This window comes from Lactuca virosa, chromosome 2 (assembly GCF_052849685.1).
Source record: "Lactuca virosa cultivar CGN04683 chromosome 2, Lactuca_virosa_CGN04683_v6, whole genome shotgun sequence".
NCBI classification, from domain to species: domain Eukaryota; kingdom Viridiplantae; phylum Streptophyta; class Magnoliopsida; order Asterales; family Asteraceae; genus Lactuca; species Lactuca virosa.
In genome coordinates, this window is record NC_136427.1 from 253,160,135 (window position 1) to 253,232,223 (window position 72,089).

Consider the following 72,089-nt stretch of genomic DNA (forward strand, 5'->3'; position numbering starts at 1 on the left):
GCTTGACACCAAACACCTCTAATAAAACCATCTTGAGTTAAAATTCTTTGGAGGTGATTGGCCGGATCGATGATTTTACTTAAACACATTGTAATTAATCAGAGTAAGTAGTTTTCAAAATTACTCACTATAAATGCATAATTGACCTGTTATGGTTTTTTTCAATTACCACATGATCTGAAAGCTTCATTGTATAGGGCTCATTAGAAAAAGTCCATGAAACTAATGAGAATTAGGCCAAACGGAAAAAGGGAAGTGAAACTAAACAACGATAAAAAAAAAAGTGCAAAAAAAAAAAAAACTAAAACACCTCCGTAAGGCCTGTTAAATTAGGAAAATAGAATTATGACATCAACGCTTCAAATTTTCGACATTAACTTCTCTGTTTAATACTTGCAAAGGAGAAAGATAACCTGAATTACACCCTTATTTGTAGGAATCTTTGCACGATAGTGAAACCAAGGATCCTTCCTTGGTGCTGCCTATATGAAGACATAAAAATTGACTTTTGAGATCAATTCAATTTTACTTACATAAAGTTCAAATAAATTCCTAAACAATTGAAAAATAATAGCTAATAAATTCATGAATACCATAAGTAGAAGCTTTTTAGGTGATAATATTGTCAAAAGTTCGATAATAATGATGAATTTAAAGATCAAAAAGGTTGGAATTCAAAGTGAAGGTAATCATAAGTCAAATATGCATCTAAATCGAGAAGGATGAACTTTAAATTCAAATTAATTGGACTATTGCAACATGAAAGAGACTATATTCTACGAACAAGAGTTTTCTATGCTTTGGCATTCACAATTTTAAGGGTTTCAATTTTCAACATCCAAATATTGGATTATCCGTAACAATAATCAGAAAGCATGAAATTAAAATTAAATCAAATTAGGGTTCGTGTGGATGATTAATGTGTAATTATACATACCAGGTGAAAAAAATAGTATCATCAGGAGGGACAACAATGAAAGTCTTCACCTCCTTGATTGTTTCAACGATATATTCAAAGTCGCTGTTAGTCGGCACCAGAAGAAGCACTAACGAGTAAATCTCCAAATATTTACGGAATCAGATAACCATAAACGGGTAAGGACGGCAAGAAGGCGCATAAATGGGTCAATCTCCAAATATTTTCGTTTTGATCGACAACAAGCATTGGAAAAACTCATACCCAAGATATTGTGTGTGCGTGTTTGTAAAAACAAAAGATAATGGGGGGAGGAGGGCATAAAGCCAGTCGATTATAAAAATCCACATGTAGGGGGATGAAAGAAGATAACTATTCACGTAAAAGATGATGAACAGGTGTGTCGTATAAGTAGACAACTCACCTGTTAAATGGAATGTGATTCAGGTACGTGACATACCTTCACGCGAACCCTAACCCCTGTTTGGGGAATTTAAAACGACAAAGAATACGTGAATAACAAAGAATACGTGAAGAAACGAAAATGAAATATCGATACGACACAGTGGAAGAAAATGAGGCGGTCTGAATGGACATTGATGTCCATGGCGTCGTTTCTGAAGATAGGTTACGTGTCAATCGTAGAACTGTGTAAATAGGATTTAGGAGGCAGGAGAATAAAAGAGTTTTTATATATATATATATATATATATATATATATATATATATATATATATATATATATATATATATATTGTTATTGGTCCGATCGAGGTGCTTATTTCTAGACACCATTAGTTTATTTGTTCCGTTGAAAATACGGTTAATTTGATAAAGTTTAACTACATTAGTAAATAAAAATGACTTAATGGGTTTATCGTTTATTTTTATAAACCAAAATCATATTTCTTGATGTTCCATTTTTTTTCTAGAATATAGCAAGAATTGTATTACCAGAACACTATAAACTTTAGTAGTTCAAATGGGTATCTTCTTTAAATGGGAATGATTAAATATATGTTTCTTCATTAACAAATAGGGATGACAAAAACCCCATATCCGATGGAGATCTAGAAATTTGCACTCGTTTTAACCGGTGAATTCTCAAGTTGACCGGGGATGAGGACGATGTAACATCTTGTTTCCTGCCATTTCTGGGCCGTGGGCCGGAAGTCGATTGTGTAAGGATTTGGGTCTTAAGGAGACAAAGTTTAGTCCTTGTGGAAGGAGGTAATGTTAGTTACGAGACTCAATCCTTGAATTGTGTTTTTGGGCCGAAGGGTAGTGTGACAACTCGAAATTTCTATCTTGTACAACCACTCACTTCAATAGAAGTCAGACTTGTTTCTGCTATCATTAAGCACTGTTTATATTCGGATGGAGTGTTCTAAGCCAAGTAGATTCAAGATTCAAATATTAGGAAGTATCTTCTAGGGTAAATATGGAAAAATCAAGCCTTAAGCCCCATTAAAAGGGTGTGTACGGCCAAACATTATGAGTTTGGGCCGTAAACTCACCTAAGGCCGTGAACTCATGCTATATGCATGAGTTTATCCCATTTTCACCATTTCTTCCCTTTCAAGCTCAAGAACTCCCATTCTCTCTCAACTATCATCAAGATCTTCATCTTAATCTTCCAAAAATGTAAGAATTTATTCCCTTGATTTGTTGTTAAAAAACTTTATCTAGTGCAACCATTTGATTTCATCCATGAAATCATTCCATTTTGATAGATCTTTAACTGTTCTTCATTTCACCAAGAACACACACTAGTGTTCTTGGACTTTAAACACCCTTGCAAGCTTCTATATTGTAAGTACTCTTACCTTAGCTTGTTGTGTGCTTGAATCACTTAGTTTACACCTAGAAAACATCAAGAACACAAGATCATAAGGTGTTTACGGCCAAGGCAATCTCCTTGGGCCGTAAACCCTAATAAAGGGGGGCAATATGAGCCCTAGTCCCTTCCAAAGCCTTGGAAACAAGTCTAGATCACTTCCAAGAAGCGTTTATGACCTTAAACATCAAAAGAAACAAGAACAAATGGTGTTTACAGCCAAGGCAATCACCTTGGGCCGTAAATACTAGTTAAGGGTGCATATGTGCCACCCTTCCTTCCTAAGGCTTAGAATTGAACTTAGAACCCTTCTCAATGACTTGGAAGACCTTAAAACACAAAATGGTACTACTTACCATGAGTTTACGGCCATAAACTCATTGGGCCATAAACCCATGGGCCGTAAACTCACATGGTGTTACCATTTGGGCCGTAAACTCCTAAGTGAGGCCCTATAACCCTTAGATGCAACCCTTGGTACTTCCAGCACTTGAATCAAAGTGTTTTCCATGTCCTAGGGTGTCTTTACTTGCTTAATTAGTTGTTAATTGACTAATTAGATACATATATGTGTCATTATATGTAAATAGGATTCGTGTGTGTGCTCAAGTCTTCACTTGACACTTAGCATCCTATACCATCCGTTCATCCAAACCACTCACTATAGGTGAGTTCATACCCCTTAATCTATCTTTTAAATGATTTTAAATGCTTTTATGGGGGGGGGGGAATACAAGTTGAAACATTATAGTTATTATATCAATCACATGTGATTAATAACTATCAAACAAAGGATTTGCTATTCAATTAGCTGTTTTATCAAACAAAACTACTTCAAATAGTTATCAAATACTTTTACATGTTAAATACTTTCTATTCAAACTCTTTTAAACTTATACTTTGTCAAATGCATATCTATATAGATATAGTTATATAAGTAGGATTGAAAGGACTTAGGACTGGTAGCTCGCCTTGCTTCCTGTTCCTTGTTTGGTTGTGGACTTAGGGTATCAGTTATTTGTCCGAAGGTCGTTTGAATCTTAGTTATATATTATGTATATGTGTATAGATATAAAAGTTCCTTCATTCAGTTCAATACCTTTGGGTAGCAAAGGTATACAATCATGTTCATACATACAAACAACATTACTAGTAAACTATAATAGGTATAGTTTAGGAAGTTACTAATACTATTACTGGAACAATGAAACATATAATGAGTTAGTTCATACATGAGTCAATAACATACAGATAGAGAATACTATGATGAGAAACAAAAAATAACATACAGATAGAGAATACTATGATGAGAAACAAACAATAACATACAGATAAAGCACACTGTGATGAGAAACAAACAGAGCATACTAGACAGAGAAATCATACATTACACTAGTACATACCATACATATACAAGAACATTACAACAGAAATGTGAGCCACGTAACGGGGCATGGCATCACCTGTCATGGCTCGTTTTGTATCTAGAGTCTCCTAAAAGGAGAGCGTTGAATTTGTGTATAGATCTATACTGGATTGACTATCCTACACCTTGCTGCTCGCTACAGTGGGACTTGCAAGTCTACGGGTGCCAAATGTCATTTCTTCCGACGTCTTTCATCGTCGTGTTTTAGTCGGTAGTATGGTACAGGCATATCACATGTTACTTTAAATAACAATTGGTTTAAGGTAATTAGTACATCAGTAGTTACTATAATACAACACTACAGTTCTTTATTATTTTCCCTTTGCATTCATATTGTGGTCTTTTCACATAAAAGATAATGTAAAACTATATTTCTGGTTAATGATAGTCATACTTGGGGAAAATACACACTTTTACAAGAAACAAACATACATTTCATTTGATGCCTTGGTAGAAGGCTACGTTTAGTAGAAAATATAGGATTTTCTAGGAGATACAAACATTTACAAACATTTACAAACATTTACAAACTTATACATCAAGTACTTACAAAACACTTTCATACAAACAATGACACTAAAATGCTTATGAACTCACCAGCTTTAAAGCTAATAAACTCTTTCAAAATAACTTGTATTCTCAGGTCATCAGTAGACAGGTACCGATGCCAGGTTTTGAGAAGATGGAGCTCGTTCAAGACTCATCTCTTATATTTTGATTTACATTTTTGGTGTCTTATAAACTTCACAGAACACACTTGTATTAAATTATATTATTAATGCAATGGATGATGTTGTTGCTTGTTTACTACTATACTTTGTTGTGATACTGTACATGACGTCCTCCACCCCTGAACGTTTCCGCCGTTCCGGTTTTGGGGTGTGACAGATTGGTATCAGAGCATTGTTTATAGTGAATCGAGTATATCAACCCATAAAAGATATACAAACTATAAACACAACGGGATTAAAATACTCTGACCAAGAGTTTATAATTTTAAATAATAAAATATTTAACTAAGTATACATACCTGCATTCATACTAAAATCAGTGTCACTAGGACAGAACAAAAGTATTACGATTGTTGGACAATACAATTAGACTTAGAGACATATAGTCAACCCTGGGAATGATATAGCCTGATCAACTATATTTTCCGAGGAGTGACTAGCATGTGCCTAAGAATGGTTGTGAGGTTGCAGCAAGTCTAAAAACTTACCAACAATACTACAGTGAAAACATTAGAACAGAACATAAACTTAAAATACTATAGGAGTATTTTGTGTTACTATAAATTACTTATGTGCAAACTAAAAAGGTCTTTATTAGTATGTCAATAGTTGCAGAGCGGATACGCTAAGGTTATATGTAACTAGGATGTCATAGACTTAGAATCTGTGATCTTTGCTTTACTTCCTGTTCCTTGTTTGGTTGTGGGCTTAGAGTTAGGGTCACTTATTCGAAGGTCTATCCTGTTTTGAGTACATATAACTGGTATGCACTAAACAAGTATTGAAGTAACTGATAAAGATCATCTTATAATTATCTAATTAGTGCGTCTATTTTGTTATATCTTATACCCCTTTTCTCGCGAAGATATCATGGCTGGATTCCATCTTCCCGGAGATCCGTACTTCCCGAACGAAGGCAATGCGGGATGGCTTGATGAGGAGCCAGAAGATGATCATCCAATCCCTTTGGATGATCACCACGCTGAAGGCTTTTCTGATGGTTCTGACTCAGAACCTGAAGTCAACAACCTACCCCCAGTAGCTCCAAACCCGAACCCTCGTCCAGCATTTCAAGGACTCACACCTCTGTGGGCCACAAACTTGAACAGATGGAGTCAGGAACAGGGTCAACCCATTCCCTACAATGGGGACAGAAGCTTTTACAACCTAAGCGAGGGAGGTTCAGCTGACCGAGTCCTGCCCATCATGATCCGTAGGATTGCTCGGAACACCGAGCAAGGTCGAGCAGCTATCGACCGGGTAGTGGAAATTGACGTCAACTCTGGCGTTAACACAGTCCGCATTTGTCAGCTAGAGTCTGCTCATGAAAGAACTCAGATCCATAATGCAGCTCTGTAGACGGAACTTACTGAAACTCGAGCTGAAGTCAGGGAACTTCGAGCTCGACAGGCAATGACAGAAAGGCGCATGAGAGACATGGAGCGCCGCCTATCAGAATCAAGGACTCACTCTAATGGCTCTCGTCGTAGATAGAGCCTACTCAACTTTCTCTTTTGGATATAACTTAGTTTATGTAAAAACTCTAGTTTAATTTTCTATCTTTGTGAAGACCTTAGATCTGTTAAGTCATGATTTGATCTTAGTTCTGTCAAAATTTTCCCATCTTGGTTTGATGTAAGACCTACTTCTAGGTCGCTTTTCCCGAACTTGTTACATCTGTAATACCAGTATATTTGACAGATATCTAATCTCATGGAATTTAATATCCATATGCTATCATCTGTTAGTACTAGATCTACATTCAATCATACTATTCAATTGTGTTGTTGGGCTACGGAGAGTTAGTCCATGAGTCACTCTCATCAATTTCTCTATTCTTACCCGTATTGTCATCTTTGTAAACTTTTAGTTAAAAGATGCCTCCGCGCCGATCAACGAGACGCAATCCTCCGGTAACTGCAACACCACCTACTCCTCAAATCGATATGGCAGCTCTAAATGCAGCAGTAGTTGCGGCTGTGGCAACAGCCATGGCTTAATATCATTCTTCCGGTTCCACCGAAGGTGGAACACCTGTTTATTCTACTCACGGTGAAATCCCCGTGCGCTCGAGAGAGTGCTCCTACAAGGACTTCACCAACTGCAAGACAATGTCCTTTAAAGGGACTGGCGGAGTCATTGCCCTCTCGCAATGGTTCGAAAAGACAGAGTCGATCTTCGAGATCTGCTCATGCCCAGAAGGGAGCAAAGTCAGATTTGCTGCGTGCACCTTCGAGGCAAAAGCCCTGACATGGTGGAATAGCCATGTCAAGTCACTATCTCTAATAGTGGCCAATGCTATAGGCTGGGAAGCTCTTAGAGAGCTGATGATTGAAGAATACTGCCCGAGGGGCGAAATCCAGAAATTGGAACAGGAACTATGGAGCCTAACTATGAAGGGCTCCGACATAGTTTCCTATACCGCCAGGTTCAGCGAGCTGGTGGCCCTGTGTCCCAACATGGTTCACACGGAAGGAAAGAAAATAGAGAGGTACATCTGGGGGCTGGTGCCTCCGTTTCAGGGGAATGTTTTAGCTTCAAACCCCACCACATTCGATAGTGCCAAGCGGTTGGCACAGCGGCTCATTGACCATGGGGTCCGTACCCCAGCAGCAACAACAACCCTAGCCATCTCAGAACCCTCCAAAGCCGCCGACAACAAGCAGAAGTTCTGGGATGACAAGAAGAAAAAGAAAGCTGCCAAAAAGCAGCAGGTCGTGGCAGTTCATGCTGCGATAGCACCTACCGCTGCTGCTCCGGTAAAGCAGTATGCTGGAAGTTTGCCAAAGTGCAACAAATGCAACTTCCACCACACAGGAGCCTGCCGGGAAATGCAGTGCTCTAACTGCAACAGGAAGGGGCACACTGCCCGTTAATGCAAGGCTCTGGCAAAGCCAATCACCCAAGTCCCCGGCGTTGGTGTAGGCCAGGCTTGCTACGGTTGTAGCGAGGCGGGCCACTACAAAAGGAACTGCCCGAAGGCAGGGATATCTAGCGGAGTGGGAAGAGTTCTGGCTATAGGCCACGAGGAAGCGATTGCCAACCCCACAGTGATCACTGGTACGTTTCTCCTCGATAACTCATATGCATACATTCTGTTTGATAGTGGAGCGGAGAGGAGTTTCGTGAACCGGAAATTTGCTCACTTACTTAAGAAAAAATCGCATGCACTAAAAGAACCGTTTACAGTAGAAATGGCTAATGGAAAGACAGAGAGTACTAGCTGCATATACATAGGTTGTACTCTAACTCTAGATAGCCATTCATTTTCAATCGACCTCATGCCAGTCTCAATTAAAAGTTTCGACGTCATTATCGGCATGGATTGGTTGAGTATGCACCGTGCCGACATCATGTGTTATGAAAAGGCTGTTCGCCTTAATCTGCTGTCTAGCGAAACTCTAGTAATCTACGGCGACAAACCCGACACTAACCTTCGCCTCATCTCGAGCATTCAAGCCCAGAAGTCCTTGCGAAAGGAATGTCGCGCATTCCTTGCTCATGTTGTCGATGTGAGCCAAGAAACGAAATACATTAAGGACATTCCAGTAGTACGTGATTTTCCCGACATCTTTCCAGAAGAACTCCCAGGATTACCTCCGCAACGTCAAGTCGAGTTCAGAATTGACTTAGTTCCAGGGGCTACCCCAGTAGCCAAATCGCCCTATCGTCTAGCACCTGCAGAGATGCAAGAACTGTCCGGTCAACTTAACGAACTGCTCAGCAAGGGCTTTATAAGACCAAGCTTCTCACCCTGGGGAGCTCCAGTCTTGTTCGTCAAGAAGAAAGACGGATCGTTTCGTATGTTCATCGACTACAGGGAGCTCAACACACTGACCGTCAAAAATCGTTACCCTCTGCCTCGTATAGACAATTTATTTGACCAACTTCAAGGGGCGAACTTCTTTTCAAAGATCGACCTAAGATCCGGGTATCACCAGTTACGGGTGTTAGGGGAGGATGTTCCGAAGACAGCCTTCCGAACTCGTTATGGACACTACGAATTCGTAGTGATGCCGTTCGGATTAACCAATGCGCCCGCAGTATTCATGGATTTAATGAATAGGGTGTGTCGTCCTTACTTGGATCAGTTCGTCATCGTCTTCATCGATGACATACGTATCTACTTTCGTAGTAAGGAGGAGCATAGTCAACATCTTCAACGAGTCTTGGAAACGTTACGATCGGAGAAGCTCTAAGCGAAATTCTCGAAATGCGAATTTTGGATCCGAAGAGTCGAATTCTTAGGGCACGTGGTTAGCGAAGCGGGAATACACGTGGACCCTTCCAAAATCAAAGCCATTGAGAACTGGTCAGCATCGAAGACGCCTACAGAAATTCGTCAATTTCTAGGCCTCGCTGGCTACTATCGCAGGTTCATACAGAACTTCTCGCGGATTGCGAAACCTCTTACGACTTTGACCCAGAAGGGCGTGGCCTTTAACTGGGAAGAGAAGCAGGAGAGAGCGTTCCAAACGCTAAAACGAACCTTATGCACCGCACCGATACTATCCTTCCCAGAAGGAATAGAAGACTTCGTAGTCTATTGCGATGCATCCAATCAAGGGCTCGACTGTGTTTTAATGCAGCGAGGTAAGGTCATCGCCTATGCCTCGAGACAGCTGAAGACACACGAGGTCAACTACACCACTCACGATCTTGAGCTGGGAGCAGTTGTGTTTGCTCTGAAGATCTGGAGACACTACCTATACGGTACGAAGAACACTATCTTTACAGACCACAAAAGCCTACAACATATATTCGACCAGAAGGAGCTCAACATGAGACAACGACGGTAGGTCGAGCTACTCAGTGATTACGAATGCGAAATTCGTTATCATCCCGGCAAGGCCAATGTAGTAGCTGACACCCTAAGTCGGAAAGAATACTCTGGTCGTAGAGTCAAATCTTTGACTATGACTATCCATTCACACTTGTCCACACAAATCAAGGAAGCTCAGCTCGAATCCTTGAAACCTTAAAATGTGGCGGGTGAATCCCTGAGAGGGATGAATAAGAATTTGGAAGTCAAGGGTGGCGGAGCCTTATATCTCATGGATCGGATCTGGACACCGAAAAACGGTCGTTTCAGAGACTTGATCATGACCGAAGCTCACAACACTAGATATTTCGTCCACCCAGGTTTAGATAAGATGTATCTGGATCTTAAAAAGCTATACTGGTGGCCTAACATGAAAGCAGAGATTGCTACCTTCGTAAGTAAATGCCTTACTTGCACCAAGGATAAGGTCGAATACCAGAAACCCTCAGGTTTACTACAACAGCCGGAGATACCGGAATGGAAGTGAGAACGGATCACAATGGACTTCATAACCAAGTTTCCCAAGACAACGGGTGGTCTCGATACCATTTGCGTGATCGTAGATAGGTTAACCAAGTCCGCACACTTCCTGCCTATCAAAGAAACAGACAAGATGGAGAAGCTAACAAGAACCTACATAAGGGACATCGTACGACTGCATGGTGTTCCCATATCCATTATCTCTGATAGAGATAGTAGATTCACTTCGAGGTTCTGGCAGTCGCTACAAAGTTCCCTAGGAACTAGGCTGGACATGAGTACAGCCTACCATCCACAGACCGACGGAAAAAGTGAGAGGACTATCCAAACCTTGGAGGATATGTTGCGAGCCTGTGTGATCGACTTTGGGAAGACATGGGATACTCATTTACCTCTTGTCGAGTTTTCCTACAACAACAGTTACCACACGAGCATAAAGGTTGCTCCATTTGAAGCCCTCTATGGCCGAAAGTGCAGATCCCCTCTGTGCTAGGCTGAGGTGGGTGATACCCAGTTAGCTAAAGGACGAGTTCCTGACAGCACTCTCACCGGTCCGGAGATTATTCGGGAAACGACAGAGAAGATCGTTCAGATTAGTGAACGATTGAAAGCCTCTAGAGACCGACAGAAAAGCTACGCAGATAAACGAAGGAAACCGTAGGAATTCCAGGTGGGCGACCGTGTGCTATTTAAGGTCTCACCCTGGAAAGGCTTGATACGCTTCGGAAAGCGTGGAAAGCTAAATCCAAGATACATAGGGCCTTTCGAGATTCTCGCTAGAATCGGCCCTGTAGCTTACAAACTCAACTTACCTCGCGAACTCAGTAACGTACATTCTACTTTCCACGTCTCAAACTTGAAAAAGTGTATGTCCGACGAGACTCTTGTAATCCCACTCGACGAGATCGAGATCAACGAGAGCCTCAACTTCGTGGAAGAACCTGTAGAGATCATGGACCGAGAGGTCAAGCAAACAAAGCAAAGTCGTATCCCGATAGTGAAGGTTCGCTGGAACGCCAAGCGAGGACCTGAATTCACTTGGGATAGAGAGGATCAAATGAAACTGAAATATCCTCATCTTTTTACTTAGTTATTTGTAACTACTTATTTGCTTAAACTCTAATTTCGGGACGAAATTCCCTCTAACAGGGGGATGATGTGACAACTCGAAATTTCTATCTTGTACAACCACTCACTTCAATAGAAGTCAGACTTGTTTCTGCTATCATTAAGCACTGTATATATTCAGATTGAGTGTTCTAAGCCAAGTAGATTCAAGATTCAAATATTAGGAAGTATCTTCTAGGGTAAATATGGAAAAATCAAGCCTTAAGCCCCATTAAAAGGGTGTTTACGGCCAAACTTTATGAGTTTGGGCCGTAAACTCACCTAAGGCCGTGAACTCATGCTATATGCATGAGTTTATCCCATTTTCACCATTTCTTCCCTTTCAAGCTCAAGAACTCCCATTCTCTCTCAACTATCATCAAGATCTTCATCTTAATCTTCGAAAAATGTAAGAATTTCTTCCCTTGATTTGTTGTTAAAACACTTTATCTAGTTCAACCCTTTGATTTCATCCATGAAATCATTCCATTTTGATAGATCTTCAAGTGTTCTTCATTTCACCAAGAACACACACTAGTGTTCTTGGACTTTAAACACCCTTGCAAGCTTCTATATTGTAAGTACTCTTACCTTAGCTTGTTGTGTGCTTGAATCACTTATTTTACACCTAGAAAACATCAAGAACACAAGATCATAAGGTGTTTACGGCCAAGGCAATCTCCTTGGGCCATAAACCCTAATAAAGGGGGCAATATGAGCCCTAGTCCCTTCCAAAGCCTTGGAAACAAGTCTAGATCACTTCCAAGAAGAGTTCAGGACCTTAAACATCAAAAGAAACAAGAACAGATGGTGTTTACGGCCAAGGCAATCACCTTGGGCCGTAAACACTAGTTCAGGGTGCATATTTGCCACCCTTCCTTCCTAAGGCTTAGAATTGAACTTAGAACCCTTCTAAATGACTTGGAAGACCTTAAAACACAAAATGGTACTACTTACCATGAGTTTACGGCCGTAAACTCATTGGGCCATAAACCCATGGGCCGTAAACTCACATGGTGTTACCATTTGGGCCGTAAACTCCTAAGTGAGGCCCTACAACCCTTAGATGCAACCCTTGGTACTTCTAGCACTTGAATCAAAGTGTTTTCCATGTCATAGGGTGTCTTTACTTGCTTAATTAGTTGTTAATTGACTAATTAGATACATATATGTGTCATTATATGTAAATAGGATCCGTGTGTGTGCTCAAGTCTTCACTTGACACTTAGCATCCTATACCATCCGTTCATCCAAACCACTCACTATAGGTGAGTTCATACCCCTTAATCTATCTTTTAAATGATTTTAAATGCTTTTATGGGGGGGGGGGGAATACAAGTTGAAACATTATAGTTATTATATCAATCACATGTGATTAATAACTATCAAACAAAGGATTTGTTATTCAATTAGCTGTTTTATCAAACAAAACTACTTCAAATAGTTATCAAATACTTTTACATGTTAAATACTTTCTATTCAAACTCTTTTAAACTTATACTTTGTCAAATGCATATCTATATAGATATAGTTATATAAGTAGGATTGAAAGGACTTAGGACTGGTAGCTCGCCTTGCTTCCTGTTCCTTGTTTGGTTGTGGACTTAGGGTATCAGTTATTTGTCCGAAGGTCGTTTGAATCTTAGTTATATATTATGTATATGTGTATAGATATAAAAGTTCCTTCATTCAGTTCAATACCTTTGGGTAGCAAAGGTATACAATCATGTTCATACATACAAACAACATTACTAGTAAACTATAATAGGTATAGTTTAGGAAGTTACTAATACTATTACTGGAACAATGAAACATATAATGAGTCAGTTCATACATGAGTCAATAACATACAGATAGAGAATACTATGATGAGAAACAAAAAATAACATACAGATAGAGAATACTATGATGAGAAACAAACAATAACATACAGATAAAGCATACTGTGATGAGAAACAAACAGAGCATACTAGACAGAGAAAACATACATTACACTAGTACATACCATACATATACAAGAACATTACAACAGAAATGTGAGCCACGTAACGGAGCATGTCATCACCTGTCATGGCTCGTTTTGTATCCAGAGTCTCCTAAAAGGAGAGCGTTGAATTTGTGTATAGATCTATACTAGATTGACTATCCTACACCTTGTTGCTCGCTACAGTGGGACTTGCAAGTCTACGGGTGCCAAATGTCATTTCTTCCGATGTCTTTCATCATCGTGTTTTAGTCGGTAGTATGGTACAGGCATATCACTTGTTACTTTAAATAACAATTGGTTTAAGGTAATTAGTACATCAGTAGTTACTATAATATAACACTACAGTACTTTATTATTTTCCCTTTGCATTCATATTGTGATCTTTTCACATAAAAGATAATGTAAAACTATATTTCTGGTTAATGATAGTCATACTTGGGGAAAATACACACTTTTACAAGAAACAAACATACATTTCATTTGATGCCTTGGTAGAAGGCTACGTTTAGTAGAAAATATAGGATTTTCTAGGAGATACAAACATTTACAAATATTTACAAACTTATACATCAAGTACTTACAAAACACTTTCATACAAACAATGACACTAAAATGCTTATGAACTCACCAGCTTTAAAGCTGATAAACTCTTTCAAAATAACTTGTATTCTCAGGTCATCAGTAGACAGGTACCGATGTCAGGTTTTGAGAAGATGGAGCTCGTTCAAGACTCATCTCTTATATTTTGATTTACATTTTTGGTGTCTTATAAACTTCACAGAACACACTTGTATTAAATTATATTATTAATGCAATGGATGATGTTGTTGCTTGTTTACTACTATACTTTGTTGTGATACTGTACATGACGTCCTCCACCCCTGAACGTTTCCGCCGTTCCGGTTTTGGGGTGTGACAGGTAGAAAATGGGAAGTCATAGGTCGGGGCCTTGCATGAAATATAGATTTTTGTTTGAGAAGTATTTAGTCTAAGAGATCTAGATAATATTGTGGGGCTCTTCAATACCTTTCCCTGGATATAAATAACACCAAAATCGAAGTTGAAACGAAGAAGTTATAACAGTTTGAATTTGGTGTTGGAGGTAGTAGTACGTTGGGCGTATTTAATGTACGCTAGGCGTACTAGCTGACCACGACGCGTATTCAAGAGCGTATGCTGGTCGTATAATTTGGTACGCTGAGCATACGTAATAAGATGTCAAACCCTAATCTGAGGCTTTGAGCCCTATTTAAGCTCCTTAACTCCCCTAAACCTTTTCCATTCTCAGCCTCCACTCATTCAACGTCCTCCCATGAAACCCTAACCCTCGTTTGAGCCTTGTGAGAAAAAAATGTGCTTTTAAGTGCTTTGGAGTGTTCTTGGTGCATCTTAGAGAATAAGGAGCTCATTGGAAAAGTGTTGGTTGCATTGGAGCTTGTAGATCCAATTCTTATTCACCTTGATCTTTCTTCTAGAGGTATAAATTTGAATCTTGAAGATGCATTTGTTAGATCTAGCTAGTTTTGGGTGTTATGAGCTTTTGGTCACTTTGAGTGCATAAAGTTTAGATCTTGAAAGTTTGTGACCTTGTTATGGATAAAGTTGGAAACTTTATCCATCTAAACATCGTATTGATTCAGATCTGAAGGTTATAGACTTAGACTTAATGGATTATGTTGGAAAAGATGCACTTTTGGTCCCTTTGAGCCTTAAAGACTAGATCTTGTTTTTTGGGACCATTCTAATGGATAAAGTTGGAAACTTTATCCATTATAAAGCTATTAGGAACCATAAAAATGTGATATTGGTCATTCTATCTCTTCCATGCAAGAGTTATGATGTCTTAATGGATTAATAAGTTAGGGTTTATAACTTTTGGACCTTTTCTAGCCATGGAAATTCATAAAGATGGAAACTTTATGACTTAAGTCGATGTTTTGAGTCTAGATCTGAGCTCAGGACAAAAGGTAAAGTACTTAATGGAGAAATAAGATCAGGTTGCGTACGTTGGGCGTACACAGGTGCCATGGATTTTGACTTTGTTGGATTTCGTTGACCATTGACTTTTGACCAAGTTTGACTTTAGGTCAAACTTGAGGGTTTTGGACTGTTAATTAAGGTTTTACTTGGTTTTGGTGATTAGCGGATTCGCATTGCTAAACAACTTATTCTCTTAGTAATTCTCATAGCATACGATATCCGCACAATAATTAGTTAAAATAGAATAACCTAAGCCTATATATATATATATATATATATATATATATATATATATATATATATATATATATATATATATATATATATATATATATATATATATATATATATATATATATATATAGCCCTAATAGCTATCATTTTTTTTGGTTGTAATTAGTGTATTGATGATATCCAGATTGAATTTATAACATTTTATACTCTCAACGACTTTATTAAATTGACTATTTTTTGGAGTTAGACCGAAAAAACACAATTCATGGGAGGGATATATATAATAAAGTCCTAATATTTTCATCGATTTGACGTGAAAGTTGTAAACTTTATTTATTTGACAGTAAAGTCCTAACTACCGACAGTTTTTGACACTTTTATCCTTTTTTCCGGTTAACCGGTAAATAGGACTTCTTTGTTAAAAAAAAATTTAGGACTTTTTGTCAAATCGTGAATTAGGACTTTAGTATCAAAAAATAAAGTTTAGGACTTTCTTGTCAAATCGTTAAAAATATTGGGACTTTAGTGTATATATCCCTTTTTGGTTAGAAATTTAATGGTACGATAGTCTTTAAGCATAAGAGTTATTGAAATCTGCTCTAGTCAGCTAGATCCTATTGAAATCTTTAGAGAGCCGGGTGTGGGCAACGCGGAAGGCGCGTTATCTGATTTGGCACCCTAATAATGGCGCCATAATGGGTGGAACACCGTCCCACGTAGCCGTTATTAGGTGTTATGTTAAGATACGTTATCACGAAAACGAGAGGTAACGCCGGTTATTTGCTTCAAACGGTCACAATTTCGACCGTTTTTTAAAACGGTCACTTATTAAAAAAAAATTATTTACACTATAAATTCATACAATTTATATCATTTTTAAATACAAAAAACATAAATTTCTCTCAACTACATATTTCTTTCAATATTTCAAAACCAAAATATGGATCAATTTGATCCGGCCCATCCGTACAACGATGATAACGACGAAAACGATTTGTTCGTGAGTATGATGTACTGGTATTATACAGACAGCTTGGTACAGCCAGATCCAGCTCCACTACTCACGCGACGTGCGGCGTTAAATAGAGATCGTGAGGAAGGGCATAGACGGCTAGTTAACGATTACTTTGCGGAAAATTGTGTCTACCAGCCAAACGATTTCAAAAGAAGATTTCGTTTGCGAAAAAATGTCTTTGAAAGGATAGCCAACGCTATGGAAGCAAGGTATCGTTTTATTCAACTTTTATAATTTACAAAATGTCACTTTTAGATAAAATAAATACAATTTTTACATGTTTAATATTTATTTAGGTATCGTTTGTTTCAACTTTTATAATTTATAAAATGTCACTTTTAGATAAAATAAATATAATTTTTACATGTTTGATATTTATTTAGGTATGAATTTTTCCAAATGAGATATGATGCTAGAGGCAAATGAGGTTTCACTGGGTTGCAAAAATGTGTTGCTGCAATTAAACTTATGGCAATGGGGGAGTCGCCCGATTCTGTTGACGATTATATAAGAATGTCTGAGAGGACCGCACGAGAAAGTTTGTATTTATTGGCAAGAGGTGTTGTCGAAACCTTCGGTGACCAATACTTGCGCAACCCTTTGTTGCATGATATGCGACAACTATATGCGGCACATGAAGAAAGACATGGTTTTCCGGGTATGCTTGGGAGCATTGACTGCACACACTGGAAATGGAGAAATTGCCCCGTGGCGTGGAAATGCCAGTATTCGAGCGGTCATCATGGAGCGCCTTCGTTGGTATTAGAGGCTGTTGCTTCACAAGATTTATGGATTTGACATGCTTTTTTCGGGGTTGCGGGTTCTAACAACGACGTCAACGTTCTCGATCAATCACCAATATTTGACGATCTTTTGTCAGGAAAAGCCCCGGATGCTCCTTTCACGGTGAATGGAAATGAATATAAGTTTGGGTATTACCTTACAGACGAAATATATCCACAATATTCCACGTTTGTGAAGGCTTTTCGACACCCAATAGATCCAAGGGACAAATATTTCAAGAGACGACAAGAAGGAGCACGTAAGGACGTTGAACGTGCTTTTGGGTTTTTGAAATCAAAATGGCACATAGTTGAACATGCGGCGAGACCTTATGAGTTAGATACTCTACGATATATCATGTATGCATGTATCATAATGCATAACATGGTTGTCGAAGATAAATGACGCAATATTGCAACGTATTCGCCTACGTAGCCAAGACATGTGCAATTTCAACCAGGGACAACGAAATATTTACATAGAGTGGTTGATATTCAAGATCAGCGAAAACACAAGCAACTCCGTGAGGACTTGGCGGATTACATCTACGTTGGTCACGAAGATGAAGATGAATAGTTTTAGGCCAAAAAATGTAGGTTTTATCATTTTTTTTTTTTTTTTGCTTTTTAGGTTTTTAAATGTTTTTGTGTTTTGTTGTGATTTTTTTAATGTTGTTTTTAATTTAAGATTTATTAAAATTTTATTTTTACTTTTCAAATGTTATTTTTAATTTACGATTTAAGTTATATGATAAATATAAATACTATGATATAAATAAATAAAAAAAACAAATTCGAAATATAGAAAAAAAAACATCAAAAAATAAAATAAAAAGTAAAATAGAAAATAATTGGGGTTATCACAAGTTATTAGATGTTGTCAATTTCCACCTTAGGTGCTATAACACCCATGTATGAGTAGGATGCTGACATGACACCTTTTGGGTGTGGTAACATGTAATAACATGTTGTCCACATCTAGTAGTCTTAACGTTTGCGTTTTGTTAAATAGTTTTTTAATCTCAATAAAACCGATATTGAAAAAAATGGAGATAATCAAGAAAGAAAGAAAGAACAAGGGTTGTGTTGGCTTTTTACAGTCCTAAAAATGAAGAACTAAGAAACCAGAAAAAAAAACGAAATTGCCCTTCTTACCCATTCTCCTCGTTCACACCCTAATCGTGATTATATCAGGGTAAAGATGATGATGGTAAGAAAAATAGATATTTGTTTGTTGAGATTAAAAAAACTATTTAACAAGAAGCACACGTTAAAGATTTCAATAGGATCTAGCTGACTAGAGCAGGTTTCAATAACTTTTATGTTTAAAGACTATCATACCATTAGATTTCTAACCAAAAAAGGGATATATACACTAAAGTCCCAATATTTTCAACGATTTGACAAGAAAGTCCTAAACTTTATTTTTTTGACAGTAAAGTACTAAAGTCCTAATTCACGATTTGACAAGAAAGTCCTAAACTTTATTTTTTTTAACAAAAAAGTCCTAATTACCGGTTAACCGGAAAAAAATGGTAAAAGTGTCAAAAATTGCTGGTAGTTAAGACTTTACTGTCAATAAAATAAAGTTTAGGACTTTCATGTTAAATCGATGAAAATATTGGAACTTTACTATATATATTCTTCATGGGAAAGTATATTTCCCTTTTTTAAACGGGCATAATTATACCATATATATATATATATATAATTAAATCTCATTGATCTAATGAACATTATTTTTTTAAACCGACACTTTTGGCCTAATAGTTTGTTACTTTGATAATTTTCATCCAATTTTTTTTTCTTGTGGTTGATTGTCATTGTCATTTGTCATTAGATTTATTCACCATTTACTGCCACATGTTACCAACATGTGTTGTTTCCTTCTATTTTCCACCGCCTTCGTTATCTCTTTTAGATGTCTCCACCGCTTACTTCCCAGATACGTTCCACTGTTTATCTTATGAGTAAATTACACGAATCGTCCCTCGTGCAAGTGCCAAAATGCACGTTTAGTCCCTATTTTTAAAAATTAACTCGGATCGTCCCTCGTTTAATTAAACTTTGCACGTTTCATCCTTCATTAGTTTAAATTTACACGCTTCATCCCTTGAGAAACATGAAATGACTATAATGCCCTTTTCCATTTATTTTTCATTTATTTTTCATATTTCTGGATTAATTTTAATTACTAAAAAAATCTAATTAAATTTATGGGTCCACCTAACCCTTTTAAATAAAAGAAAACCCAGCCACCCCTCTTTCCCCTAAATTTTTGACAGATATCAAACATCACCACCGTCATATTATTTGAAGGAAGAAGCAAAGTCATCAGAATTTGCTACAACCACCACCAGAAATAACTCTGATATCGATCCCCAAACAATACTCTAGAAATGAGTCGCCTGACCATAACCCTCATCTATTGACGAACCACACCCTGTGTCTATCTCTCTGTTAACTCCATCGTCTCAGATCGATGTTGCTTAGAGCCACTACTGCCACAAGAACCACCGGTAAACATCAGTATCTCAAACCTCCCATGGAGCAAAGTCACACAAGCGAAGATGACCAGTAGGTTCGACTTGTACTTTAACGCCTGTACCGCTTGAAAATTGAAGAATAGATCAGGTGATGGCGAGTTATGATGGAGATGGCGAGCTGCTGTGGAGTTGACGTTAACTGGTGGTTTTCCGATCGATGCAGAAGAAGAAGGGGTGAGAATGAAGATCGATGGTGAGTTGTAGTAGCTTGAGGTCCCCCATTTTTATTTCAGATGGTCCACCATTTTTGTTTCATGAGAGTTGGGGGGACGAAAGTAATTTGGGGTGGTTCGGATCTATGTAGATCTCGCCGGAAAGGAGGCTGCCAATCGGAAAAGAGAACAAGATAATGAGGAGGAGCGCTGTGATCTAGGGTATTGGATCTGGTTTTGGATCCTAATTGGGAGAACACCGACGGTGGTGCTTGGTTTTCGCTGGAGACATGGAAGCAGGTGGGTGGCGGCATGATTTCGCCGGCATTATGTGGACGACATTAGGGTTGTGGGTTGTTATCAGAAGTGACTAAAAAGAGGGAAACAAAGTATAAGAAAATTGGGGAAAGGAAAAGGGAAGGGGGAAGGGGTGGGGCATTTATTTTTTCTTAATTTTTTAATTTAAAATGACAAGTAAATAAAAAGAAAAATTTTTAAAAATTATTAAGGGAAAAATAGTCATTTTTTGATCGCAGGCGACCAGAGTGAAAAAGAAATTATATAGGGACGGTCCGAGTTAATTTTTAAAAATATGGACTAAACGTACAATTTGACTCTTCCACGAGGGACGATTCAAGTAATTTACTCTTATCTTATCGTTGTCGCCAGACGACCTCCTACACGCCTGCTTCCCCCCACCGTACCCCAAACACCATCTTCTTTTACCCTAAGACCTCCTCTTAAGAGGGTCGTTCTTCCATACTCACCGATAGGTCCTTCCTAAATCAGAAACGTAATGAGATTGGAGGCCTTCCGACCGGCGTCTGCCAAGCACTACCGTCCCCACCATTTTCTCGATTTCTATCGACGATCACCCCCTGCAGATCGATTTCACCATTCATCTTTGGAGTCGATGCTCCGTCTGATGGAGGGTTTTCGTCGGATTCCTTTGTAGCTTCCACTCTAACTCCACCTTCTAAGTTTTCTAATATGCGTCGTTTTTTTCGAAGTTCTAATTTTCGAGATGGAGAGTGGAAGGAGAAAGCAATCGGAACATCAATGGTGAATCTGATGGATCTAAGAAACATGAACCCCAAAAGAAGACACACTTTCAACGGGATATAGCCATTTTTGGTTTGGAACTATCGGCTTCCCTTTTTGAACAATCAGTTTGGTATGATGCTAGTACAATCTTTAGAGTGAAAACATTTTCTCACACTACTCGATTCTGGTAACTCAGGTGAAAACATTCTCTAATGTTTATACTTTGCACCTGTAAGGCTAAATCGCTTCTTTTACTTCTTCTATGTTTCGTGTTTCATTTGGATTTTTATCAACCTCTCCTTCACCGTCTATGACATCATTCCTAAATCTATAACAATGCTTCTCATTATCCTCAGGTTCGTCATCTAGAATTGCAGCTTCTCCTCATGTTTCACTGCCTCTTCAGTCTTCAATTTGGAGCCACCTAGAATTGTCTTCATCTCTGCTATGTCATACCGATTGTGAGCAAATTGTAAGAATTTTCTCTTCAGTTTCCTTTTTTTCTTCAACATCAGATGCTCCGAGTTTCACAAGACCAAATTCGAGTTTCATAAATTAGGGCAGAAAGAGGTCTGAATTTATTCTGTAAGCATTTGGTTTTTGGTTGCTCTTCTTCTTTGTACATATATGCTTATCGATATACATAATCAATTCAGTGAAATTGTTGATAGTTTTTTTGTTCAATCACTCATATCTACCATACTGACTTACTGTTCTTTCAAGGGCAGAAAAGATCTTTTAAATTAGTTTTTTGAGAAGAAGAAAAATGAGCTTTTAAGAAGTCACGAATCTGTGACTTTTGGCAACTTTTGCCTTTTTTCCCTTTCCCCCCTCAAAAGTTTAAACAAACACATTTTAAAACTTCAAAAGTTTAAACAAACACATTTTAAAACTATCTTTTGAAAAAAAGAATAAAAAAGTTCTTTTCTAAAAAGGACTTTTTGGTCTGAAAAGCTATCCCAAACACCCCCTAACATAATTTATTTTACTAATGTGCATATCTTAACTGGGATGATAAGAAGGTTGATAAGTATCGAGAAATTCCATGGGTCATAGTCTCAAGACTTAAAGCTCCTATAGGGATATCTCTATAGAGAGATTAGTAGAAAGGTTTAGGGATATCTCTATAGAGAGATTAGTAGAAAGGTTTATTGGTGGCAGTGAGAAGGAGGTATTTAATGTTATTGGTCCATACCGAATCGACTTTTAAGCCACAAAAAGACCTATTGATGCGGGCATATATTAAGTGATCTTTCACATATACACAATAAATCTAAGGTTTTTTTTAAGAATGAAATATTATTTAGTTGAAGCAATTTGGATTACCTACTGTTGCAAAAGTGAAATACTACTTACTACAAGATCTGATTCAAGAATACATATATACACTATAATCAACTTACCTTTCAGCATAATGTAACAAATATAAGTAGAAAACTATCTTAACCTCCGAGAGATGAAATTTCTTGACAACCTGCAAATCATTCCGATCACGCAACATCAAAAGGTGTTGAATTGAAAATACATATAATCTTATTGTAACATCCCAAATTTCAAGACAAAAAATTTCGTTTTTAATTATGTAACTTATAAAACAGTTTACTGAAAACATCACCAATATCATATCAAACCAACAAACCCATAATTCAAATGTCATAAAACATGTCATGGAATAATAATATCATAGTACAATCCCAAGAACATCATGGTGAGGAAAATAATGGTGTGATGCGTTGCTACCGAGCCGGCTCCTTTCCCTTCGAAGAAGGACCTGAAACAAAAACTGTAAACCGTAAGCACGAAGCTTAGTGAGTTCCCCCATCATACCTCATACCATATAACAACCATACTGTCGGGCAATTCTGGGGTGCCCGACCTACTCTGCCAGGCCATTCTGGGGTGTCTGACCTACCCTCCGGTTTATCTCGACCGGCTACGGGGACTATTTCACATCATACTACTACCATATAATAAAATAACATAAACATACTGCCAGGCGATTTTGGGGTGCCCGACCTACCCCTCGGTCCTTACGACCGTGACACGGGGACTATTCCCCCAACTACTACTATCACATAACATCATATCATGCTAGCACATAAAACATATCAGGTAGTAACAAACATAGATAATTATCACAAAGACAATCATCTAACAAACAACTCCTACTAGTGGGCCGACATTGTGGCCGTAGACCCACTTCTACTGGAAGGTAACTCAGCTCAATGTCGTGCAGTAATTGAATTGTCCTCAGTGTTGGGATCAACTCTCCTCAACCTCCTACACATATCAGTCTCTTTTAGTTACTCCTTCATATTCATATCCTCTTTAAGGGTCAATCTTGGATAAAGGTCAAAGTCAAAGTCAAAGTTAACGCTCTGGTCAATGTCAACATCCTGGTTGACTCAACTCGACGAGTTGGGCCATCAACTCGTCGAGTTCCATAATTCAGAGAATCTCAAATTCACGATCTGACTTGTCGAGTTACCCTCTAACTCGCCGAGTTTCTCGTTATGACATAATCGAGACTTTCCATTTGAACTCGTCGAGTTTTCATTCATACAGTCGAGACATTTGCTCACTGACTCGACGAGTTCATCCTTGGACTCGTCGAGTTCTTGACCTTTAAGTCCAAAACACGTCTAACTGGCTGAGTCATCTTCTAGACTCGACAAGTTGCTAAGTACCAGAGAAGGTTGGGGAACCACGACCCGAATCGCCGAGTCCTATGAACGACTCGTCGAGTCCCCTATGACCAAAAACTATACAGTCGATTTTAGTCGGGCTTAACACATCCAAAACATAGATCTGGCCTCATAGGGTTGATATAACACATAAAGTTTCAAACTTTATGTTCATGCATAGGCTATTTAGCTCAAAAAGCCCGAAAAAGTGGTTCATAGGATGCATGGGACTCCCATGGCCATAAAGTTGGCACCTTTATGCCATGGAGTCCCTCAAAGACTCTGGATCTGAAGTCAATACCCCAAAACATGTTTGCATCCATGAATGGTTCCAAAAATGGCTCCTTAAAGCCCTAAACTACCCCAAAAGAGATCTACTAGATGAATGGACAAGGTATAAACTTTATACCTCAAATGAGCTGGAAATGGAACACAACCTCTGGATCTACTTGCTTCCTCTTGAACTCTCAAGCTTCTTCTTCCTTCTTAAGCTTCAAAACCACCAAGAACACACAAAAATGGCTCAAGAACACTCAAAATGGGTTAGGGTTTCAAATTAGGGTTTTCTGGACTAAGGGAGAAGATGAGGGAGGCCGTAGTGGGGGTGTTAAGGTGTTTAAATAGGCTGCAAACCCTGAAAATTAGGATTTCACTCTGGCAGACCTACTCGTCGAGTCGAGGCTCCACGACTCGTCGAGTAGACTTCAAGTCTCGCGTCCAACATATCCAATTCCTACTCGACGAGTTTGGGGCCTCCAACTCGTCGAGTCCCTTAGCAAATATGAATAATTTCTTATTTAAATACGGACCAGGAACCGGGCGTTACACTTATCATTCTATAAGTTATAACAACTTCATTTTGGTTCAATTTCATCACCTTAATAGTGGCATGGTTTTAATAAAATTATATCTAGATAATTGCATGACTGCTGAAAAAAAAAGGTTTACTTATTTTAACTAAATCTGAAATTTAATTATTAAATGTTGTTATGTTCTTTGTGGATTCATTAGTTTTCAATTTATTGTTGTGTTCTTTGTGGATTCAGATCTTGTATTCTTCAAAGTCAGTTGCAGTTTCTCAAAAAGATGACAAACCTTTCATCAAACTAACTCATATATCTCCTAAGAAGGTCATACATATAAACTTATCATTCTATAAGTTATAACAACTTCATTTTGGTTCAATTTCATAACCCTAATAGTGGCATGGTTTTAATAAGATTATATCTAGATAACGGCATGACTGCTGAAAAAAAAAGGTTTACTTATTTTAACTAAATCTGAAATTTAATTATTAAATGTTGTTATTGTTGGATTAAGGTGTCCAAGCTCGTAACTAAATTGGTATAAACTTGAAAATAGAAGAAAAGTCCTTTTGGGTTGCCCTCATAACTAGAAATAGCTAGAAATGATATTATGAGAGAGAGAGAGAGAGAGAGAGAGAGAGAATGTTTTGTTAATATATTATGTGATTAATATATTAATTGGGAATAAATAATTGATATGTTAATTTGTTACGTGATTAAAACATTAACATGAGATCAGTAGTTAAATAGTTGATTTGTTAATTTATATGGTTAATAAATTAATAAGAAATCAATTAGAATTAATTAATTATTAATCAGAATTAATCTGGAATTAATTTAGGATTAATTGGAATTAATTAAAGGTGTAGGGGTGAATTGTAATTGTTTAATAGTTGAATAAAAGAAGCAATTCTAGAAACCTACATGGCATGGACGGTTTTGGAGGCTCCTCTAGGGTTTCTAGAAACCTCATGGTTGCATAAAATGAAGGGATTTGAATTATGATTAAATCTATTATTTAATCAATTCTGATTCTGCTTTGCTTGCAAGTTACCTAAACTATAAATAGGACCCCATGGTCATCAGTTTTCGTTCATGACCTTCCTAAGAAGCATAAGAACGAAATTTATTCTTCTCTCCTCTCTCTCCTCTTCATTTTAGGGTTTTAGATGTGAGCCATTAGAGGCATTAGATTTCTGGTTCTTGTGTTCCAAGGTTTTCAAGAAGGATATTGGTGTGATTATTTGATACAAGAATTAATAGGTATGTAAACCCTAACTCTATGTAAAGTTCGATTTTTATAGATATCCTTTAGGGTTCTTGATGTTCATAGGTTATTGTTATCAATAGAGAAAATTTAGATCCAAATAGGTTGCATGTGAACTTAAGAGTTCAGTTGTTCCGCCACATGTTTTAATTAAAACCTATAAAACCTATCAGTTGTATCAGAGCCATAGTTTTCAATTTGATTGTGCATAATAGTGAATAGATCAAAATTAGGGTTTATAGAAATTAAACCCTAATAGCCTTGGATTTTTTATTTTGCTCGGGTTTCTTGAAACCCAAGCCTCTTTTTCTCTATTTTCAAAAATTGGAAGTTACTTTAGGGTTTTATCTTGTTTCCTTAATTATTGTTTTAATAGCCTTAAAATAGAAGAATTAAAATTGGAAATATCCATACCCTGATTTTCGAAAATTAGAAGGGTTGGATTATGATTAAAATTGAATTATTTTATTAATTGTTTAATTTAAATAATTATTTAATCTCTAGATGATTTAATTAATTTAATTAATTGTTTAATTAAAAGATAAAGATAAATCATAATTGGTTTAATATTAATTAATTAATTAAAATATTCAATTTAAATAATTAATATTTAAACCTTTTATTTTGAAATGTTTTAAAATACACCTTATATATATATATATATATATATATATATATATATATATATATACTATTAAAAGTTTAATATACTATATGTATAAGACAACTCAGTCAAATAGCTAGTACGCCTCATTCATGATGTCACAACTGGCATTTTAGCCATGAAATTCTGTGATCATTTAAATGTCATCTATGATAATATTTGTAACTCTAACTTGTTATCATACGTTATGTTCATTCTATGACAACAAACTTAGTCAGGATCCACAATTGTAGTTCAAAACTATATGCAAAACATTTCAGAAAGTCAATTGGGAGTTGAAAACCCTAAAAATCCCGGTTCAAGTTCTTTATGGACTAGGATTTTCTTATTGGGCCTAATGGACCAATAAGCATTCAGTTCGACTATATTGGGCTTAGAAACCCTATTTGGATTCTAAATGGACCCATATCATAAATCCAAAACATTTTGGACCATTTGGACCTAGAATGATTCATTCTAACCCTAATAGGCCTTATTGGGCCATAATGGATTAATTGGCCCTAATAGACCATAAACCCATTCCTTTATACCATAATGGGCCGTGAACCACCTTGAGAGCCCAATGGACCGAAAAATATTATTGGGCCTAGGAAATTCGAACAAAGCCAAGAAATTGAGCCCAACACCATTTTTCTTCATTCCATTAGGCCCATTCTCGACCCATAGATAAAAAAAATAAATATAATAAAAGCTATAAAAGGGGATGAATTAGAATGGTGACAACACATAATTATCTAGCAAACATTTAGATAATCACATGTATCAATGAGATTATTACCCTCCATGCAAAACTTTCCCTCCCTCTCTCTTTATCACTCTCGGCCGAGAACACACACACACCACCACCATCTTCATTTTTCCTCAAACTCTTACAAGAAATCTCTTAAGAACTCTCCTCATTCTCTCTAAATTTTCGAGATTTGGTGTGTGTCTTCAAGAGGTTCTCATCTAGATCATCTTTGTTGGTAAGTTATCATCATGCACTACTTGTTATCCTCCATTCCTATGCTAAAACTTCATACTTACAAAGCTTCATTTCGTGATCATGTTTCCTAGAAACATTCAAGTTCGAAAACTTCTTCAAGGAAGCAACCAAGGCCGAAAACACCTTGAAACTTCCTTCATCTCTTCATCAAAACCGATCCAAACCCCAAAGTGAGTTCATACCCCCTTGTTTTCGGTTTTACATGTTTTTGGGGGGAGAATACAAGTGTTTATGTGTAGATCTATGTATTTATGCATGTTATGTGTGATTTTCTTGGTTTATGTTGTGATTATGTGATAAAACTTGATGAATCTCGAAAACTCTAACAAAATGGGTGAGATACATAAACTAAAACACTCTAAACATCATACTACAAAGATAAAAGTGTTATACATGCCTAAGATGTGAAAAAAAAAACAAAACGTAAATCTTGTATAAGGACCATTTTTTACAAGTAAACAAAAGATTGGGATAATTTTTGCCACTTACGGTTTTGTAAGGATCAAAACGGTCAAATTTGTATAAAAATGAGTTTTTATAACAACTATACCTTCCAAAGGACCAAAAGTGTAATATTTCGCACTATGGGCCTTAATTTGGGCCTTACGACTTTTTGGGCCCAAATTGCAAAAATACAAAGTTCATGGACTAAAATGTTATTTGATTCAAAACTTGAGTCAAAAATGAAAACTTACAAATTTAGGGGCTGAAAATGACTCTTATTTGAAAATTGAGCCAAAAGTGTTAATTTTATAAAAATTTGGGCCGCAAATGTCATTTTATTCAAATAAGGGCTGAAAATGTAATTTTTCGCAAAGATGGGCTGAAATTGTCAATATATGTATTTTTGGGCCAAACCCGTCAATTATTAAACATTTGGGGTGAAAATATAAATTTTTATAAATTAATGGGCTAAAATATTGTTTTTAATCAAAATAGACCAAAAATGACATTTTATGTAAAAATAAGCCTTTAAATGTTCAAATTAGTTCTTAAAGGACCTAAAGTGTCAAATTTTTCTAAAATGTATATTTTCGGTCTAGTGGGCCAAAAGTGTCACTATTACAAAAATTAGATATTTTTGTTGTCTTGGTAAACCTCGAGCTAAAACAAACAACGAAATAATAACGAATGGACGTAATACATCGATAACAATTTTTATTGGGCCTTAAGGGACCATTTAAGTGTATATTGGGCCTAATATTTTCTATGACATGTTTATTGGGCCTTGCGGCCCATTTACATGTTAATTTGGGCATGAAGTATGGATCACATGTTTATTGGGCCTTAGTGGTCCATTTACATGCCTAATGGGCCTAAATTACCCTTTTACATGTTTATTGGGCCTTAGTGGTCCATTTACATGCTAATTGGGCTTGGACTGAAAATCACATGATTAGTGGATCTTAGCTATACCTCTACATATTTATTTAACTTCATATATTCATATACATACTTTTGGATTTGAAAACTTAAAACATACACGTAAACATTATACTTGGTGAAATACATTACTCGTGAACAAGTTGAAAATCTAGTGAGACTTGTCGGTTGACACCTTTGAGTGTATGATCGTAGCCTGTAGTTATAACCAGAGTTTCCTGGAGGGAGAGCGGGAATTTGTATATAGATCTGTACGGGGTGACCCCCCACGCCTTAGTTGTTCGCTACAGCTAGACTAGCTCAGTCTAGGGCGACAAACCTTACCTACATCAAAACCGGCGCCTGAAAACGCCAAGACAGGCGAATTAGTCATTATCAAGCATGGTTGTAACGACTCACTTAGAGACTAACTTCATCAAAGATTTCGGTATATTTATACAAATATTAACTATACTAAAAACATACATCGATACCCGGTCTTGGGATCTTGCGATTACGATACTTTTATAAGCAGAAAATATCGGATTTTCTGGGATAAATACATTTATACATTACCTTCTACTTACAACAGAACATACAGGATTTTATCTGGATTACATTGTTGTTTATTTATACATTCCAAAAGCAGCAAACTCACATGCATTAATACTTGATTTTAACACATTACTTTCAAACTACTTTAGAGAAAATATCGGATTTTCTGGTGTTTTACGAACCATACAAAACTTTTCAATCAAACATGCTTATGAACTCACCAACATTATATATGTTGACGTTTTCAAAATAACTTGTATTCTCAGGGACTCGTTAAGCGGAAGAATCAACAAGAATATGAGATTTTGTTTTGTGTACTGTCAAACATCATACATTGAATGTTTTGGTTATGTAATTTAAAAGATTGTACTTGATATAAACAATCGCAGTTGTATTATATTATGCATGGTGATGATGATGTTATGTTTCATTTATATTCACTGTAATGGTATTTCTAGATGAAGTCACGCACAAGCCCCCAGACGTTTCCGCCGTCTGGTTCGGGGGTGTGACAGAATGGTATCAAAGCATTGTTTATAGTGAACTGGCATATCTAATCATACAGGATATGCAACTATAAATACAATGGGACTAAAACACTCTGAATAAAATGCATACCTAGATGTATATTAAAACTATAACACTAAAAGTATCTGGAGGAAATTGAACACCGTGGTTAAACCCGGAAAATTATGTAGTCGTATTGGGGGTAAATATAGCCTGATCAACTATATTTATTCAAAATACAACCAACATGTGGCTGGGAGTGATCATGTTGGGAAATGAATCCGGAAACTTACCTCGTATCCAAAAAGCCCTAAGGAACTCAAACTTAAACAATTAAAAAATATTATAGGAGTATTTGAAAATGCTATCTATATACACTCTTCACACACCCCTCACCCCTCCGTTTCTCGCGCAGTCGGCATGGAAGACTACCAACAAGGTGTTCTTTACTACCAGGCTCTAGTGGCCAATGGATTGCTTGAGGGAGACCCTGTTATGATTCCAAGAGAAAACCCAGGCCTAGGACCTGAGGAATATGTGGAGACCAATTATGATTTCGGGGAAACCAAGGAAGAAGTGGAGGAAGTGGAGAACATTACAGAAGTCCCCAACGAGCCTCCCACTTCGGAGAGGACATCGGACCACCCCGCATCATCGGAGGATTTAGCTGCTCGTGTGCGCTATTTGGAGGAGGAGGTTTCCGCCCTCAGGCAGCAACTCTGGGCAACAGAACGCTGGGCAGAGCTAGCAGAGTATGAGAGGGACACGGTCAATAAGGAGATGAGCGAGTTCGCTGACCGTGTGGCACGACACTTCGACATTTGATCGCCTATCAGGCCCTTGACGCTTCGACCAAGATTAACTTCGTCTACTACCACTACTGCTAGGATGCCTTGTTATGTTCTACTATATGTACTATCGACGACATGATTAAGTGATTACACTACTCATGGAGTCGTTACTCTGTCGTATTTTACATCATTTTATGTATTGTATGCCTTAGGTAGGCAAATTTTCATGTACTCAAAAGATTTTCATTAATGAAAACGATTATATATTTTTCGCATGATGTTGTATTCTGTTATGCGTTCTCCTACTTTTATTACATATTGATTCTATGCACTCACATACTCACGCACAATCGAACCCTCGAAACCGCTAGTAACTTAAGGATCTCGAAACCAAAATAATCTATAAACTCTATGGACAGACTTAAAATTCGTACAAAAACTGCGATTACCTACTACCGTAAATATATCATAGGGATGTAGATGGAAACAATGTGAATCATACGACAAAACGCGAAATTTATAGAGTACAACCAGGAATGACGATCGTTACTTACGATCTGGCTTATCATCATGCAGCAGGAAATGTCATCCCACAGAAATAACAAGCACGCCCGTGAGGCACCGATCCTGCAAATGGACTCTGCTACATTCCAAGCTGCTGTAACAGCGACAGTAACCGCTGCTATGGCACAACTCAACGCAAACAACACCAACAGAGGTGGAAATAGTTTCGACAACTCCAGCCGAAGTAACAACTACAAAAACCAACGAGTGATAGCTTATCAAGGCACTCAAAACCCTAAATTTAGGAGCAAGAAGCGAAAGTCTAGGAGTAAGAGAAAGGGGCAGCCAACTCAAGGGTCCTCGAAGAAACAACATGTTGTTGCTATCCATACGACCATGACACCTACTACATCAACACCAGCGAGACCATACGCTGGAAGCCTTCCAAAATGCAACAAGTGCAATCTCCATCATAAGGGAGCCTGTCAGAAGTCGTATTGTAATAAATGCAACAGGAAAGGACACACCACCTGATACTACAGATCCCAACCACAACAGAACCAACAGTCAAACAACAACAACAACAACAACAACAACAACCGCAACAACAGCAACAACAACAACAACAACAATGTTGGGGCCACTCACACCTGCTATGGGTGTGGAGGAACCGGCCATTTCCGACGCAATTACCCTAAGGCTAACAATCAAGGGGCAGAAGGATCTGGAAGGGTCCTAACCTTGGGTCAAGGCGAAGCAATTCAAGACCTGACGGTTGTTACTGGTTCGTTCCCACTTAACAACTCTTTCTCTTGCATCTTATTCGATAGTGTAGTCGAGCGAAGCTTCGTTAGTAACAAATTCAAGCACTAGCTAAAACAACAACCCCAGAAGCTAAACGAAGCCTTCACGGTGGAGATGGCTAATGGAAAAAAAACCGAATCAATCAAAGATATTTATGTAGGGTGCACCTTAACACTAAACAACCATTCATTTCAATTAGATTTGATGCCAGTAAATGTTAGGAGTTTTGATGTGACAATCGGCATGGATGGGTTAAGCCCCCACCATGCTGATATTATGTGTCGCGAGAAGGTCGTTCGCCTTCACCTCCCCAATCACGAAACCCTAATAATCTATGTTGATAAACATGGCGCCAATCTTCGTCTCATTTCGTGCATCAAGGCACAGAAGTGCCTGCACAAGAAAAACTATGCGTTCCTCGCTTATGTTGTAAATAAAGACAAAGAAGAAAATCAACATTAAAGACATCCCAGTGGCAAGCGACTTTTCGGATGTATTTACTGAAGACCTTCCGGGAATACCCCCAGAAAGACAGTTTGGACTTCGAATCGACCTCATACCAGGAGCCACATCAATTGCCAATTCACCCTACAGGTTAGCTCCCGCCGAAAATTCAAGAGTTATCCAGTCAATTGAGAGAATTGTTGAGTAAAGGATTCATCAGACCAAGCTTCTCACCATGGGGAGCTCCGATCTTGTTCGTCAAGAAGACGGATCCTTCAGAATGTGCATCGATTTTAGAGAATTGAATAAGCTCATTATCAAAAACCGATACCCACTTCTTCGGATTGACGACCTATTTGACCAGCTTCAAGGAGCTAGTTACTTCTCCAAAATAGATCTACGATCCGGTTATCATCAGCTCCGAGTCCGAAAAGAGGACATTCCAAAAACTGATTTTCTAACTCGATACGGCCATTTCGAGTTCATTGTCATATCCTTTGGTCTAACAAATACCCCCACGGTATTCATGGACCCCACGAACCGAGTTTTCCACTCATCCTAGTCAACCTTTTAATTATTTTCATCGATAACATGCTCGTCTGCTCACGAAACAAGGACAAAAAACTGTCAACACCTACGACCGGCTTTGGAGGCATCGAATCCGGAGAATATCGCGACGAAAGCACTGCATAGACTGGATAAAATTCTTGAAGTCAAAAAGACGAATTTTATTTTTACAAGAGTTGGATTGGGCACTATCTGGGTGATAGTTGATAGGTTAACAAAATCTGCTCATTTCCCGTCAATAAAAGAATCGTACAAGATGGAAAGATTAACACGAATCTATATCAAAGAGAATCGTGAGACTCCATGAAGTACCAGTATCTATTATATCGAATCGGGATAACGGATTTACTTCAAGATTTTGATAGTCACTTCAGAAGGCTATGGGAACACAGCTAGACATGCTCATTGCTTACCACCCTCAAACCGATGGCCAAAGTGAACGAACCATCCAAACGCTCGAAGACATGCTCTGAGCTGGTGTGATTGATTTCGGCGAGTCGTGGGATACCCATTTGCCCTTGACTGAATTCTCATACCACAACAGCCATCACACGAGCATCAAGGTTGCTCCTTTTGAGGCTTTATGCGGACGTAAATGTAGATCGCATCTATGCTGGGCTAAGGTGGGTGACACCCAACTAGCAAATGGACAATCACCAGACAGCACTCTTACATGACCAGAAATCATTCGATACTCTACAAAAAGATAATCCAAATCAAAGCCCTACTTCAAGCATCACGAGACCGACAGGAGAGCTATGCTGACAAACGGAGAAAGCCTCTGGAATTCCAAGTCGGAAACCAGGTACTATTGAAGGTCTCTCCCGGGAAAGGAATGATTCGTTTTGGGAAACAGGGTAAACTGAACCCGTGATATGTTGGACCATTCGAGATTCTTGCCCGAATTGGTCCAGTGGCCTAGAAGCTGCAGCTACCCTCAGAGCTCAGCATTGTACACCCTGTGTCCCACATCTCAAATTTTAAAGAAATGCTTATCGGATGAAACTCTTGTCATTCCTTTGGAGGAGATCGAGATAAACAAGAATCTCCTATTCGTCGAAGAACCAGTCGAGATATTGGACAGGGAAGTGAAGCGTACGAAGCAGAGTCGTATTCCAATTGTGAAGGTTCGGTGGAACGCTAAGCGTGGACCGGAATTCACATGGGAACGCGAAGACCAAATGAAGGAAAAGTACCCTCACTCATTCTTTCCTTCATAATCCTAGTTTTCAAAAGAATTTCGGGACGAAATTCCCTCTAACGGGGGGATGATGTCACAACCGACATTTTAGCCAGGAAATTCTGTGATCATGTAAATGTCATCTATGATAATATTTGTAACTCTAACTTGTTATCATACGCTATGTTCATTCTATGACAACAAACTTAGTCAGGATCCACAATTGTAGTTCAAAACTCTATGCAAAACATTTCAGAAAGTCAATTGGGAGTTGAAAACCCTAAAAATCCCGGTTCAAGTTCTTTATGGACTAGGATTTTCTTATTGGGCCTAATGGACCAATAAGCATTCAATTCGACTATATTGAGCTTAGAAACCCTATTTGGATTCTAAATGGACCAAATTCATAAATCCAAAACATTTTGGACCATTTGGGCCTAGAATGATTCATTCTAACCCTAATAGGCCTTATTGGGCCATAAATGGATTAATTAGCCCTAATAGACCATAAACCCATTCCTTTATACCATAATGGGCCGTGAACCACCTTGAGAGCCCAATGGACCGAAAAATATTATTGGGCCTAGGAAATTCGAACAAAGCCAAGAAATTGAGCCCAATACCATTTTTCTTCATTCCATTAGGCCCATTCTCGGCCCATAGATAAAAAAAATAAATATAATAAAAGCTATAAAAGGGGATGAATTAGAATGGTGACAACACATAATTATCTAGCAAACATCTAGATAATCACATGTATCAATGAGATTATTACCCTCCATGCAAAACTTTCCCTCCCTCTCTCTTTATCACTCTCGGCCGAGAACACACACACACCACCACCATCTTCATTTTTCCTCAAACTCTTACAAGAAATCTCTCAAGAACTCTCCTCATTCTCTCTAAATTTTCGAGATTTGGTGTGTGTCTTCAAGAGGTTCTCATCTAGATCATCTTTGTTGGTAAGTTATCATCATGCACTACTTGTTATCCTCCATTCCTATGTTAAAACTTCATACTTACAAAGCTTCATTTCGTGATCATGTTTCCTAGAAACATTCAAGTTCGAAAACTTCTTCAAGGAAGCAACCAAGGCCGAAAACACCTTCAAACTTCCTTCATTTCTTCATCAAAACCTATCCAAACCCCAAAGTGAGTTCATACCCCCTTGTTTTCGGTTTCACATGTTTTTGGGGGGAGAATACAAGTGTTTATGTGTAGATCTATGTATTTATGCATGTTATGTGTGATTTTCTTGGTTTATGTTGTGATTATGTGATAAAACTTGATGAATCTCGAAAACTCTAACAAAATGGGTGAGATACATAAACTAAAACACTCTAAACATCATACTACAAAGATAAAAGTGTTATACATGCCTAAGATGTGAAAAAAAAACAAAACGTAAATCTTTTATAAGGACCATTTTTTACAAGTAAACAAAAGATTGGGATAATTTTTGCCACTTACGGTTTTGTAAGGATCAAAAGGGTCAAATTTGTATAAAAATGAGTTTTTATAACAACTATACCTTCCAAAGGACCAAAAGTGTAATATTTCGCATTATGGGCCTTAATTTGGGCCTTACGGCTTTTTGGGCCCAAATTGCAAAAATACAAAGTTCATGGACTAAAATGTTATTTGATTCAAAACTTGAGTAAAAAATGAAAACTTACAAATTTAGGGGCTGAAAATGACTCTTATTTGAAAATTGGGCCAAAAATGTTAATTTTATAAAAATTTGGGCCGCAAATGTCATTTTATTCAAATAAGGGCTGAAAATGTCAATATATGTATTTTTGGGCCAAAACCGTCAATTATTAAACATTTGGGGTGAAAATATAAATTTTTATAAATTAATGGACTAAAATATTATTTTTAATTAAAATAGACCAAAAATGACATTTTATGTAAAAATAAGCCTTTAAATGTTCAAATTAGTTCTTAAAGGACCTAAAGTGTCAAATTTTCCTAAAATGTATATTTTCGGTCTAATGGGCCAAAAGTGTCACTATTACAAAAATTAGATATTTTTGTTGTCTTGGTAAACCTCGAGCTAAAACAAACAACGAAATAATAACGAATGGACGTAATACATCGATAACAATTTTTATTGGGCCTAATACTCTCGTTACATGGCCAATGGGCCTTAAGGGCCCATTTAAGTGTATATTGGGCCTAATATTTTCCATGACATGTTTATTGGGCCTTACGGCCCATTTACATGTTAATTTGGGCCTGAACTATGGATCACATGTTTATTGGGCCTTAGTGGTCCATTTACATGCCTAATGGGCCAAAATTACCCTTTTACATGTTTATTTGGGCCTTAGTGGTCCATTTACATGCTAATTGGGCTTGGACTGAAAATCACATTACTAGTTGATCTTAGCTATACCTCTACATATTTATTTAACTTCATATATTCATATACATACTTTTGGATTTGAAAACTTAAAACATACACGTAAACATTATACTTGGTGAAATACATTACTCATGAACAAGTTGAGAATCTAGTGAGACTTGTCGGTTGACACCTTTGAGTGTGTGATAGTAGCCTGTAGTTATAACCAGAGTTTCCTGGAGGGAGAGCGGGAGTTTGTGTATAGATCTATACGGGGTGACCCCCCACGCCTTAGCTGTTCGCTACAGCTAGACTAGGCCAGTCTAGGGCGACAAACCTTACCTACATCAAAACCGGCGCCTGAAAACGCCAAGACAGGCGAATTAGTCATTATCAAGCATGGTTGTAACGCCTCACTTAGAGCCTAACTTCATCAAAGATTTCGGTATATTTATACAAATCTTGACTATACTAAAAACATACATTGATACTCGGTCTTGGGATTTTGCGATTACGATACTTTTATAAGCAGAAAATATCGGATTTTTTGGGATAAATACATTTATACATTATCTTCTACTTACAACAGAACATACATTATTTTATCTGGATTACATTATTGTTTATTTATACATTCCAAAAGCAACAAACACACATGCATTAATACTTGATTTTGACACATTACTTTCAAACTACTTTAGAGAAAATATCGGATTTTCTGGTGTTTTACGAACCATACAAAACTTTTCAATCAAACATGCTTATGAACTCACCAACATTATATATGTTGACGTTTTCAAAATAACTTGTATTCTCAGGGACTCGTTAAGCGGAAGAATCAACAAGAATATGAGATTTTGTTTTGTGTACTCTTAAACATCATACATTGAATGTTTTGGTTATGTAATTTAAAAGATTGTACTTGATATAAACAATGACAGTTGTATTATATTATGCATGGTGATGATGATGTTATGTTTTATTTATATTCATTGTAATGATATTTTAAGATGAAGTCACGCACAAGCCCCCGGACGTTTCCGCCGTCTGGTTCGGGGGTGTGACACATGAAGCCATACTAAAGATGGGGGGGGGGTATAAGGAAGCGGCCTATAAAATAACCGTCATTGGGTATCCACTGTCACCTACCACTCCCTTATATGGTGGAGGGTCGTTAACCGAACGAATTTGATAGGATATAATCTCATTAAAAGTGTAATGATATAAAAGTATTAGAACCATCTTTAAAAAAAATCTTACTCTAGTTACTTTAGGAAAAATGTGAAAAGTTAATAATTCATGAAAACGCACATCATGCTTTATATGTCGTTAGTGGAGAGTGTGTGGTTAACCGATACACTAATAGGGACTATAAAGAGATATGATGGAGAGTGTGTGGTTAACCGACACATCAATATGAAATGATAAATGACATCAAGGTTGTCAAGTGGGTTTGCATGATTATTCACATCTCGTTTGTGATCCTCGACATCCTAGTCACAAAAGTGAGAGCATAATCCGAGACTAAACATTTCATGGATAAGAATCAATGAATCTTAAAAGATCTAGTAGTTTCATCAGATTGGAATTGGTAAAATCCTTACCTAGTTAAAATAGATGAATTTGATTACGGCATCCCTTTTCAAAGTTCGAATCGAAAATATGGATCCTAGCCTTAATTTAAATTTTAGGTGAATAATTAAGGATTAAAATCAACTAACTTGAATTCTCTTTTTTCCTAATTTTAGATGTCTTATGAAGATAGAAATGGTCTTCATCGTTCTTTTGAAAATGGTTTTCCTCTTCCTTCCGAATATGATCTTTCACATTCTGATCAAGGTGAAAATGTTTTCCCTTCTTCGGGAATTGGTGGAACTGTACATCATACTTCTTCAACTCTTCCACTTCCTTCTCCTGTGACTCTTCCAACGTCACCTTTTCCTCAAATTGAAAGATATGAGACAAATCAAACCCTATTGGCATGTAGACATCAAGATGGAAATTTTGTGTGTGTGCATGTTCTGAAAATGAAAGCGTACATTGACAAGTTGGATAGAATGGGCATCGTTTTCCCAAAGGAGAAAGCAATTAGTTTGGTTCTTCTTTCACTTCCAAATTCATATGATCAGTTCATTAAGAAATTTTATATGATGAATATTGATGTTACCCTAATTGATCTCACCCAAAGGTTGATGATTGCTGAAGCATAAATGCTTAAAAGGACATTTGAAGCAGAGATGCTTATAGGGTCTAATTCCAAGGTTTCCATGGACATTGGTAATGGTGATAATGATGGTCCAGAAAAGATTTTTCTTCCTAATGGATAGGGGTCGTCCAAGATCAAACTGTTTGATCTTATGGTAAAGAGAAAAGCTAGTTCTGGGATCATTGCATATGTTAACCCCAAAGAGTCCATTTGTTTCTACTGCCAATTGAAGGGACATTGGAAAACAAACTACCTAAAATACCTTAAAGATCTTAGAGATAGTAAATTGAAGTCATGTGACTCTACTTCAGGTACATCCATTATCTGACTCCATTGTTTTATAAGTTCCTATTTATAGACTCTTAATAAATGATGTGATGATCACATTTTTATGGAATTAAAGGATTTAAGAGAAAGAAGGAAACTTGAGCAAGGTGAGCTAAATCTGATTGTGAGAAATGGACTTTGGTAACATGGTTCGAAGATCAGAATTTGGTGCTACTACTAAGGAGTTTGGATAATTTAATAAATTGATTCTACTCTTTGGAGATGTTTCATTTTATGTGTTGTAAGGACAAGTTCTAACATTTTGTTTATTTTCAATAAAAGTGAAATTTTGGTTTATCTGGTTGTCTTATTTTATATTTCCTTGAAATGACATTTATGAAAGTGGTGGTTATGTTTCTAATATTAGCAATATTAATTGTGGATTTGATTATTATGATATCGCTTGTGGTATTGTCATAACTAACCAAGTGAAAAGATTTTTCATCACCAAGTTTCAAATTTGACAGAAACTTGGAGTCATGCAATTCGAATTGTGTGATGCTTAAGAATCTAGTTCATTAGAAAATTATGAATAATTCATTGATCACATGTTTATGTGAGGAAAGTGAAGGACTGATGGATCTAGTACATGTTGATATGGACTATTCAGATTCACCACAAAGGACGATAACTCTATTCATCATGATTTATTGATGCTTCAGTAAATATGGTTGTGTTTATGAGATGAAGCATAGTTCTGATACTTTGAAAATATTCATCAAGGAATGTTCCTTGAGAAAACTTATATGTCAAGAAGTTAGTGGGAGTTGTATTAAACTTGAGAGTTTCAAGAGCCAATAAACAATAAAACTTTTAGTTATCACTAGCACGTGATCCCGGGTTGATAACCTGTCATGTTTGATTAACACATTCTTATTTTTGTGCACCTCTATTTGAGTTGGAAATGCTTATGAGTTATATGTTTTCATTTAATTGCAAAAGAAAAAGATCGTTGGTCAGTGAAAGTACATTGATCAATATGGGTGAGCTGCTAACAAAATGGAAGCACTGGTAGGCCCTTGTGCTACCAGAGGGCAAGAAATTTAGAAATAGCAAATTTCAGTCCATGAAGGAAAGCTAAATTTGAATTTGGTTTTGTCCTAAACCTTGTCTTATGATTGTAGATTGGAAATGATAGATTCACATAGATGGGAAAGTATGCACCATAAAATCTAGGTTTCAAAGGTTTCGCTCTAATTCATGATAATGATTGTGAGGAAATACTTCCGTGATAGATTATAAGATCTGATAAAGATCAATATAGATGTTGGTTATGTTAATTGCATTCTCAAATTCACAATATGATTACATCATCCCTCTTCATATTTCGAATTGTGAGGAATGACAAGGAATTGTTTGAACTTTGGAGACATATATCTATAAGTTCTGAAAGGGTTTAATCACACACACATACTATTTAATGAAGGTGTATATGCTTACGAAGTCTAGTTGGAGACTTATCGAAGCATCGCGTAATAGAAATTTGTACTTCAGTAGAATGTCAAGAGTATTGATTTCTAGAAGTCCAGTTGATTTCTGTGTACATGTAAAAGCTAGTGGGAGCTTATAGGGGTCAGAATTGGTTCAGTTTTTTGGTTTTTCGGTTTCTTCGAATCGGTTTCCTTGGTTAGATATTTTTTTTGGCCCAATTAGAAAACCGAACCAAATCGAATTCAAATTCTCTAGACCAAAGCTAAAACTCAATTCTAATTCGGTTTGGTTTAGTTTGAAAACCGAGGAAACCAAATATAAACTTAAAAAATTTCAAACATAAATTAAAATGTTTTTATCATAGAAACCTAAAGTTGCAAACAGAAATATCTAAAGTTTCGTACAAAATGATCCAAAGAGTAAATGAGTTAAAATGATTTTTACTTTATATTAATACTTTTATTTAATATAAAATATAAAATATATTTTTTTAATTAATTAGTTTATGAAACTCGGTTTTTCTGGTTCGATTTCGTTTAAACTTCATGGGACCGCAACTCGAACCAAAAACCAAATTCACAATTCGGTTTGGTCTCGCACCAAACCGAAAACCGAATTTGAATATGGTTCGGTCTGAAATCGATTTCGGTTCGATTTGATTTTCGGGTTTTTCGGTTCTGGACCAAATAATTCCCACCCCTAGGAGCATAATTGTTATGTTAGTATTGCATGTTGACAGAACTGTTCGTAGGAACAAAGTTTTTAATTGGCAAATTACAAAGTTTGAGAATTGTTTCACTATAGTAGAAATAAGGGAGAGAACACTCATACTTTGTCTCGATTCTAAAGGTTTAGATTGTATAGTTTAATAGAACTTAGTAATAGACGTATATAGATATCGTGTTGAAATGTTTCAACATAGAAAATTCCACATATGGAAATATTATAGCAAGAGATTGAAGTAATCCTTATATAATATATAATGAGTCGAGTCCTATATGCTTCAGATATATGATCAATTACATATGCTATAATATTCACTTACTCTAATTTTTCAAATGCTTAGAGCATTGTGAGAAAAATAACTAGAATTTTGTGTGACTAAAGTTGTTAAACAACTGTCAAGAACATTCTAAGGTTATACCAAAAGACTAGTTGCTTGTGGACAATTAGAAGTATGATATTAATTTGGACAGATCATAGTGACATAATTCTATTGAGATGATTCTTGATCAGAATTGATGGTCATATGAGAATATGGAAATGCTTCATAATGGGAGATGGTTGAAAAGTCTACATGTGAGTTGGAAACCTTAATGCAAGAGAAGTATTCAAGGAGTGTACCTTGAATTAGTACCTTAATTACCATGGAATTGTTTCTAGTAACAAAGTTCCAATGGGATATTCTGTAATATCGAAGATTTAGTCTTTGAGACTTTGGAATGTTGATATCACAGGAGATTAATGCATGTTAAGTTGGAATTCGATCACATCTTGGATAGTGATAAGAATTTAGAATTGTGAAATTCGCATCATTGGAATAATGTCCAGGTGATCTGTTCACACAGGATGGACCACATAGAGGCATAATATGCATGTTCATAACATGGCATGACTGATGTGTGACATCCCCATTTTCACGGCCAGAAAAGACCGATTTTGTTTATGCTTTATAAAAATCAGAGTATCTCTTTTAAGAAAATGTTGCGGAATTTGTTCCCAGAAAAACACGATAAATACGTTATCAAAGCATTTCTGAATAAATGTATTTTATTCCTTTTAAAACGTTGGGATGTCATTGTCAATACAGAAACATAAGCATAAACAGAACTTACATTCATTATCACTAGTGATTTATATCTCCTTAATCTCTCAGTGTAATGTAACTTCATATCGACACCTGTGATACAAATAAGCTGGAGTGGGTCAGGTTGGGAAACCTGGTGAGTACATAGGGTTTTAAACCCACAATAATATAATTATTATGTTTAAACATCAAACAATCAACCCAATTACCCATCCCTATTATCTTCTTAAGGATTTACCCTAAGAATCAACTATTCATCGTTCATTCATTACTAAGGATCATCCTAAGGAAACGGCACGAAGTCCAACGTTGCCACAGTTGTCAAGAACAGCTGCTAATATTATCACTTAGACGCAGCTGCCAGAATTGTGACATTCTCTATGAGGCGCTTCTGTCGGTATTGTCCTTTGAACGCTAATGTCACGGTTATAATGTCCTCTATTAGGCGCAACTGTCGATACTATCCTTAGAGCGCAGCTGCTAGGATGTTTAGAGTACCTCGTAGATCCAAAAACATCTACAGGTTATGGCGCATCTGCCAATGCTCATCTATAGGGTACTAGGTCCATTGCTGCCAATGTCCACCTATAGGGCACTATGTCCACACTACCAATGTTCCTCTATATCAGCTTTCGTCCCTCATCATTCATCTACCCATGTTATACCCAACATATTCGTAGATATAAAATACATATACAGTTTAAATCATTTAAAACATGTATAAAATTCTTTCACACAGCATAGACAACAAGTATTCAGACAATATGCACACATAGCACGTAATTTAAATAAAATACTTCATATCTATGTGTAAGATGAAAGTAACTATGCACTCACCTGAAAGGTGGTGACTCTGCACTCGAACAACGCTTCGTTATCTCAAAATAAGTTTCCCTCGACAAAACCTAGTATCAATACCACTAGGGTTTAGTCTAACGTTAACCGCGACTAATTAATAGTCTAGCTATTATTATTATTATTATTATATAAGCGTTGAACAACACTCTATATAACTCATAATAATAGCCCAAATAATTATTTTAAGGTCCTAATAATGTTACTATAATTAATTAGAAGCTATATTAAAAATACCGTAGGTGTAGCTCACTTACAGCGGGTTTTCTTAAAAAACTGGGCTTTGCTCGGAGTAGCGTTTCCGAACCGAAAGACCCTTTTTCTCGGAACTCCGGGAGCATCGGGGCTTCATTCGGGTGCTAGGGTTTTCACCTAGGCTTTAGGGGGGGTTAAAAACCTTAGAGAGAGAAAGAGAATTGGTGTGAAAAACTCGGAAAGGTTCGCAACCTATTTATAGGCGCTGGACTTCGGGTAGGGGTCCAGCTCGCATACAGCTGGCTCGCCCTCGGACTCGGAAGGGATAAGGCCGGGGTAGGCTGGGCGTACCCAACCTCGGACGTGGGGCGTAAATTGCGAGGCTACGTGGCGTGATCCGAAGCGAAGCCTTGGGCAACAAGCAACGGCTCAGATGCGGCCATGTCATCTTATCTCGCATATTCACATCCCGACTTCTAAAATTCATAACTTTCGCATACGAGCTCCGTTTTCGACGTTATTTATATCCACGCGTAGGCGGGAATGTACTCTACAACTTTCGTTTAGACTCCGTCGGCTAATTTTGAGTTTATTTTAAAATTTATATTTTTAACAGACAGGGACAGGATTTGTCCGTTAAAAATTCATAACTTCTTCATCCGACGTTCATTTTCGTCTGTCTTTTTATCGTTACGCTACTATTAACGAGATCTTCGATTCTCGTTTAGGTTGTTTCGGCTAAAAACTGCTCGATCTTATATTCGAATTCCGGGCTGTACACTGCTAAGCCGAAACTTCGAAAAATCATAACTTCCTCATACGAAGTCAGATTTAGGCGTTCTTTTTATGGACGCTCTCGGTTTAACGAACACTACGACTTTCATTTAGATTACTAAGGCTAAAAATCTCTTTATCGTAAATTCACTATTTACGCTTCCCGATGTCGTGCCGGTTCCGTCGCGAAACTTCGACGGGTCATAACTTCTTCGTTATAGTTCTTTATATGTACGGAATCCTTGTAACATATGCTACAACTTCTATTAAGACTATTCATTCTAAATAGCCTTCTATCAAAAAGTCGTTTTCGACCCCTGTAATCTCTAAATTGACTAGCACGGATCTACGGGCGTTACATGATGTTTAATTGAAGTGGTTGGTTGATTACTCGAAACATTATACAATGAGTAAAGTCGTAATTATTATGGTGATTAAATAATAGAGATGATTTATATTCAATAGTTTCGAGACCGGAGTTAATTAGTTTATTATTGTGTTTCACTTTGCATGTTTTACTTCCTGAATGATTTTGATTATTCAAAATTCCACAGTCGCTTATACTTTTTGGAAGTAAGTAGTGAATTAAGAATGTCATGAACTGAATTGAAGATTGTCTATGAGGATTAGATATTGCAATAAGATTGCTACAATGTTCATGGGTACTTAGACAAATGGGGATTTTGAGTATTGGACAAACCCATGCTCTAGAGAATTACTTCATGGATTCTATCACGAGTAATTGTGAGATGATAATATATTTCATTCTTAAAATAAAGATATATGACTTGTAATTTACAAGCCGGTTGTGCATTGGTATTGCGAAATCGCATCAGTAATTTGATGTCCTAAAACGTAGTGTCATGCATGATTTGGTTAGTAAAAGATACAAGCATATAAGTTGAAGTTTATTCATTCCTTTATCCCTAACGACAAAAGAGATATATTTGGGCCCCTCGATGATTTTTTGTCGACATATGAAGTGCTTGGCCGAGCCCGGACTGAATTGATGTTTCAATTAGTAGTCTGAATTTAGTCGTCATAAATCGGGAAATCGAGAAACAAAATTTTAGACTATGAGATTGATTCCAATCCATGTCTCATGTCCATACGATATCTTGTAGAATGGAGGAATATCTGATTACTTATCTTATGGCTAATGTCTGATTAGATCAGAGTCTGACAGTTGTTTTGGAAAACACACTTTGCTTTTTAATTTTGAAGTAATACTTGCAATTTTAGTTATAGACTTATCTAAGTGAGAGACCATTGGATTAAGGTGTCTAATCTCATAATTAAATTGGTATAAACTTGAAAATAAAAGCAAAGTCTTTTTGTGTTTCCCTCATAACTAGAAATAGCTAGAATTGATATTAGAAGAGAGAAAGAGAGAGAGAGAGAGAGAGAGAGAGAGAGAGAGAGAGAGATAGATAGATAGATAGATAGATAGATAGAGAGAGAGAGAGAGAGAAATGTTTTTTTAATATATTATGTGATTAATATATTAATTGGGAATAAATAATTGATATGTTAATTTGTTACGTGATTAATAAATTAACATGAGATCAATAGTTAGATAATTGATTTTTTAATTTATATGCTTTATAAATTAATAACAAATCAATTAGAATTAATTAATTATTAATTAGAATTAATCTGAAATTAATTTGAGATTAATTAGAATTAATTAAATGAGCAAGGGATAAACTGTAATTGTTCAATAGTTGAATAAAACAGACAATTCTAGAAACCTCCATGGCATGAACGGTTTTGGAGGCTCCTTTAGGGTTTCTAGAAGCCTCTTAGTTGTATAAAAGGAAAGGATTTGAATTAGGATTAAATCTATTATTTAATCAATTCTGATTCTTCTTTGCTTGCAAGTTACCTAAACTATAAATAGGACCCCAAGGCCATCAATTTTCGTTCATGGCCTTCCTAAGAAGCATAGGAACGAACTTTATTCCTCTTTCCTCTCTTTCGTCTTCATTTTATGGTTTTTAGGGTTTTTGGTGTGAGCCATTAGAGGCATTAGATTTCTGGTGCTTATTTTCCAAGGTTTTCAAGAAGGATATTAGTGTGATTATTTTCTACAATAATCAATAGGTATGTAAACCCTAACTCTATGTAAATTTCTATTATTATAGAGTTCCATTAGGATTCTTGATGTTCATAGGTTATTGCTATCAATAGATAAAACTTAGATCCAAATAGGTTGCATGTGAACTTAAGGGTTAAGTTTTTTCATCACATGTTTTAATTATAACATATAAAACCTATCAGTCATGTTATTTGTGGATTCATTATTTTTCAATTTACCATTATGTTCTTTGTGGATTCAAATCTTGTATTCTTCAAAGTGAGGTGAAGTTTCTCGGAAATATGAAAGACCTTTCATCATACTAGCTCTGATATCTCCCAAGAAGGTCATTTTGTACATGTGTTTCTTTTAATGTTTGATATCATTACTGTCATTTGATGATTTAGATAGGTACTCTACTTTTTCAATTTCCCCACAGGTACAAGGCATATGAGAATAGTAAGCAACATTTGGTTTGTTGGAATTTGAATTTGATTCCATTCAAGTCCTACAATTAGATTTCATCATTCCATCCTAAAACCCATATAACTAAATTCCCAATTCCTACTCTCTAATTTGGTGCACTTGTGTAACATCCCGAGACCCAGGTATAAATTTAAAGCCTTTATATTCATATTATTAGGGCAACTCGACGAGTTGGAGGCCCCAACTCGTCGTGTAGAGACTGGTCAGCCCGCGTGAATTTTAGAACCTACTCGACGAGTTGGAGGACCCAACTCGACGAGTAGAGACTGTGCTTGGAAACCCTAATTTTTAGGGTTTGCAGCCTATTTAAAGGACTTAACCCGCATCATTTGGCCTCTCTTATCACCTCATTACCCAGAGAAGGAAACCCTAGCCGTTCTTTACTACTTCCTTGTGTGTGTGAGCTTAGAATGTCATCTTTGTGCTCTTTTGGAAAGGTTTTGAAGCTTGGAGAGGTTAGAGCAAAGGGAGAAGCAGTAGATCCAACATCTAATCTGTGTTAGCAACCATTTGGAGGTAAAAAGTCTTTACCTTGGCTTTCCATTTCTTAGATCTTCCCTTATGCAAGAATATGATCATTTCTAGTGCAAAATGAGGTCATTCTCGAATTTGAGCTTGTCCAGAGGTGGTAGTTTCAGATCTGGACACCTCTAGGCCTCCATGAACATAAAGTGGTCGACTTTAGCGAGTCTTGGCCCTCCTCCATGCCCTAAACCTCCTATTAAGCTTAGTTCTAGTGTTTTAATCCATTTGAAGCCTTGCATGCACATAAAGTTAGCAAATTTACGTGGTATCTCTGTCCTAAGAGGCTAGATCTGCAATTTGGGGCCTTGGAGTCGACTGGAAACGGATGAACACGTTAAGACAGGAAGAACTCGACGAGTTGCGTAGCCAACTCATTAGGGTTTACCCGCCTTCTGGACACTGCATGGACTCGACGAGTTGTTTGGGTAACTCGACGAGTTGACTCGAGTTTTCGGTCTCTGAGTTCTGAAGGAACTCGACGAGTTGGGTTAACATGGACTGTTGACCTTGACCGTTGACTTTGACTTTGACCAATGGTTGACCAAGTTTGACTTCTGAGGGTGCTTTGGTAATTTGGGTCGTGATAGAATTGGTCCTATGATGATTGTTGGTGTTTGAGTTTGGAGCTGTGTTTGGGAGTTGACATTATCATCCAGTGCTACTTGTGAGGTGAGTTCTTCTCACTATATCAATAGGGTCTAAGGCACCAATATCGGCCCTTTTTGGATTGTTATCCTGGTTATTGCATGATGCTATGTTAGTGATATGTTAGAATATGTATCCTGGTTATTGGATGATGCTATGTTAGTGATCTGTTAGATATGTATCCTGGTTATAGGATGATGCTATGTTAGTGATCTGTTAGATCGGTATCCTGGTATATAGGATGATGCTATGATTAGTGATCTGTTAGATCTGTATAACTATTTGTACATGCTAGCTAGCATATGATATTTATGTGTTGATTGTGTGATTGGGGGTGGGTTGAGGTCGTCCTTCTTTGTGCTCTAGACCAACATACCCAGGGCGGACCAGATAGACTGCAGACCCGGTAGGGCGTATTAGTCAGGCCGAAGGCCCGGAGAACGGTCCAGACAGGTTGAAGGCCCGATAGGGCGGACCAGACATGCTGAACGTTCTGAGAGTGGGCCAGATAGACTGAAGGCGTGGTGGGGCGGTCCAGTCATACTGAAGACTCTGAGAGTGGACCAGGTAGACTGAAGGCCCGGTGAGGGCGGACCAGTCGTACTGTAGACTCTATATATGCATGCTATTTGTATGATATTGTTATGGTTTGTATGGCGTTGTTATTTTGGGGGAACTCACTAAGCTTCGGGATTACAGTTGTTGATTATGTTTCAGGTACTTCAGGTGACCGCGAGAAGGTGAAGGCGTGATCGTGCACCTCCTCACATTTTATGATTTTGATTTCTGGGATACTCTGACATGAAACTATTTTGAAAACACTTTGTAATAATTAATGGTTTTTAAATGGTTGAAAAAGTATTAAATTGGCTTGAATTTTATGGACGTTACAACTTGCAGTTCGTTGAATAAGATTTTGAAGGGCGATGTGGTTTGGAATGCAAAACCATTGAACTAGATTTGTGAAGAGGTAACTATTTATTTTCTTTTATTTTTTTAAATTTCCTTTTATTTTTTTAAATTTCCTTTTTTTTTCTTTAATGTTCTTGCTATATTTATAGTATAATTTTACATACTTTTGTTGTTTTAGGTCACAAGATATGTTGTAGAATATAATACAAAAATAAACCTCAAGTAAAATCATTGGTCAAAAGCATCTGCAATGCAAAGATGTCACTAAAGCATGTAATACTAATCTACCACCAGTCCTAAGGAAGTTTACAAAAAGTTGAACTGTGTGATGGATGTTTGGATTTAGGATGCAATGTGAACATAAGTTGTTCAGAAAAGGTTGCTTCTGGTAGTAATATATCAAATTTGTTTCCCAACAACAGTCTTAGTGTTGCTATTTTGAACAATAAGAGTCTTAGTGTCAGCCAAGAGGAGAATGTATAAGTAGTATCATCCACATTGTCTTTCATGTTAACAGTAGGATGATGAATGGTGCTCATGTTGACTTATCCAAAGAATTGCATTTTGTTAAAGGCCATCTTTTTGACAATTATTTAATCACAATTGGATATTGTTAGTTACCGGGTAAATTTTGGAAAATAGCAATGTAATTTACTCAAGATTCTTTCAAGCCTAATTTTTTTCTTTATAGTTTATACATATTTTTACTGACTCTAGAGATAAATTTTTCTTTTTAGTTTATACATAGAATATTATATGTTTTTGCTTTTATTTGGATTTTTTTCAGCTTCAAAGAATTAATAAAGAACAGAAGATTGGTATTGGTAATACAGAACATGCTTTAAAGAAAGCTGAAGTTTGCTGAACAGTTATTTTTTTTAATTTGGCTTCTTTTAGAAAATTGAAATGAGTCCAATGTGAAGCATAACTTTTTTTGTAATGCTATTATTGATTAAAGATAAAGTAGATTGTTATTTTCTATGATTTTGGTATGCGGTAAATACTTCCAAGCACAATATACAATATGTTAACACATGTAGTTTTTAACAAACACGTAACTTGTGGAAAAATGAAAACAAAGCAATGATAATTTCAATCCTCAACGTATGCACGATAAAATGTTGGAAGTTGTGAGCATATCAAGAACTTGGAATCTCGGAAAGCTTCAAGTTCAGTCTGCATACAATTCGCTAACCGTATTCTACCCCGCAGCATTGTGTGGGGCTTTTGACTAGTTTTCACTTAAAACGTCATAATTTTACTAAAAGATTATACATGAACTATTATTTTTGGTCCACGTTTAGTCGTTTTTTAGGTTTTTAAATTGATTTACCATTAAACTCATTTGAAATGTTCAAAACCTATCATTTTGATCGGATATTACATGTTAATGTTTTTTTTGTACATGATGTACCATTATACATTTTGTACATAATTTATCATTCAACTATGTATCTGTCATCTTTTTCGGCCAACACCATCGTCCAACTCTCACCTCCACAATCATCCTATAATAACAAACATGACCTTCGATCACCACAATAACCACCCATATTCACCATTCATCATCACCACCACTAAGTAACTAACCTAAAATCAGTTTCAACCTATAGCGAAATCAATTCAAACCTCCAATTAATTCAAACTGTATTCCAACAATAAAACCGAATCATTGAATGGATGTTACTGATGTGCACGATTTAATAATAAAGGGGTGAGAGATAGATATAGATGCGAGGTGATTTCAAAAAGTAGTATGAGAGCGAAAGTAGCATAGAAATGTGTGAGGAGTAGCGCGAGGTATATCGGTGGTAGTAAAGGGAGAGGCGTTTCACCGAAGAGGGGGATGAGGAGATTGGGTGTATGAAGTGTTGTAATGACAAATTAAGGATTTTAAGTATATTGTTTTGGCCTATGTGGTGAAATACTAAATCCAGTATAAGATGATATATATATATATATATATATATATATATATATATATATATATATATATATATATATATATATATTAGATAGGATGGTGATTATATGGTCTTACCATTATCGGTGAGTAAATGATAAATAATATTAAAGCACTAAGTTATTTGAGAGGATTAATTTAGGGATAAAATTGGTACTTAGTACATAAAATGTGTTTGAAAGTATATTTGTATTGATTTGAGAAAATCCATTTGTAAGATCATGCATATAGGGAGGACCCTCCTCCATATAATGGCCAATAGGAGTCCAAAAGTAAATCAAGAGGAAGAATATGGACATTCAAGCATCCACCCAATGTGAGTAACAAGTGTCATGTTGGCATATCATGTGTCCATGTATTACACTTGAAGAGAGTCATTGTATATTGTTCTCGAGTAGGACCATTCTCATATAGTTCTTTAATATGACCATTCTCAAGGGGTTCTTGAGAAGGACCATTACCATTGCAATGATTTTCTTGAGTATTGACGTATCTCAATGGTTTGACAATTAGTACAAGATTATTAACTAATGCTAACTATATATTTTTATCACGTAAACCATTATTACAATATTCTTAATTAGATGCATAGTAAGTCAAGAGTTTAGTTTGTGGTGATTCTAATAAAAGTTACATTATGTTATTGAGTCAAACATGTGTTTCATTACATCGAGCATACATACATAAGTTTCAATATTTATTTATACATTTAAAATTTATTATTGAGAATTATTATTAAACATTATTTATCTAAGAAATTGTTACTAACTAACTTTATGTTTATAACTATTCTGTTGACACTTACTTTAGGTAGGTTCTAGTGATAAGGGAAAATGGAACCTTCGTTAGAGACACATGTAAACTTTAGAAAATGTTACCATTGTATCTGTGTTTTGTTAATATTACCCGACTCATGCTCATATATTTTATTTTATATATATTTAATACTAATTATATTCTTATGATACTGTAGTACACTTTGTTGATAAATTATAAAATCAGGTTCTTTATTTTAAACCAAATTTCCGGTGTATTTTTTTTTTAAGATTGTGATGTTACAAGTTGGTATCATTCTAGTGGTTTACATAAATTAGGTGTCTAGACATATGCATCTAAACTTAAACTAACAAGATAGACAGGGCCGGTCCTGAGTTATCTTAGGCCCGGTGCAAACACAAAAAAAAAGGCCCTTAAAAGTAAGTTTATATAAAAAGAATTATATATATATATATATATATATATATATATATATATATATATATATATATAAAATAAATCTAAAGGTTATCACGAAAAAAAAGCCCCCTAAAAAAAGTTTATATATATATATATATATATATATATATATATATATATATATATAAAATAAATCTAAGGGTTACAATGAATTGTACGAGTAAAAACAAAATTGTTAAATTACTCAAAATGTGAAATTATAAAAGTTTGGAAGGTCAAACTTGTAAATTATGGAAATTGATTTATTAAATGGAATTAACTACTAAATTTGAGGGGTTGATATGTAACTTCTATTTATTTAAAAAATGAAAAACAAAATTGTTAAATTACTCAAAATGTGAAATTATAAAAATTTGGAAGAAAATTGATTTATTAAATAGAATTAACTACTAAATTTGAGGGGTTGATATGTAACTTCTATTTAACGAGGGGATCGAACACACATCAAACAACAATAAGCACGCTTAGGGAATGTGGTTTTGCCGGCTAAGCCGAGTTACATTTTTGATTTGTTACTGAACAAAACGATATATATACACACTTATAACTATATAGTTTTGTTAAATTTGGGCCCTATTTTTTCCGAGGCCCTGTGCGGATGCACACCCTGCACACCCTTAGGGCCGGCCCTGAAGATAGATATATTAATGGGGAATAGAGCACTAAGAAACTAATGAAAAAAGAAAAATACTTTTGAGTAATTGTAGGATAGTGAACTATTAGATATACATGAGTATTTCCATGCTGTGTAATGCTTAAATCTCATGTAGAATGAGAATAACTTGCATGCTACCACCTTATAACTTGATAGAATATATGTTGAGATATCATGAAATGGGTATGTTTGAGAATCGACTTTAAGTAACCATATTTTATTTTTGTTAAATAGGGATGGTCAATATAATAAAATCCCTTATAAGAGTGGACCAGGCTGAGGAATCTATGGAGATAAGGGTATAGTGGTAGATCTTCACTATAAGAAGGTTGCATTTGATAGTACCAGCAACTATGACCTCAACAAGAATGTGGGACTCATATTTCAAGAAATCCAACCTTATAACATATTAACAAAAAAAATTACGATGTAATTAATTTTTTATGGGATCTATTACATGTGATGTTTGAAAAATAAAAGAGTTATCAGAAAAACTAGCTTATGGCTAGTTACATAGAGGCGGCGGGGACGACGGCGGATCATATAATGGAATAAGGTTTTTAAATGTCCTCATAAGTACCATGCATGGGCCAGGACAGAGGTTCCCCAAATGTCTAAGGGCCTATATTTCAGAGTTGTTATATTGGGTTAAAAGTTTGAAAACCCATATTTTTTATCCTTTATCCGTTAAAAGGGGACCAATCCAATCATAAAACCAGGCGCCAAAAAGGAAGCAGTTAGGCAGTTGTCAAATGTCGATCGAGAATTCCAAGGCGTTAACATCGGTCTCTCAAACGGAAAACATGAAATGCCATCATCATAAGCTTCCAATGGTTACTGTTTTAATTTTCTTCCCCTCACCATATTTGTTATGCCAGTAAGCCAATACGTGGTATGCCATCTGATTTCATATTTCATCACATGATTCCCATTGCTTAGGGAGTGTTTGAGATTTTTTTCAAAACAATTTATTAACTTATTGGTTTTTTGAAAAACAAGGAAGTCAAAAAAAATGTTTGGTAAACTCAAAAGCACTTTTCTGAGTAATTTTTTCTATTAGTTTGAAAAAACACATTTACATGCAGTTCCAAAAAGAAAGTAATTGTTGATGCCATCATATGTATTACTATTTGGTACATATGGAAATTTAAAAATAGCATGTTGTTTCAATCAGGGAAGATTCAGAAAAGTGATATAGTGGATTCCATTAAAGATTTCTTTTTTATGAATTTATAATAGGAATCGTAAACTTTCTTTAGATTGGACTTTGTGGTTAAAAAAACCCTTTGAATTATTTGTAATGTTTTTCTAGCTCCTTGATAGTTTGTTTTTAAATATATTCTTCTTGGTTGTTTAAAAAAAATGTAAAATTTGGTTTTATGAAACTATTTTTGGCTTTTTAACCAAAATAGCTTAAAATATATTTTTAGCTTATTGATTTTTTCACAATAAAAGTTAATCCAAATACTTTTTAAACTCTTTTACTACCAATATAAGTCAATAATCTTTTTTTTTTTTTTTTTTTTTTCTAAAATCACTTTTAGAGTTCATTCCAAACACCCCTGAAATAGTTTCTCAAACACCAATCCACCAATATGCTATGAATGGATGAATCTAATTTCTAAGTTTGTAGAATACATGGTACACTAAGTATGAGTTCTGAATTTGATTTGCCCACCTCAAATTCCCAAATCTGAGTAAGTTTGTTTTATGACTTCTCGAATTCTCATTTTTATCACTTTCTGATTTCAGGAACTTCTCCAAGTCTGAATGACTGAATCTAGATTTCTTAAATCTTGATTGATTTCTTGTAGATTGTATGGATTGATGGAGTTTCCCCTTGAATACAAACCACTTCACTCACACAAAACAAAACAACAAGAACTACAATAGCCCTTCTGCTGTGTAATCTGATTGGGAGAAAAACATAAAAGATACATGAAGAATCATAAAAGGAGATAGGGAATATTGCATCTTATTCACTGAGAAAGAACTACAAAATTACCATATGAAACTAGGACTCCTACCTAGCTATATAGTTGAACAAACCAACAAAACAAGGAAAATATAACAACCCATTCCTGGGTTTATGCAACCTTGTGACTTTGGCTCTATCCCAAATGAAAACAAAAAATGACTAAACTACCCTTATTATTTTCGGCTTACTCCAACAGGGATGAAGCAGTGGATTGTGGATTTTTGGATTGCTTATTCTTGTTGGTTAATTTCTTTATTCTGGATGATTTGATGAATGTTGTTGAAAACTGAGTAACTGACTTGCTGAACTTTACACTGTCTTGCAGCCTTGCAGGTAGTTTCCTTTCACTTTCATTAATCTGTTATTAGGTATAAGTGTTTAATTTTTAAAAGAAAGGTTTCCTAGAAAACATTTTTCTAGGAAGTGAAAGCGATGTATTGGTATCAATTCAATGAGACGTTTAGGCTAGACAGTGTGGACTCGGCGTAGCTCGGCATTGGCCTCGTCGAGCTCGGCAAACACCGCGCCGACCCCTCGGCTTGCCGAGCTCGGCTCGGCAATTCGGCTACTATTCACCGAGGAGAGAGGATGTATTGGGATAAGGAAATAGACGTTGGAGGTGGTCAAATGTGACCGTTTTTTCAAAAAAATCTTTTTTTACCTTAAATACATACCATTCTTTCACATATTTTACTTCACTTCACAACCTTCAAATTATCACTCAAACCATTCAATTTTTTTTGAAAAAATGGCTTCCTCCTCCAACCCGAAAGCTCAAAAAAAATACCAAATGAAACACTCAAAACCCAAACGTCTCACCTTCTTCACCAACATTCATCCAAAACCAACGCGAGCGGCCTATTTATTCTCCACCGAATCTACATTTTGGTGGTGTTTACTACCCATTTCAAGCCCAAAATCAACATCTATAACAAAATCAAGCACAATACCAAAATCAACCTCAATTCCAAAACCAACCACAATTTCAAAGACAACTCCGGTTCCAAAACCAACCACAAATGAACTTGTCATCCCAAATGATGCATGAGTTCAATCCATTTGATGATCTTCCCGAGTCCCCAATGAACCACCAAACCGAATTTCAAACTGAAGCGGAACCCAAAGTCGTCCCGGAAACAAAATCTGAGTCGGACGAGAATCCACCACAACCAAAAAAAGTGGAAGGGAACCTCCAAAGCAATGGACATCCGCTGAAGAAAAGACGCCAGCGTGTCCTTGGGTGGATGTTTCTGAAGATCATGTGGTTAGAAACAACCAGGATTGTCCAACTTTCTTCCGGAAAATCACGCGCCGGTTTCTGAACGAGATGAATCTTGGTGATTATCGGAAATAAGACCAAGTTTATTCTAAGTGGAGAAATGTTAACAAAGTCGTGACGGAGTTCAACGGGTTGTTTTCGAGTGTGAAACGGCAATGGCAAAGTGGTGCAAACGACGAAACCATTTTGTAAAAATCTCTTGACATGTATCGGGAACAAAAAGGGGCGCCATTTAAATTTTTACATGTTTGGAACATTGTAAAATTGTCAAAAAAAATGGCGTTGGGTTTGAATACGAAATATAAGTTTGTTTTTCACAAAAGTCGGCACTTTGCTACTTACGGTTTTGGAGAAGCACTTTGAACCACCAAAGACTTGAATGATCTTTAAAAGAAAAGCAAGATGAGTAGCACTTTGCTACTTACGGTTTTGGTGAGAAGAAAGGAAGAAGAAGAGAGTGTTTCACACACCAAAAACAAGTTCCATGCACTCTCTTATATAGTCCATGAAAAGAAAAAGCAACCTTATTAATTAATATAAAGTAATGACCTTACTTTAAGGGCATGAAGAACAAAGTGGGGAGGTTGACAAGCAACCTCCCATGCTTGCTTATGGTTTCGGCCATGGGTCTTGGAAAAGACAAAAATTGTCTCCAACTTTATTAACCATGGTAGTGTAAGTCTTTAACTTAATCATGGTTAACCAAAGTGTCAAAAACTTTATACATGACTTATTAAATCATACCATATGATATAATAACTAGTCATACTCTCTTATAATTATTATTTTCACAAAACAATAATTATTCCCTAATTAAAATACAAGAATTGATATTATTTATTAATAATCATATTAATAATAAATAGACAAAATGTGCCAATTTGATAAAGGTGTGACCCTATAGGATCATATATTATTAGCAATATCACTCCATAATGATTCTTGGGCTTATAGATTCAACAATCTCCCACTTGCACAAGATTCATTATAGACTGACATAGACAGTGGCTAACATCTAGCAACGGGCTACTGCCCCTAACAACATATGAAGGGTGCCATCTCATCAACAACCAATTCCAGGAGCTCTAAGCTACAATTGTTACTAAAGGTGTCGTATCAATTATTCCTTTGTATCAGACATCATGTCAAACATGAGATATGGATCGCCATCAATCTCATTTACTGTTCAACTTTAAGTAAGGCCTTAGATATCTAGCTCTCAACGAATAAGAGGGACAAATCCCATCTCGACTACATACGCCCATCAATGTAGTTCATGTCATACCCAACGATGGCCCATATGACTGCCCTTTTACGGAACAACGTTAAACCATGTCAAAGCACAACAATTCCTACACTTCAAGTCCCAAATATGTATCTCAGGTCTAAGAATACGAATATACAACCTTTATCAAAACATCACTCTTGACTACGATCCATAAAGTGGTTTTGAAGCGGGTTAAGTCCAATACTTATTCTCTTAATCAAGTATCTATGAAGTTGGTAGAAGCTCTTGCTATTCTCATCTCCATGAGAATCCACCAATCCACTCATATTAGTCTTACCTCACAGATGCTCCCACAACTATGAACGACTATGGACATTTAGAATAACCTAGTTATTCAAGGATTTAAACATGCTAACATAGAACTCAATAGTTATTTAATGAATGACTCATATCCAATATCTTAACTCATTACAATATATGTTGTCTTTATTTTTCCAATATCCAAATACTAAATTTCAATCTATACATCTACTTATATCGACAAGGCCATATAGCACCAGCTTGACTTTCATGCTTTAGCTAATGATGGCGCTTTGTCAAGTAGATCTGTAGATTTTTCAAACTTGATTTGTGTAAACTTTTCTAATACAATAATTTTTAGTTTTATATATAACTCATTTATAAAGAAAAATCATTGAGAATGAATTAGATGCTTAAATATGACTTAGATACCAATACTTGCGTAATGGGATTACTCATAGTCATAATGAACTATACATTAAGCATCTTTGTACGTGGTTCTCCAAACCACGAGGTACTCTAACTCTGATGTGTAACTGTAATTAAAATCTACATGGAACCACTATCCATGTAACTATCTCTTCATTCATAATGAGGACACGTCCGATTGTGACTGAGAGTCATCTCAATCTATTTGAAATTTTAGCATATGTGTAACAACTTTAAACACAACTTTCTTTTAATTACTCCGCAGATTAGGAATATTTCTTTAGTTCTCACAAGTACTTTATAATGTTCCTATAAGTCACACAATGACTTGTTCTCGGATTATACTGGTATCATTCGACATGCTCTAAGCATATGATGCATTTGGCCTTTATGCATAATCATGACATATATGATTAACCCAATTACAACAGCATATGGAATACAATCATATTTTCTAGTTCAAAACATTGTACTATGATTTTGAGGATTGCTCAAAATCATGTCATGTGGTATTTGACAAGATAACTCTCCTTTATCTTAAGCTCCTTTAAGTCCTTGACAATTAATGCAATTTTACTTAATCCTTTAAGTTGCCATGATCTATCTATATAGATCTTTATTCCAAGAATTTGTATGTCGACTACATATAAGACTAGGAATGTTACTGCACTCCCACTAGCTTTGTAGAAAACACAAGATTCATCTAGATTCATAATTAAATCACACCATGTAATTAATTATAAGAAAGAAGATTCTTACTTTGAGATGTTAGCTTAAATCTAAGAAGATTTTCATTCATGTATATTTTCTCCCTTGAAAACTCACTTACTCTTTATAGTCAAACTATATCGAGGAAGATTAATCAAGCTCATACTTGATAATCATACATGAATGCATCTCTTTGTGTTTTATTAGTTTCTGATCAACTATTGAGCAGATTCAACAACAGTTGAAAACTTGCTAGTTCCAAACTATGATGCATTTAGCTTATGGATCTTTAGCTCTTAAATCTCCAAATTGCTCCCACTTAGAAAAAGCACTTTCTAATCACTTGTCTAATGGAATGACAATTAGTGGGATTAGTAGAAACTTCATCCTAAACAATCATTTAGGATATTCTACATAAATGCAGTTAGTAGATGCTAGAGTGGTTAAACTTATTGTCTAACATAAGCTCTATAACTCTATACCTTTTAGATAAGGATAAACCATTTCATCCTCAGTCAAATATAAGTATCTAATCCACTTGTTTGGTTGGAAATATATATTCAATATATATTTGTTGCAGTGAGCATAATTCCAAAATTTTGTAAGGTAAATAGTTCTTCTAAAACATCATAAAATAGACTGCAAGGTCTATGTTTTATCCTCTTTAAAAACTTGTACTATCGACATTCAGCTAGTGGCCAGGTGACTCTATCCCACTAGAGAATACAAAGGCTATCTCGAATATCAAAAGATAGATTCAAGTGACCAGGTGATCCTGTGCCACAAGAAACATACTAATGATGAGTGGGTGTTTTTGTCGGAATGAGTTGTGAATCGATTCCACAACTCCTAATATGTTCCAAGAAGGCTTGGTTTACAAAACTCATTTTATTTATCACAACGAAAGTTTAATGATGATCTCATTAAGTCTAATCTCAATCTTCACAATGAAACAATTTGAGCAAATCAAAAAATTTCAACAAGAACGAATAAAAGTCGTCAGTGAAATTGACTAAGTATCTATCACCAAATCTATTCATGGATTAAAAAGATTACATACATCATTTATGTATAATTCTTTGTCAAACCTTTTGTTCTTTAACTACTAATAGATAAAGACACTTGTGAATCATCTTCCCATATAAATAGGATTCACATATATCAAATGAATCAAACTCATTTTCCTTCAAAAATTCCATCCTTTTGAAGTTGGTATATGTATTTCATATTTATATAGTCATGATGATTATGACATAGATAAGTTTCAATTCAATATCATTTGATCATTTAGGTGTTATGATCAGAACTACCAATTTAATGAAAGCTTATAGATTTACTTCATAATTAACATTGTGAGAATTCTTTAACACAAAATACATCATTTCAGATCAAGAATGTGAACATCCATTAAACGATAAATAAATCTAGATTTATTCATAAATTACAACTGTTACATGTCCCTATAAGAATAGGTACAAAACATATATTGTTTAAATAAAGACTATAACAACACTTGTTATATCTTCAACACGAAATGTCATTCGTTTCTAATCAAATGATTATTTCTTCCAATCATCAGCACATAATATCAATTATTGGTGTCACTTGAAGTATAACATACTCAAGTGAATGATGGAAAAATAAATAGTTCTATCATATAGATATATTAAGTCTTGTCCAAGTCAGACTTTTTCAGCTCGATGAGATAAGAGGAGCAATTCCTTCTTTAGTGTCCATTTTCTTCCACAATAGAAACAACACTAATCATTTGGTCATTTCTTGATTTCTGGGTTTATGCTGTATTTCCCTTAACTAAACTATGTGCACAATCTATTAGACTTCCTTTTATTCAATGATTGAACAGACTTGAAGCTATTTCTAGTGTTCTGATTGAACATTTGCTTTACTTGATGAGACATCTGACATGTTTCATAATTATCCAAGACTTTTTGCAAGTCATGGTTAATTTCTTCAGTATGATGTGAGACACATCAATATCATCACAATAATACTTCCATCAAAGTATCATGATCAGACTGACTGGCTTGCAGAGGTTATTCAAGTATGGGATCTTTCAGTATATATAATTTCAATTTATCTTAAAGGTAGAACCTCAAGATATTATACCAGTTATAGAAATTATAACCATCAAATGTTACTATCTCTTGAAACTCAACAAGAGAGAGATTTTGCAGGGCGTAAAACTATTAACAGTTATCAACAGAATTTAACAAAGTTTCATTTAGTATTTTCAATATTTAGTCTTTAAAAATTAATACATTTTATTGTTTCTTAAAACATTCATTTATTAAAGTATATGATCCAAGTAACGAAACAATTAAATGGTTAGGTGACATTTATCCCATAAACTTAATCAAACTCGGTAGGTAGCGATTACCAATTGCATACGATATGTAACTCCTAGATTATGGGATCCTAAACAACCATTGCTTAGATTGGCATGTTTATCACATCTATGCCTCAGACCTCTCATGCTTAGGTGACCTTTATCACATAAGATTCCGATCAAGTCATCCTATTTGAAACAACTTGTAGCATTGTAACTAACCAGTAACAAGGTGACCCTTTAGAAACCAGAAACTACAAAACTATACCGAACATCATAATCCAATCCTAGGACCATGTGACCCTCACACACTAAGACCATACAAATGATAACAAGTGTTCTTCAAAAGGACGACAATGACTTGCATTTTTAGAAAAGGTTTTATATATGTTTTACACTTATAGTTTATAAAAACATGGTCTCATGAATATTGCATGCATACACCAATTCATGCACCCTTTTGTAAAATTCATATCACTTGTTATGAGGATCTTTAGGTGCCAAATAAAACTTCATTTTATTTGCCATTAACCGCGATCAATTATAAACTAAAATCCGGTATTTTAAAGTTTAGTCGTAGATCGGTTTTAAGAACCGGTAATAGTCTTAATGAAACTTTATTTTATACTTAAGATTTGGATGAGTTATAAAATCACTATTTTAAACTTCCTTTTAACAATAAAAAAAACTTATGACTTCATGAATTTGTAGAATAAACTCATTTTATTTTATAAGTTCAATTTTATGCATCTTATGATAAAAGTCATATTTTGATAAACCAAAACTTGGGTGATGATACTTATGTTTTAAATCTCATTTAGCATGCATAAAACATAATATCAACATGTTGCGTTATGTTTAAAATACTAATATCATATATTAAGTTTCGACGTCAAAAATAATCACTAGTTTTGTCGTTATAACGATATAAACCGATTTTAGTCTTTTTAATAAAAACTCCTTATTTATTATAAAGACATGGAGTTTATATAATGTTTAAACATCTTTTAAACCATTTCAAATATTTTAAATTTGGGTATTTATAAGTTTTACAATAAAACTATTTTCAACAAAAAAAAAATTGAGTTTTAACCGGTAAAACGTTTTTATAAATATCCATTTATAACATCTTATGTTATCTTTTAAATATTTTTTACTCGAACTCCAAGTGATATTATATTATGAAAAAATGTTATTTGACGTGTAAAAACCATTTTTATACATAAAACATAACATATATTTAACATAAAATAAACATCACAAGCATGCATTATAATGTGTATAAACCAAGCCATGTCTAGTAATAATTTTTGTGAGCCATCACAATAATTATTAAGTCTTTCCTAAAGGACTTAAGAGACATTTCAAAATGTCTTCAAGCTCCCACTTGCCAAGTCAACTCTTGCTTGCAAAAGGACTTCAAAGCTTCATGTTGTGAAAGTTGCAACACTTAAACCATTAAGACTATAATTAAGCCCAAAACCAAAAGTGGAAGCTTGTGGTTGGGATTATGGTCTTAAATGGTTAAGTCATCTTCAAGAATGTCATTTCTTCATCTTGTTACATTTAAAAAGAAATACAACTAGTCTAACTAATTTATTACAACAAATCAATAAATGAAAAAAATACATATTTATCTATTACATCTTATGAATAAATAAATATCAATCAAACACAACACAAATGTCCAAATGACTTGTTTATACTCAACAACATATTAAATATTATAAAAAACAACTCTTTGTTTTTTCTAAGGCAACTTTTATATAACCAAAATGCATGAAAAATGGTTATATATAAAATTAAAGAATTTTAACCAAGAAGTTGCCAAAGAAGACAAATATGAATTTTTCTTAACCAAAAGAAATCCATGCTTGTTTTCCAAAAACCAAAGATTATGAAACATAAAAAAAATCATTCTAACATATAAAAGATGGCTCTGATACCACTGTTGGGTTTTGATACGAAATATAAGTTTGTTTTCCACAAAAACCGGCAACGAAAGACTTTAAAAATAACAAGTTTATTTTTAGTTCATAACAAAACCAAACCATCATAGATCCATTTATAGAGGTTAGAATGATATTAAAAACAACCATAGGATGTTTTAGAGATAACCTTTGAAGTCTTTGAACCCACTTGGTTTTGGGGTGTTGATGAAGATGTAAAGATCAAAGAACATGATCTTCTCTACAAGTATCCACCACCAAGATTAAGGCACTTGGAATTCTAGTTCCTTCTTGTATAAAGTACTTCTTAAGCCTTTAAGTGCTTAACTCAAATAAGCACTAAAGGAGAAGCACTTTGAACCACCAAAGACTTGAATGATCTTCAAAAGAAAAGCAAGATGAGTAGCACTTTGCTACTTACGGTTTTGGTGAGAAGAAAGGAAGAAGAAGAAAGTGTTTCACACACCAAAAACAAGGTCCATGCACTCTTTTATATAGTCCATGAAAAGCAAAAGCAACCCTATTAATTAATATAAGGAATGACCTTACCTTAAGGGCATGGGGAACAAAGTGGGGAGGTTGACAAGCAACCTCCCATACTTGCTTATGGTTTCGGCCATGGGTCTTGGAAAAGACAAAAATTGTGTCCAACTTTATTAACCATGGTAGAGTAAGTCTTTAACTTAATCATGGTTAACCAAAGTGTCTAAAACTTTGTACATAACTTATTAAATCATACCATATGATATAATAACTAGTCATACTCTCTTATGATTATTATTTTCACAAAACAATAATTATTCCCTAATTAAAATACAAGAATTGATATTATTTATTAATAATCATATTAATAATAAATAGACAAAATGTGTCAACTTAATAAATGTGTGACCCTATAGGATCATATATTATTAGCAATATCACTCCATAATGATTCTTGGGCATATAGATTCAACAAGGATGTGGCATCTTCTCAAACCTTTATGGGTGGTTCGTCTAAAAGAACCAAAACGTCTGAAACGACACATAGTCAATCGTCCGATGCGCATATCGGGATTGATCTCAATGAAGAGGAGCCTTTTGAGGTTCCAAGAGCCACTCGTCCCATGGGAAGAGACAAGGCCAAGCGAAAGGGAAAAGCGGCGACAACTACTTCCGAAGATGTGGAGAAACTATCAACAAAAATGGACAGTTTGAAGTCTTCCTTGGAGCGCTACTTGAACTTTGCATAAGAGAAATGGTTTTAAAAGCCAAAGAGGAGCTTGCAAAAAAATATAACATCTAGTTTAGGTTTTTTAATTTTATTGTCTTTTTTTTTCATTTCTATGTTTTTTTTTTAATTTCTAGGTTTGTAATTTGAATTTCTATGTTTTTTTCTAGTGTGTTGTATTTTTATTTTAAGTTTAATGAATTTTAAGTTTTTTAAAAAATGTTATGTTTAAATTATTTATTTTGTATATTAAAAAATAACATATGAAGTGTGGCAACCCGCGCCTAGCAATTGACAAGTTTTGCTAAGAATGTGGCAAGTGTGATGTGGCGCCTAAGTAGACCGTGACAAATGTTGCACCACACCTACCAGACTTACGGGAAGATTTAGCTCCAGACATGCTCATTAATAGATTGAACTAGTATTATAGTATGGTTCAAGGAAGGTCTGAGATTACACTATCAAGTTCATGGAGAAATGATGTTTCACATCACGTGTGCATTGAGAAGAGAAAAATTAAGAGCTTTATGTGGGACCTCAAAAAAAATCCATGATTTTGTCACTAGTAGTGGAGTGACTACATTTATATAGTGTTTTTATGCGGCACGGGAACACAATAAATAATGTTATGAAAAGAGGCAGAAATAGTTATGTCGTTAGTCGTCGCCCATTCAAAAGTTCGAATAACGCTTGATTATCTCATCAAAATAGGATCATCAAAAGTGGAGAAAGAACTCCTTTGAGAAACATAAAAAATGATAAAAAAAGATCGATAACCTCTTAAAAATTAAGAAGAATGATCGAGAAATTATTATTATCAAAAGATGAGGAAAGAACTTATTCAGTTGATGATCGATGAAGCAATTGAGACTCTCCTAATGTAGACTTCGGTACTTTTATTATAAATTTTAAACGAGATCATGTTTAATAGATTCAATATTTACTTTATTTTTGTTGTTATAATCGTTTTCAAGTACATTAAATATTACATCGTTATTAGCGAATGTGTTAGTTGCTGAGATGCCCATATTAGTGGAGAGTATAGAACATAAAACTATGTGGTTCACTGTTTAATTAAAATCCATAAAAAAAGTTCAAAAAAATACTAATTGTGGTTCATTTTTCAATTCTATTTGCTTTTAATCTTATCTCATTTCAAATACAGTGGGCCAAATAAATTCAATTTTTGGGCTAATGAATAAATGAAATATAAAATGTATGGTCTTTCAATTATTATTAGCTAGGTCAGTAAAAAGAATTAAGATACGTCACAAACCATTATTTTATATAATTAATAATAAAGAACTTAAAACTAGGTAGGTCAAGTGACCTACCTTAACATTAATTGGACTCGTCCATGGCCCATATGGATTCATGTGTTTATAAAAGAACACGTGAAAGGGTGTAAAATTGAGATTGATGGGATAATGTTTCCTATTGACATTAAACCTTCAATAATATGTGATTTTGGTGTGATTAGATTGGTCATCTACCAACAATTCTGAAACGTCTGGTTCCTGGTATGCACTTAAATTATTTATTTTTTCATTTTGGAAGGGCTACTCGACGAGTTGGTGGCCCTAACTCGTTGAGTAGAAGGCAGAATAGGCGCGGGTTTTAAGTGAGCTACTCGACGAGTAGGACAGTCTGGATGAAACCCTAATCTTTAGGGTTTGCACCCTATTTAAGCATCATATCTGGCATCCACCCCAGCCTACATCACCTCCAAACCCTAATCTCGAAACCCTAATCAACCTTGAGTGATCTTGAGCTATTTCTTGTCATTTTTGTGATTTAAAGCTAGAAGAAGGAAGCAAGGACTTCGAGTTGCAGAAGGAAGGCTGAAGATCCAGAGTTAGGGACTCATTTCTGTCTTGATAGAGGTATCAACAGGGCCGGCTTAATGCATAGTAAATCAAAGTTAGGGCTTAGGGCCCCCACATCAAGAGGGCCCCACAAACCAAGGAGTCCATGTATTATATCCCTAATCGGCTAAGGCTCTAAACGGCTAAAAAAACGACGTTTCTTCTTCCATAGTTCCACTGCATATGATGTATGTGTTTGTGCCCTCAATCCCTCATCGCCTGCTCTGCTGATCTGCTCAATCTTCTTCTAATCTTCTTCTTCTGACTTCTGACTTCTGAGTTCTGATTCATAGCACAAGTTGTGCCGCACAACTGCATACACTTACAGTTTCTTCCTTCTCCACTGCATACGGTTTCAGGTTTCTTCCTTCTCTATTGAAGCCTACATTCTCCAATCTCCATAAACGGTAATAAACTACTTCTTCTAAGTTCCATGATTCATCTGTTCTTCTTCTAATCTTGTTAACTTGTTTTCATGTCATATGATATTGATTGTATTGTAGACTGTAGAGTGTAGACTTGTAGTCCTGTAGTCAAATGCCATGAAATTGTGTTCAAAATTCACTGGTTAGGGTTAATGGATAATGTTGATAACTAAAGCTAACACTTGAGCCCTTATATATATATTTATTTTAAAGATGGTTAGGGTTAATACGTATTACTTAATGAAAGGATACATATGGAATGTAATTAAATTAATAAATGGGGTTTAATTTTAAAATTTTGTTTATACAGTATAATATATTATAAAACATTAGGGTAAATGTACACAATAACAAGATAATTTAAGAACTTTTTTATTATGACAACGTATTTTTACATCAAATAACCACCTTAATTAGGTGAAGTATTTACGCCATTTAAAGCAAGAGAAGACAATACCTTAGATTTACATTAATAATATTTTTAGATTTAACTATAATTTGATGATCAAACTGTTGTAACTCACATCTATGAAAATTTGATCATAGGGTTAATGAAACCAAAAACTATATATTCCATTTGTTCGTGGATCATGGATGTGATTTTTTAAATGTCAACTAATTAACCTTTACTTCTTAAAGTTGATAGGAATTTTATTCTTTGGAAAATAGCGACATTAAGATTGTGTTTGACATGCCACAAGCCCGGATAAAGGAGGAGGGTTTATAACTAAGTATAGTAATGTCAAAGGGCCCCAAATTTTTGGTTCGCTTAGAGCCCCCAAATTGGTTGAGCCGGCCCTGGGTATAAAGCTTATACCTTGGCTTCTATTCACTTAGATCTTCATTTGAGCTTGTATATTGTCACTTTTGGTCCATTTCCAAGGTCATTCCGACATTTGAACTCTCGGGGATGTAAGGACTTCAGATCTGGGCACTCTTGAGCTTTAGAAGCTCAAACTTGCCACCTTTTGTCACACCCCCGAACCAGACGGCGGAAACGTCCGAGGGCTCGCGTGACTTAAATTGAAATATCATCACAATGAATATACATGAAACATAACATAAACATCACCATGCATTAATACATTACAACTGACCTTGTTCACATCAAGTACATTGTCTAAATATTACATATCCATAGCATAAATTGTTTGAGAGTTTTCAAAACATAACATCCTAACACACTTGGTATTGTTTTTCAGCTTATCTGTTACCTGAGAATACAAGTTATTTTGAAAACGTCAACATATATAATGTCGGTGAGTTCATAAGCAAGTTTGATATGAAAATATTTTGTATAGTTTATAAAACCCAGAAAATCCGATATTTTCTGAAACGGCAATTGTTTATACAATAGGTGTGATGATCCATAAGTATATGCGTGAATGATTTCAAAACGTGTAAAAATGATATGTTTTGCATTATAGTTATTGAAAGTACAAGTGAATAATGTTGTTTCCCTAGAAAACCCGATGTTTTCCGATAAAATAGTATGATCGTTTTGTATTAATGTATCGTCACAACGAATGAATATGATTTCCCATGATTACTTAGATGGTATTGGATCTCTATGTGAGTCGTTATAACCATGCATGATAATGACTAGTTCGTCTGTCTTGGCATTCTAGTGAACGCCGGAATTGATCTTAAGATTTTGTCACCCTAGACTGGCCGAGTCTAACTGTAGCGAACAGCTTAGGTGTGGGGAAGTCACCCCCATATAGATCTATACACAAACTCTCGCTCTCCCTCCAGGAGACTTTGATTATAACTACAGACTACGACCGACACTTATTGGTGTCGCCCGTTATTACTCACTTAATCCAAATGAATTTGAATAACCTTGATTAACGACCTGATTTTTGTTTACTTGAATAGAAGGTAAGCCTAACAGACGAAGAGAAGAGTACTACGAGGCCCTACTAATCACGTATGTTATTTAAGGCTGTCGAGTATACGAAGGACGCGTTAGCCCATTTCGCATATGATTTATTTGGACCTTACTAGCAATGCTAATGGGCCACTGAGGCCCAATAGCATGTAAAAGCCATTGAGGGTCCCTTAGGCATGTAATTGGGTCACATGAGGCCCAATAAACATGTGTGAATATATTGGGCCCAATAAACATGATATTGGGCCACAAGGGCCCAATAGCACGTATAGAAGGTATTTGAGCCCAACTTTCGAATCACTTATGTTTTATCGAGTTTAAGTTCGTATTGTTGGTATTTGTGGTATGTTAAATGTTTATTCGCAATAACGAAATATTTTAACGTTTGATTTATAACGAAGTTTTTATTTTATATATATATATATATATATATATATATATATATATATATATATATGTATATTTTTAAAATCATGCGTTATAAATTTGATATTTTTAACCTCAAAAGTTATAGTAGTTTAATTTGCCCAAAAACATTTAGTTTAACCATTGTGACACCTTTTTCTATAAAAATGACAATTTTTACCCCTTTTTATGAAAAGTGACATTTTAGGTCCTTAGATTATGTTTCTTGACATTTTCGGCCCAAACACTCATTTAAATCATGTTTTCAGCCCAAAATAAGGTTTTGGACAGTTTCAGCCCTTTAATAAAAAGATTTACACTTGTAGTCCAAATTTTCGCAATTTTTACAATTGTAGCCCAAAATCCAAAAACTTTGCATTGTTAGTCCTATTTGGTAAGAAAGACATTTTCAGCCCCTAAAATTTGTTTATTTATGTTTTTAACTCATATTTTGATAAACTTATAATTTCAGTCCCTTAAGTTTCTTATTATTCGCAAATTGGGCCTAAAAGCCGAAAAGTCCAAACTTTAGCCCATTAGGTTAAAAATTACACTTTTAGTCCTTTAAAAACCGTGATTTTCATAATAACTCATTTTTTACTGATTTGACCCTTTTTACCCTTATAAAAATCGTAAATGACATCATTTCCTCCATCTTTTGCTTATTTGTCAAAAATGGTTCATAAATAGGATTTGTGTTTTGTTTTACTTAGTTTGAACTTGTATAATACTTTTTCCTTGATAATAATATGTATAAGGTATCTTAGGTCATATATTTCCTTAACAAGGTTAAGAATCTCGAATAGATCAACTTTCTAGCACATATTCATCAAATAAATTCAAGAAATCACACATATCATACAAAAACACATGGATCTACACATTTTACTTGTATTCTCCCCCATAAATCATGTAAAAACCAAAAACAAGGGGTATGAACTCACCTTTGCTTGTTGTTGTCGGTTTTGAAGAAAGAAATGGAAGAGTTTGATCCTAGTAAGCCTTCTTGGGTGGATCTCGAACTTAGAGTTTTCTAGGAGTATGATCATGAGTTTGTGTGAGTTTAGAAGAGATTCTTGATGAAATAAAGAGACTAGATTATGGATCCAAGCATCAACTTACCTAGGATGATGATTCTTGTGGAGAACCTCCTTGAAAAGTTCCAAGATCTCAAAAATTTGAATGGAGAAGAAGAAGCTTTTCTAGAGAGAGTGTGTTTGAAAGAAGTTGATGAAATATGTGTGTGTGTTGTGATCTTCGGCCGCAAGTAATAAGAAGAAGGAGAAGAGAGATATAATGAGTTGACATGCATGGAAGTATGGGGCATTATAGCATTGTTGCATGTTGAATAATAGGGATGTGGCATCTCCTAGTTAATTCTCCCCACCATTCTTCTCATTTTCATTTTTTTTATATATACATGGGCCGAAATGGTCATTTATGGATAAGCTTGGGCCTTGTTCGAAATTATAAGCCCATAGAAAAAGGTTCTCGGCCCATTGGGCCCTTAAGTGTATTCACGGCCCAAACTTAGCATAAAGGGGGGATATATGGTCAATTAGGGCTAATTAAATTAGATATGGCCCAATAAGGAGTTTTCAGCCCATTGGGCTCTTTAATTGATTTCACGGCCCAATAAGGGTCCATAAGTGTAAATGGAAAATAATTTCGGCCCAATATGGCCCAATAGGGTGATTTATTTCATTTTAGGCCCATTATGGCCCAAAATGTTGAATCTCATGAAAGTGGGTCCAATTAGAGCCCATTTAAGGGTCCTAAGCCCAAAATAGTCAAATTGGAAGCTTATTGGTTATTAGGTCCAATAAAGAAATCCTATCCCATTATGGACTTAAAGCGGGATTTGTAAGGTTTCCAATCTTTACTTGACTATTTGAAGTGTTTGTATAGAGTGTTTGATGGAATTTTGTTGTCATTGGATAAGCATCATACATGCTTTCAAGTTTTAGTTACAATGTTATCCTTGTTTAATGTTTACAAAGCATTAGAATTCCTAGTTGTGACATCATCCCCCCGTTAGAGGGAATTTCGTCCCGAAATTCTTTTTGAAGCTAGATTTGAGAATGCGAGAATAGGTGAGGGTACTTTTGATTCATCTGGTCTTCGCGTTCCCATGTGAATTCTGGTCCACGTTTCGCGTTCCACCGAACTTTCACAATCGGAATGCGACTTTGCTTAGTACACTTCACTTCCCTGTCCATGATTTCAACTGGTTCCTCGATGAATAGGAGATTCTCGTTGATTTCGATTTCTTCCAATGGAATGACGAGAGTTCCGTCGGATAAGCACTTCTTCAAATTGGAAACATGGAACACGGGGTGTACACTGCTGAGTTCAGCAGGTAGTTGCAGTCTATAAGCCACTGGACCGATTCGGGCAAGAATCTCGAATGGTCCAATGTACCGTGGGTTTAGTTTTCCCCGTTTCCCAAAACGAATCACCCCTTTCCAGGGAGAGACTTTTAACAACACCCGATCCCCGACTCGGAATTCCAAGGCTTTCGCTGTTTATCAGTGTAGCTCTTTTGTCGGTCTCGTGATGCTTGAAGTCGAGCTTTGATTTGAACTATCTTCTCTGTCGTTTCGTGTATGATTTCTGGTCCTGTTAATGCATTGCTTGGTGTCTGTTCTCTTGCTAGCTGAGTGTCACCTACCTCAGCCCAACACAACGGTGATCTACATTTACGCCCATATAAGGCTTCAAAAGGAGCAACTTTGATGCTTGAATGATAACTGTTGTTGTACGAAAAATCAATTAAAGGCAAGTGGGTATCCCACGACCTTCCAAAGTCTATCACGCATGCGCGAAGCATATCTTCAAGCGTTTGAATGGTTCGCTCACTTTGACCATCGGTTTGTGGGTGGTAGGCAGTGCTCATGTCAAGTTGTGTTCCCATAGCTTTCTGAAGCGATTGCCAAAAGCATGAAGTGAATCTACTATCTCGATCTGAGATGATAGATATTGGTACTCCATGGAGTCTCATAATTTCCTTGATGTAGATTTTCGTCAATCGTTCCATCTTGTATGACTCCTTTATTGGCAGGAAATGAGCGGATTTTGTCAACTTGTCGACTATTACCCATATGGTATCCAATCCATCTGTTGTCTTGGATAATTTGGTCACAAAGTCCATGGTAATCCCTTCCCATTTCCACTCGGGTATTACCGGCTGTTGTAATAGTCCCGGGGGCTTTTGATACTCTATCTTCACTTTAGCACAAGTGAGGCACTTGCTAACGTAAGTGGCAATCTCTACCTTCATGTTAGGCCACCAATAGTATTGCTTAATATCCAGGTACATCTTATCTGATCCCGGATGGATGGAGTATCGTGTCTTATGAGCCTCATTCATGACTACTTCTCTGAATCCCCCAAGTTTAGGGACCCAAATTCGGTTCATGAAATAATATGTTCCGTCCTCCTTGACTTCGAAGTTC

The 72,089-nt window shown here is 35.8% G+C and overlaps 1 protein-coding gene and 2 long non-coding RNA genes across 3 annotated transcripts in view; 2 read left to right on the top strand and 1 right to left on the bottom strand.

Moving 5' to 3' along the window:
• LOC145156925 (uncharacterized) overlaps positions 1-1,441 on the bottom strand; it is a 1,587-nt gene extending 146 nt beyond the window's left edge. Inside the window, exons 1-3 of the long non-coding RNA XR_013736979.1 lie at positions 938-1,441; positions 414-482; positions 1-18 (exon numbers count right to left, since the gene is read on the bottom strand). The exon at positions 1-18 is cut by the window's left edge and continues 146 nt beyond it. This is a non-coding gene — a long non-coding RNA (uncharacterized LOC145156925). The remainder of the gene's footprint in view (positions 19-413; positions 483-937) is intronic.
• Positions 1,442-17,009: 15,568 nt separating this feature from the next.
• LOC145158406 (uncharacterized) lies at positions 17,010-17,894 on the top strand. The gene is made up of 3 exons (XM_079077312.1): positions 17,010-17,193; positions 17,416-17,677; positions 17,801-17,894. Exons 1-3 carry the CDS (start codon positions 17,010-17,012, stop codon positions 17,892-17,894), a joined length of 540 nt encoding a protein of 179 aa, XP_078933438.1.
• A 2,753-nt stretch (positions 17,895-20,647) lies between these two features.
• On the top strand, positions 20,648-21,743 carry LOC145156926 (uncharacterized). Its single transcript, XR_013736980.1, has 2 exons — positions 20,648-21,255; positions 21,416-21,743. It is a non-coding gene; the product is annotated as an uncharacterized LOC145156926 (long non-coding RNA).
• Positions 21,744-72,089: the final 50,346 nt, after the last annotated feature.

What these genes read in the sequence shown, in the direction of transcription:
- LOC145158406 (XM_079077312.1), top strand. Translation starts at nt 17,010, where the DNA reads ATGGGGGAGTCGCCCGATTCTGTTGACGATTATATAAGAATGTCTGAG. An exon ending in AGAAAGACATGGTTTTCCGG is followed by an intron (nt 17,194 to 17,415) that starts GTATGCTTGGGA and finishes ATCTTTTGTCAG; the next exon opens with GAAAAGCCCCGGATGCTCCT. An exon ending in GATACTCTACGATATATCAT is followed by an intron (nt 17,678 to 17,800) that starts GTATGCATGTAT and finishes ATATTTACATAG; the next exon opens with AGTGGTTGATATTCAAGATC.